General features: G+C 37.5%; 1 protein-coding gene and 1 long non-coding RNA gene across 3 annotated transcripts; both read right to left on the bottom strand.

Moving 5' to 3' along the window:
- Positions 1-23,774: 23,774 nt before the first annotated feature.
- LOC142167231 (uncharacterized) lies at positions 23,775-24,218 on the bottom strand. Its single transcript, XM_075227389.1, has one exon. The coding sequence runs from the start codon at positions 24,216-24,218 to the stop codon at positions 23,775-23,777; it is 444 nt and encodes a 147-aa protein (XP_075083490.1).
- Positions 24,219-44,719: 20,501 nt separating this feature from the next.
- Positions 44,720-50,906, bottom strand: LOC142166896 (uncharacterized). 2 transcript variants are annotated; one of them, XR_012697380.1, is made up of 2 exons: positions 48,965-50,906; positions 44,720-46,759 (listed from the first exon to the last, which is right to left on the bottom strand). It is a non-coding gene; the product is annotated as an uncharacterized LOC142166896 (long non-coding RNA). The 2 variants fall into 2 exon arrangements; XR_012697381.1 differs by having other exon boundaries at positions 44,720-44,906.
- Positions 50,907-72,089: the final 21,183 nt, after the last annotated feature.

Raw genomic sequence — 72,089 nt, 5'->3', positions numbered from 1 at the left:
GATGATTTGAGGTACTATGTGATTTGTGTTATATGAGCTTATGAAGGATTTAGTTGAATCTCACTGCGGTATTATTGCAGTAATAGAATATGGACATTTTGAGTTATCTAGTATTTTGTTCTATGGCTTAGAGCTAAGTGGGGGAGTCTGCTATCGATGATTTGATTGCATGGTTATGTGTTGTACTGGTTTCGGTTTGAGGCATACTTGTGAATCAGTTATGACTTGCAAGGTTGAGATTGAGGATGACTTAAGCAAGGAAATTTCTGGATGCATGGTGTATTACACTTTATGGGTATATGGGAATCATGGAATGATTAAGTTTGTTATTCGTGAAGGATGTAGTGTGCATGGAGTAGGAATTTTCTTGGTTGCGTTAAGGCGGGGTTACTTCTTTGGGTGTTGTCGTGCTAATGGGGCACAGGTCGTTCGGCCCGTATGGGAAGTGCAATTGAGATTTGAGTATAGTGGATGACTCTCTAGAAGGTTCTAAATGAATTCGAGATTTATATGTGGCAATTGAGAATTTTTTCGAATTTGTATATGGCTAGAATCTGAGATTTACATTGGATGGTGTCGAGGCTCGCGGTATTTCTATATCATTATAGATTCTACACTTCAGTATCAGGAAGGTGAAGTAAACGGCTTTAGATTCACAGAAGGTCTCTTCAGAGTGGGTGTCTCGGTTGTGGTACTTTTGGGGTGCTTAAGAGGGAATACAACGGCTTATAGGCCTTAGGGCGGTGTGATTTAATGATAGGATCTCTTATGGTGAGCTTTAGGTAAGGATCGTGGCGTTCTGGCAAGGAGAAGTATCAACTTAGGGTAATTCGAAAGGAACTCGGAGAAAATAGGACAACTTGGTAGTAGGTTGGATTAGTATGCTATTGGTATGCTCGGTTCTTTTGGTTCTTATGATGAGGTGAGGCTTTATGGGTGTTTTGTGGCAATACTCTTAGATTTGGTGACCTGTGTGGCTTGGTTGAGTTAGAGGGATTCAGTTCTGATAGCTTGGTTATGTGCAAATGGATTTCAAAGTGTTCTCGATGATTTTTACCAACGTTTGAGACAAATATTTCCTATCGGCGTGAGGAGCATGTTGAGTATTATGATTTTCTACTGGATAGGATCATGTGAAAGGTTCCTGGCTAATTGGGTATGTAGTTTGCAGTGACTCAGAGTTGATTATGAGATTCTCGTGCCTTTCATATGATGGCATGATAAATGTGGTGTGTTGTGTGGGATTGAGATTTGCATGAGCAAGGTCACAGTTCAATTTTGAGCATTGTGGCTTGAGATATTTCATATCGACCGGTGTTTGGATAGGTTCGCGCATTGCAGCGAAGTTATGTTAGGATATGATCATTGTGTTAGATTCGTGTGTTTTGGTTCTACGGTGTGTAATCGGTTCCTAGCATTGGGTTGTGGTGGTACTTGTTGAGCTTGCGGGACGGTTCTCTCATTTGAGTACACGTAAATTGTTGCGTATTTGTGCACGGATTGCACGGTTTGTGGCTTAAGGTTGTATTGGTGTGGCATGTCAGTAGGCCGGCTGTATTTGATGAGATGAGGTCGTCGGACCTAGAGTGAGGGCTATCGGATTTGATTGTGATATATTTGGACGGATAATGTCGTTGATCGGCTTGGAAATTGGCTATAGGTCTGGTCGAAGGAGAGGGAGCTCTATGACTTGTTGATCTGCTGAGCGGTTATGAGTTTCTACATGTTTCTTTCATCATCGACAGTGTGCGAATGTCACGACCCAAAATCTAACCATGGTCGTGATGGCACCTATCGTGTTACAAGGCAAGCCTACTTCCCAAAATATTACTACTAAATCGATTATAAGAATTTAATAAAACATTTCCAACATTTGAATTTTTCATAAACTAAATCAACTCTAAATATAATTATAGAAATACGGAAGCGAGCCCCAAACATCGGGGTGTCACTAAGTTATGAGCGTCTAAAATTATAAACTAAGATATATAAACTGTCTAACTGTCCAAAAGAAGAAATGACAAAAGGAGTAACAAGGTCCTGCGGATGCTAGCAGCTACCTTGCAATCTCCACAGATAGCCGGCCTGAACTCAACGATCGCCGCGCTCTAACTCACCTGGATCTGCACATAAAGTGCAGGGTGTAGTATGAGTACAACCGACTCAGTAGTAACAGAAATAACTAAGAAACTGAGCAATAGTGACGAGCTAAGTAAAACAGTTCAATTATTTATTTTCACAATTTAAAAATAAACAGAAATAAACAGGTAAATTCCATAACTCAGTAAATGCCACAAAGAAGTTTAACAGATAAATGCAGCAACAGCACAAATAAATACAACCTCACAGCAGTGACACTCCATCACTCATCACTCGCACTCAACACTCAAAACACTCAACACTCTGCGCTCACTGGAGTTGTGTACAGACTCCGGAGGGGCTCCCAAAGCCCAAGCGCTAAGCACGGACAACTCACGTGCCATCATATCAATACCTCGATCCGCACGGTGAACTCACGTGCTATACGGACAACTCACGCGCTATGGTATTAATATCCTCACAGCCAGGCCCTCGGCCTCACTCAATCATATACCTCACTAGCCTCATTATCATCAACAAATAAGGGAACACAACCCACATCAAGTATCACAGCATATTAGCAAATAATAGAGACTGAGGTAAACATGTACAATAATTTCTATGACTGAGTACAAATAATGTGAGCATGAATAAAGCCTAAGCCTGATCTCTAACATGAAGGCAGACAAGTTCAACAACAAATAAACACATAACCATAGATAATAGTCGTTAGGCCTCACGGGACGGACCAAGTCTCAATCCCTCGCGGTGCACACCCACACGCTCGTCACCTAGCGTGGGTATCACTTCCAAACAATCACGTGATGTCAAATCTTCGGGTTTATACCCTCAAAGCCAGAGTTAAAACTGTTACTTACCTTAACAGCGTACAAATCCTACTCCGGGATGCCCTAGTCTCTGGACTCGGTCTCCAAATGCTCCGAATCTATTCACAATTAGTACAATACCATCAATACGCACTAATGGAATGAATTCCACAAGAAAAGCTACAAAATTAGACCAAAACCCGAAATTGGCTCAAACACGGCCCCCGGGCCCAAGTCTCGAAATCCAACAAAATTTACAAAACTAGAAAACCTATTCACTCACGAGTCTAACCATACCAAATTCATCAAAATCTGACATTGTTTAGTCCTTCAAATCCTTAAATTACTTCTCCAAAAATCTCAAGCCCTAACCCCTCATTTTCACTAATTACAATGATTAAACAACGGAAAATCATCATATATACAAGTATTAAGGCTCAAGCAACTTACCTCACTGAAAGCCCTTGAATCACCCTTCAAATATCACTCCAAAAGCTCTACAAACCGACTTGAAAATGGTGGAAATGAACCAAATTCACGAAGGGTTCTATTTATGATTTCTGCCCAGGTTTTTCGCACCTGCGGGCTCTTTTTCCGTGCCTACGGGACCGCATCTGCGGTCATGGCGCCGCATCCACGAACTCCACTTAATTCCCCAACTTCCGCACCTGCGCTCCAGGCCTCGCACATGTGGGCTCGCAGGTGCAGCCATATCCTTCGCGCCTACGCTCCAGCCTTGGCCTCACATTTTTCCACATCTGCGCAGCAAATTCTCGCACCTGCGCTTTTCCTCCGCATCTGCGAAGCCTGCCCAGCATCTCCCTTTCCGCATCTGCGCCCCAGGTTTCGCACCTGCGGGCTCGCAGATGCGACCCCCAACTCGCACCAATGCAACTTGCCTAGCCCGGCATTGCCCGCACCTGCGAACTCCCCACGCGCACCAGCAGCCTCGCACCTACGACTCTTTCTTCCGCAGGTGCGAAAATAGCAGTAGCAACAGCTTCAGCTGCATTTTCCAACTTTGACAAATCCGTTAACCACCCGGAATCACCCCGAGGCCCTCGGGAGCTCAACTAAAAATACCAACAAGTCATATATCAACATACCAACTTAGTCGAACCTTCGAATCACTCAAAGCAACATCAAATCATCAAATTACCCTCGGATTCAAGCCTAAGAACTTCTAAATTTTCAAATTCGGCAACCGATGCCGAAACCAACCAAACCACGTTCGAATGACCTCAAATTTTACACACACATCACAAATGACACTACAAACCTACTCCAAATTCCGGAATTCCATTCCGACTCCGATATCAAATTTTCCACTGCCGACCGAAATCGCCAAATTTCCAATTTCGCTAATTCAAGCCTAATTCTACCACGGACCTCCAAATCATATTCTGGACGCACTCCTAAGTCCAAAATCACCTAACGGAGCTAAATGAACCATCAGAATTCAAATCTGAGATCGTTTACACATAGGTCAACATCTGGTTGACTTTTCCAACTTAAGTTTCTACTTAAGAGACTAAGTGTCTCAATTCACTCTGAAACCACTCTGGTCCCGAACCAACTAACCCGATATAACATAATATGGTTGAATAACACAAAAAGAAGTAGAAATGGGTAAAACGGGGCTATATCTCTCGAAATGACCGGCCGGGTCGTTACATCCTCCCCCTTTTAAACATACGTTCGTTTACGAACGAGTCTAACAGAAGAACATACCTAAAATCACAGCATCTGAAGCAATAGCGTCTGGCCTGGCTGGGAGGGCATAGAAACAAGCCTGACCACCCCTTGATCTGCCTCCCCCTCTTGGGCGACCCATAGCTGACTGGGCCCCGCCCCTAGCTGGCTGAACTCCACCCCTAGCTTGCTGGGTGGGTGCTGGAGGAACTGGTGCTAGTGCCGTTGGCCGAGTACTCCGCTGTGGAGTCCCACCCAATAGCCTATTTATGGTTTCTGCCCAGGTTTTTTGCACCTGCGGGCTCTTTTTCCACGCATGCGGTCAAGGCGCCGCATCCGTGAACTCCACTTAATTCCCCAGCTTTCGCACCTGCGCTCCAGGCCTCACACATGCGGGCTCGCAGGTGCGGCCATATCCTTCACGCCTGCACTCCATCCTTGGCCTCATATTTTTCCGCATCTTCACAGCAAATTCTCGCGCCTGCGAAAGCGCACCTGCACTTTTCCTCCGCTTCTGCGAAGCCTGCCCAGCATCTCCTTTTCCGCATCTGCGCCCCAGGTTTCGCACCTGCGGGCTCGCAGATGTGACCTCCAACTCGCACCTGCGCAACCTGCCTAGCCTAGCATTTCCTGCACCTATGAATTCCCCACGCGCACCAGCGGCCTCGCACCTGTGATTCTTTCTTCCGCAGGTGCGAAAATAGCAGTAGCAGCAGCTTCAGCTGCATTTTCCAACTTTGACAAATCCGTTAACCACCAGGAATTACCCCGAGGCCCTCGGGGCCTCAACCAAAAATACCAACAAGTCATATATCAACATACGAACTTAGTCGAACCTTCGAATCACTCAAAACAACATCAAATCATCAAATTACCCTCGGATTCAAGCCTAAGAACTTCTAAATTTTCAAATTCGGCAACCGATGCCGAAACCAACCAAACCACGTCCGAATGACCTCAAATTTTGCACACACATCACAAATGACACTACAAACCTACTTCAACTTTTGGAATTCCATTCCGACCTCGATATCAAATTTTCCACTACCGATCGAAATCGCCAAATTTCCAATTTCGCCAATTCAAGCCTAATTCTACCACGGACCTCCAAATCACATTCCGGACGCACTCCTAAGTCCAAAATCACCTAATAGAGCTAACGGAATCATAAGAATTCAAATCCGAGATCGTTTACACATAGGTCAATATCCGGTTGACTTTTCCAACTTAAGTTTCTACTTAAGAGACTAAGTGTCTCAATTCACTCTGAAACCACTCCGGTCCTGAACCAACTAACCTGATATAACATAATATAGCTAAATAACATAAAAAGAAGTAGAAATAGGGAAAACAGGGCTATAACTCTCGAAACGGCTGGCCAGGTCATTACAGCAAAAGTTTTGAACGATGTTTTGTTTGATATGAGGTTTATTACCAGAATCGGGTTTGTTTTGAGCAGCTATTGTGATCAGGAAGTTATTGCTATGAGTATTTGAGTTATATGGTATATCATGTGATTACATCTTGGGCTATGATTATGGATCGATATAGCTTGTTCAAACTTATACAGTGTGTAAATGCGAGATTCGGGTCTTGTGGAAAATTTCGGATGTTGGAAATTGGATTCTGAGGCTTACAAACTAAGGTTGGTATAATAATCTTCAGTTATGTTGTATTGTCAAGCCTATATAGAATAGGGTGACATGGGATCACCCCAGGGTATGTGCGTGGCAAGGTTACACAGCGATTTGATGGCTTTGGAATGACTCTGGGCACGTTCGAGGACGAACGTATCTTTAAGTAGGGGAGAATGTAACGACCCGACAGGCTGTTTTGAGCATTTGCACTTCGCTCGATGGTTTGAGGGCATGAGTAGCTCCGTATTATGTATTATGACTTGTGTGCATCATTGGTTTCGATTTTCGGGTGATTCGGGATTAGTTTGGAAGAATGAATTTCATGTTTGAAGCTTTAAGTTGGAAGAGTTGACCAAGCTTGACTTTTGAGTATTCGACCTTGGATAGGAGTTTTGATGGTTCTGTTAGGTCCGGATGGTGATTTTGGACTTTGGCATATGCCCGGATTTGCATTTGGATAATTCTAGAAGGTTTCGGCACTAATTGGCGAGAGTTGAAAAATTGAAGGTTTGGAATGTTCATAATTTTGACCGGGCATTGACTTTGAGGATATCAGGTTCGGATTGTGGTTCTGGGAATTGGAATAGCTTAGTTATGTCATTTGGGACTTGTGTGCAAAATTGAGCTTATTCCGAGTTGAATTGATATGTTTCGGCACGCGTTTTGGAAGTTCAAAGTTCATTTAAGTTTGAATTGAGGTGCGATTCGTTGTTTCGATATTGTTATGTATGATTTTAGGCCTCAAGTAAGTCTGTGTTATGTTATTAGACTTTTTCGTATATTCGGACGGGGTCCCGAGGGGCTCGGATGTGTTCCGGACGAGATTCGGATCATTTTGGAACTATTTGGTTAAGGCTCGTTTGGCAGGGATTCTAGTGTGACCGCACCTGCGGAGCTATGGGTGCAGGTGAGGAGCCGCAAAAGCGGCAGAGTGGTCGCAGGAGAGGAAAGGGCTATGTTTCAAAGCATCGCAGATGCGAAGTTCTGGGTTGCATCTGCGTTATCACAGAAGCGATGGCTGAGGCGCATGAGCGAACATTTGCGCAGATGCGCGATTAATATCGCACCTGCGATGTCGCAGGAGCAGATGTTTTTTTGCATGTGTGAAGAGCCATTTCTCCAGAAGCGGGCTTCAGGTCGCAAAAGCGGGCTTCAGGTCACAGAAGCGGCTATATTATTCGCAGAAGCGAACACGCCTGGGCAGAACTATATTTCGAGGTTTTGGTCATTTATTTCACATTTTGGGATTTTGGAGCTCGATTTGGGTGACTTTGGAGAGAAATTTCACCACGCGAATTGGGGTAAGCATTCTTAACTCGGTTATGATTATATTTCATGAATTAAACTTCATTTCCGGCGTATGATTATTTATTTTGAAAGAGAAATCAGAGGAATTGTATAAAAATGAATTTTTGAGTTTTAAACATCAATTCGGAGTCAGATTTGAGTGAAACTAGTATGGTTGGACTCGTAATTGGATGGGTTGTCGGACTTTGTGAGTTTCACCTGGTTCCGAGGTGCAGGCCCGAGTTTGACTTTTTGGTTGACTTCGTGGTTTTGATTAAAGATTAGACCTTTATCATTTGGAATTATTTCCTTAGGCATTATTTGTGTATTTGAGTTACTTTTGGCTAGTTTTGAGCCTTTCGGAGGTCGGTACGCATGGGATGGCATTTCTAGAGTATTGTGTGGCTTGCTCGGTATTGGATTTGGCTTGTTTGAGGTAAAAATGCTATCTAAACTTAGTTGAGACACTAGTTGCCTGAATTATTTGTGATAGCTACGCGCTATGGGTGCACATATGTGTGGGGCTTGAGCCCATGTGCGAGCACGGGGGTATTTATCCATGCTCGGGGTAGTGCTTAGGCTATGATACGCCTAGAGTTGACTATTAAGCTTTAAGCTACAACGTATTTCATAATTGTATCATTGTTGTGAACTATTTGAGCCACGTTTGAGGTTACGAAGAGGTTAAATCACTGAATAAAACTTGGTAATTGCTATTTATGTGATAAACTGCCGATTTGAGCTATGATAGCACACATTGCACATGCCTACACTTTTGCGTGTATTTATACCAATCCATGAGCATGAAATCTGATATTTTATCCATCATATACATTTGTTCTTGTATATTTGCTTTTGTGTGATTTGATTGGACTGGATGCATGTGACCACGCCGGGCGGATCCAGGCGGGTTGTGATATTAGCACGTGAGTTGTCCGTGCAGATCCAGATATTGATACCATAGCACGTGAGTTATCCATTCAGCACGTGAGTTGTCCGTGCGGATCCAGATATTTATACTATGTCACGTGAGTTGTCCGTGCAGCACGTGAGTTGTCCGTGCATATCCATATATTGATACAATAGCAGGTGAGTTGTCTGTGCAGCACATGAGTTGTCAGTGCGGATCCAGATATTGATACTATAGCACGTGAGTTGTCCGTGCAGCACGAATCTTGCATTTACACAATGATGTGAGCTCTGGGAGAGCTGGATACCGTTATTGGATCGGATTGCGTGCCGCAACGTGCTGATATTTGGTTATTAATAAGTATATATTTTACCATCTTATCTCGTCTTTAATCTTAGATGTTTGCTATGTTTGATTAATAAAATCATGTGTTTAATGTCATTTACTTCTATTTTACAGGTTATATGTGATTTAGAAGTGATCGTGAAAAAACCAAGTGAAAACGAGTCAAAAAGGAGCTAAAATGAACAATGGAAATCTGCCCAGTGAATTACACTTCGCGAACGCGAAGGAGTAATGCGAACGTGAAGCACCAGGTAGCCAACCCTTCGCGAACGCGAAGGTATGATCGTGAACGCGAAGAAGAAATGGGCGGAAAAACTGGGTAGTTCTGGAATTTCACGTTTTTAACCCCGAAACAATTTAATACACGACCTACCTTTTTGGAAACACATTTTTGGCCAATTTCTAGACATCTCTTGACTAGAGAACACAAGTTTTGGAGCTAGGGTTGTTGCACACACACTTGGGTCTTGAAGATTTGAAGCTTTTGGTTGAGAATTTCTTGCCCGTTTATGTTCATTTCTTCATTTCCTTGCCTTGTATTGAATATCTAAGTGTGTAGTATTTTTTCCAACACTTGAATCTTGTTTATGGGAATATTCATATTTAAAGTGTGCATTAAATATCTTGTTGTGCTTATGTATTGAACGATTTTTATCTATATTAAAGTGAGTTATTATTTCTTTAATTATTCTTGTTCTTTAATGTTCCAAAGGGAGTAGCTAACCCTAGGACTTGGCCATTTACTTCGAATTGATTTTGGGAAAGATAATATGGGGTTGGGAAAGATTAATTAACAAGAACTTGAGGCGTTAACCCTCACTTTATAGATTCTACCTAGGGATAGGACTGAACTACTTGTAGCCATATTCGGGTGTGTTTAATCTCTTAATTGTTTAGGGATAATTCAATTAGGAAGTCTTGTTAGTCTTTGGAAGAAGCTAATATAGAATTATTACCCTAGGCTAATTAACATAAACTCGCTCATATTTGTAAAATCGTAAAATGCATTGGACCGTTACTTGAGTGTAATTACCCGTGCATCCATGCTTGTAGCCATTGATCGTTTTACTTGCTTTTTAGGTTAGTTTATATTTTCGCAATTAGTTATAAATATTTTCATAATCACCTTCTAAGTGTTTGGCTTAGCATAATAAGTGATAATTCTCTTACATGCCTAATCGCCTACATATTGTTCTCTGTGGGATTCTACCCCGACTCATAATTGGGTAAAGTATATTGCATGCGACCGTGTCCATTTACTTTTTAGTAGTGGATTTGGACGTCACCAAAATTGGCACCGTTGCTAGGGAATAATTTGGCGTATTTAGGTTTTTTGAGAAATAAGCGTACGTGCTTTGGTCCAAACTTGTGAATATTTGTGTAATTATTTTTCTTATCTTTGTTTATTTTTTCTTGTTTTTTCTTGTTAATTTGCTTACTTTTTGAAAAATGACATCATGTAATGAAAATTGGTCGAATGGTAGTTGTTCATACTTTGATGACCCTTGTCCTTATTATGGAGGACCACACTCATGGAAAATTGTTTAAATTCTCCGGGGGCGGATTGTGCGCACAATCTCAAACCCATGAGTGGAGTATATGTGATATGTGTGGTGGTCAAAATGGCCATTGGGATAATTGTGCTTATCTGCCCTTCCCTTCCTCGAACCCCCGCTATGATGATTTTACTTTTTGTGATGAGAATTATAGGGATATGGAAGTGGAAGAAATTGAGCATGGTCAAAATGGAGAGTTCAAGCTCATGGTGGAATGCCTACTTGAAGGAGGAAACAAAGAGCAAAAGGCCTTGGAGGAACTTTTAGAAACTAGTCTCCAAAATAATTTGGCACTTGAAAGGTTGAACTCACAAATGGGAGAAATGCTTGAAGCTTTATAGTCCAAAAAGCCTCAGAAGTGAATGATAGCCAAGAACCTTCCTTAGAGATTGAAGCCGAAAATCCCTCTTTGGCACCCAAACTCTGTGCTCCACCCCTAGCTGCACCATACCCTGCGGGTGTTAGATTGCCTCGAGCTGGAGGAGGTGCTGCAGATGTAGTAGCTGCAGAACTGGCTGGCTGTGCCATGCCCCTGCCCGCACCCTGGCAGGACAAACGACAATCCCTCTGAATGTGACCCCTCAATCCACATCCGTAGCATATGGGTAAGTCCATGTAGCATATTCCTAGGTTCATCTTTCCACAACGAGGGCATGGGGGCTTCCTCTGCTGCTGGAATCTACCACCATGATGACCCTGCTGATATGAACCCCTGTTGCCCTGATTAGGCCTGAAACGGCTCCAATGCTGCTGCTGACTGGGCCCTGATGGCAGTGCACTAGCTGAAGACTGAGCAAAGGACTGGGATGGCCCTGATGACCCTCCCTTAAATGTTGATTTGCCACCACCAGAAGAACCACCAAAGTTGCCCGTAGACCAGGCCTTGTTACTACCCTCTCGCTCCATTTTGTTCCTTAATTTGCGGGTCTCTGTGTCTTGAGCGAATGCCACCATCTTTCCGTAGTTCATATCAGAATTCAAGGCAGTTGTAGCAGCATCATTAATTACCAAGGGACTAACTCCCTGCACAAAGCGGTGCACTCTAGCCTCCATAGTGGGCAACATGTAAATAACATACTTAGACAGGTACGCGAACCTCATATGGTAATCCCACACACTCAGGCTACCTTGTCTCAGGTCTCAAACTAAGCAGCACGGGCTACCTTTGTCTGGGCAGGTAAGAAATTGTTACACCACATATTTTCGTACGTGAAAGTATGCCATAAGTAAATTGATGGAAGCTCGGAAATGAGATACAACATCCCGCATTTTCGTGTGTTAAAGTTTTATCATAAGTTAATCGACGTAAGTTCGGGGATGATATTTTATTGAGATTATAAGCATTATGCTATTTCAAACACATGATGAGTAAATTCGTGAAGGAGAGAAGGTAGGCAAATAGAAGAAAATGAGTTTCGTTAAAGGTTGTCGATTAGGGATAAAATACGGGTCGAATGATAATATCCGATATTTATGGACTAGTACCATACAAGGTACCATATGGCTATGATAGTAAGGTTTATAAAGTGTATTAAATGTGAGTAGTATTTTTATGTAATTTGAGATAATTCTTAATTATGTGGGTAATTGGTTAATTATTGGACTAGTGAGGGAATTAATGGATTGATTAAGAAAAGGGGTGGATAATTGGATAAGTGAGGGGGCACTCACGTGGCAGCACCCCTTAAATCCCATGAATGACTCTTTAAGTCATTACATTATGTGGAAAAAGTAGAAATGTGGAAGTGGGCAAGTCTTAAGAAAGTAGGAACATATCCATTTACTCAAGAAAGGCTACATAACCTTTAGCAAATTAAAGGATTCATATATCTAACATTGGAGGGAATAGAAAAGTGCTCTCCATGAGACTATCTGAAGCTAACAAAAATGCAACCTGAAGCTAACGTAAAAGCTAATTGAAGCTAACACAGAAGGGTACGGATCTTTAATAGATTGAACAGAGAATTTGCAATTTTAAGGGACTATGGTGTAAACCTTCTAAAAAATATCACACGGATTTTTCCCTACTCTAGGTATGTTAAAGCTAAGCCATTCCTTCATTTTGGCACGATCTATACGACACGAACGAAATGAGCAAATGCACAAATTTCATAAATGACTCTATTCAGAGAAATACTAGATATGCTTATGTTCTTGATTCTCCATGTGTCATATTATTCTATCATATGTTCATGGGTCTCAAAAATACGTAAGTTGGTAAAGTTTATTTCATGATATTAAAATGAGGCATAATGGTCTTATGACGTACCGAATGATTTTATTAACGTATTTCATATACATTTAATGCATATCTACATGCACATTGACCCATGACCAGATAGCGTTATATACGCGTATATATATATATATATATATATATGGGATATGGGAACGGTTATGGCATTTTATACGGACCACCACCTGATCAGTTATGGGAACGGTTATGGATTCCTTATTTCTAGATTCATCATTCCTTTTCCCATTAGGACTCGTATCCACACACCCATTCGTAGAGACAATCCTAGCTGGGCTAGGATTAAAAACTGGAGCTGCTGGATTTAATTTTCCAGCATTATTAGGATTGGATTTTTGACTTCGTTCAATTGACTTCTAGTTCCTAGTTACTGCAGGCCTTGGACTTTGTTGAACCTTTTCTCCCACAAATACCAGCTGATTATCAGTTTCTTCTTCCTCATATATCACTTCTAAGACTGCAAATTTGTTTCCCATTTGAATTTGTTTATTTACTCCTTGCTCTACTGGCACAATTTCCTTCCCAGTTTTCCTTTGAACTTCATTTTGTTTTCCACCATTGTTTACTCTATTTCCCACATGAACCTGTTGCCCTTCACTATGATTTACTAGAACTATTTTTTTTCCAGTATTTCCTTGAGCTTCAGTCTGATTAATAATAGCCTTAACTCGATTGTCTTTAACTTCTTGCCACTGCTCCTTTGAATTACCATCTATATTACCCTCAACCTTACCACTTGACAGAAACATCAAAGGTTGTTGATTACCTTTGTTCTGATCAGCATCATTCATAGCCTATTTAGCATGTCCTTGTCCACAAACAACTCTGGATGTAAGCTCCAGCAATGAAACTCATCATGTCTTTGCAACTTACACGTTTTGAAATATTTAGGCAGCATATCATATTGGATCTTTACCCATTCTGTCTTTGTCTCTCTTGTTGCTTTATTCTCAATATCCATTCTAACCATTTTAGGTAAATCAACAAGAAGATTAACTAGAACTTTTACCCTAGCACAACTAGGTCTAGTTTTATTTATGGTAGCCATATCAAGGTTCAAAGGATTCCCTATAGCTGAAGCTAAGGAAATCACTCCAAGAAAACCCAAGCTATATACATTCCAAAACAACAAAACAATCAACAAGCAGGACCAGCTGCAGGTACAACCACTAACAATCATGCTGTTACTCAGGAGAGGAGTGGTGAACCTGTGATTCATAGTCAGATCACCAATCACAACCTACATGGTAGAAGTAATGATGGAAGGAAGGATGATCAGGAGGTTGTTCAGGTTGAAAATGTGAAGGATCAAATAATCCCTTCAACCAATGTTCAATCAAGAAGTAATTATGATGAAAAGTTTAAGGGAAGGAAGAATGATCGGGAGACTTCTCATGATGAGAGTCTTAATGAATATACATCATTTGCAACCCTTGATCAATTGACATATTCTTAGTGATAAATCCAAGAAGAGGCAGAAATTGTGTGATCTCCACTTCCATTGAAGGGAATCACAATGACATGACAGTCAAAGGAATAGATCCACAGCCTCCTGAAGATGTGATAACAAAATGAAAGAGTAATCCTAGTCAGAAAAAAAAGAAGGCAAATGAGAAAACAGAAGGGTTCTAGTACACAAGCCGCACCTAAGTACACTTTATTGACTCTAATCCTCAAAGTCTTCAAATGAAGGTCCCATCTGATATTAGGATGAAGGAGTCAGTGCTCACTCCTCATGTTGGGGAGTACTACAGAATGCACATTCACACTCCCAAATAGAAGCCAGAATTCTGATAGCAGCTATAATTCCACCTACTCAGTCTATCCAATGGACTGACCAACATGGTTGAATGGAAGAGGATAAGTATAATCACATACAATCTTAAAATGAAAGTAATATTAAAGAAATGGCAGATGATGAACATAGTGATGATATGGAGGCAGAAGACACATCTAATCAACTACTCAATGCTATCAATGGAGTTTCTGATCTTGAAAATATGGTTGAATCTCATGGCCTGTCACCTAGAGGTAACACATCTTACTCTTTCACTAGAAGCAGAGCAAGCAGTTCTAAAGTAACACCAAAAATACCAACTATTAAGCAATTTTTATGATTTGTACGATCATATGGAAAGCAAGAGGTATCAGAACTAAATGGGCCATTGAAAGACTCAAAACCTTGAAGCAACTTCATAAATTATCCTTTATTGTAGTGTTGGAGCCATTTCTTGATGACACTCATCAACCATTATAGACTACAGCTATCCATGCAAAATTCATCTTCCAATGTCAATAATAAAATCTAGGTATTCTCGGATCAAGAATTCACAGGCAATGTTATTGACCAGGATGAGCAATAGCTGACCATGGAGTTACAACACACTGAAGCAGTGGAACCAATTCAAATAACTATAATCTATGCCAAATGGAAAATAGCTCTGAGAAGACCTCTTTGGGAGGTTCTAAGACAGAAATCCATGACATGCACAATCCTATGGCATGTCATTGGGGACTTCAAGGTGATCACATCCATAGAAGAGAAAGTTGGAGGCCTTCCCTACCAGATGAACAAGAGTCTGAAATTTTTAAGCATGATTGAAGATTGTGGTTTTGTGGACCTAGGTTTCTCTGGAAAGAGGTTCACCTGGTCGAATGGAATGGGTCAATGCTCAATAGTTTGGAACAAACTAGACAGAGGTCTAATCAAAGATAACTGGTTGATATCTTACCCTATCATTAGCTATCACCCATCTATCGTCAGCAGGATCAGATCATAATCCTCTACTTATGGAGATGAAAGTGAGACCAGACTCTGGTAGAAGATACTTCATCCGGAAGTCTGGGATAAAGAGGTCAATGGCAATGCTATGTGGATATTTCATCAGAAATTTAAAGAAAATTCTGGTGATTTAAGTACATGTTCCAGGCAATAGTATGGGGACATTTTTCAAAAGGCAAAGGAGTATGAACAAAACCTGAAGCAGACTGAGGTGAATTATGCTCAAACAAATGATGATTCTAACAGAGAAGCATATCATGAGTTTCAGTATCAATATGTGAGATACATGAAGTTAGAAGAATCCATCCTGAAATAGAAAACTCAGCTACAATGGTTTACAGAAGAGGATACTCACTCCAAGTATTTTCACAGTCTGATCAGAGGCAGAAGAAGGAAATTGATCATTCATAAAATCAAAGAGGATGATGAATGGATTCAGGGTGATGAAGCTATTGGTATAGCAGCATGCAGCTACTTTCAAAATCTCTTCACCCAAATAGGAGGTGCCATCAGAGAAGACCTAGTGTCCTATATTCCTTCCATGATAACAAAGAAAGATACTGAGCTAATTGCTAAGGATCCCACTATGGCAGAACTTAAAGAAATGTTTTCCATGAATCCTAATAGTGATGCTGGTCCTGATAGAATGAATGGAAAATTCTTCCAATCGTGTTGGAATATCTTTAAATTTGATCTATCGAATGTGGTATTGGATTTCTTTTGGTTTGTTACCATGCCAAGATACATGACTAGTGATTGCCTAGTCCTACTTCCCAAGGTGGACTTCCCAAATTCCTTAACATAGTTTAGGCCAATTAGTCTCAGCAACTTTATCAACAAAATCATCTCCAAAGTCATAAGCTCTAGAATGGCACCTATCCTTCCTACAATCATTTCTGCTAACCAGACAAGTTTTGTCAAAGGTAGAAGCATCTCGGAAAATATAATGTTGGCTCAGGAGATTATTTATGGGATCAAAAACCCAACATAGGTTCAAATGCGGTCATCAATCTTGACATGGCTAAAGCTTTTGACAGAGTTTCCTGGGGTTTTACCTGCATAATGCTGAGAAGAATGGGCTCCAATGAGATGATCATTGATATGATTTGGAGAACCATGTCCAATAATTGGTACTCGGTCATTATTAATGGCACCGGATGGGTTTTTTCCACTAAACAAGGGGCCTGAAACAAGGAGATACATTGGCACCATCTTTTTTATCATTGGTGCTAAACTTCTATCCTGAATGCTCAACACTTTAACCTATGACCAGTTCTTCAATTGTTTCTACATGGAAAGAGGAGGCCCTCAGATTAATCATCTGAGTTTTGCTGATGACATTATAATTTTTACTTCTGGGGCCAGAACTTCCTTATAGAAAGTCATGGAGACTCTCAGTAGTTATGAAGACAAATTTGGCCAACAAATCAACAGACATAAGAGTCATTTCATGACTACCCCTTCTACATTCAATAACACAGTGAGAAGAGTACATCAGGTAACTTGATTAAGCAAGAAAGAATCCTCTCTCACATACTTAGGATGCCCTATGTATACAGGTAGGAAAAAAATTGTGCACTTCAATTACATGGTGGCTAAAATAGTTAACAGAATCAAAGGCTAGCATAACAGCTTTCTATCCTATGGAGGCAAGGCTACTTTGATTAAAAATGTGTTACAATCAATACCCATACACCTTTTGTCAGCTTTTTCTCCTCATAAAGTTGTTCTAAAACGAATACAAAAACTGTCTGCTACCTTTTTCTAGGGAATGGAGAATGACAAAGCCAAATACTACTGCTCCTCATGGAAAACACTAGCATTCCAAGTGAGTGACGGAAGAATTGGCTTCAAAACAATGGAAGATGTTTGTAAATCCTTGGAGTACAAATAATGGTGGTTATTTAGAACTAAAAAGTCACTTTGGGGAAACTTTATGAGGGCTAAATATTGCCAAATATCAAATCCAATATCTAAGAAGTGGGCTACTGAGCAGTCTCAAACATGGAAATAAATGATGATCAACTAAAAAGAGGTTGAGAAACACATTTACTGGAGATTGCATTCTGGTAACTACAGCTTCTCGTAGGATAATTGGTTGGGAACAAGTGCTCTTGCTACTTATAGAACTAAATGAGGCAGACATGGAAACACTACTGTGGCTCGACTGTGGGAAAACGGCCAACTTACAGGAATTGAACATAGTGGCTTCAATGCATAAGATTCAAGACATAATGTAAATTCCCATCTACTATAAGCCACATATCCAAGATCAACCCATATGGACTCCCACTACATCTAGAAACTTTACATGTGCATCTGCTTGGGAAGTGTCAAGGAATAAGAAACAACCCAATTTTACCAATAAAATGATATGGCACAAAAAGATCTCCTTTAAATGTTCCTTTTGTCTCTGGAGGGCTGTCAGAAATAAATTACCCACTTATGACAGGATTAGCTTCTTTGGAAATATTACTGCTTCAAGATGTGTATGTTGTACCATACTTGAAGATGAAACAACAGAATATATCTTCAGTCAAGGCAATCTTGCTAGGATAGTGTGGAAGAAATATGGAAATCCTGCTGGAATTAAAATTGACAACATGCCTCTCAGATTAATCTTAATGAGTTGGTGGCGTAAGAAGAATCACAATGAAGTACAAATGCTAATTTTAGTCACTCTCCCCATTATCATATGTTGGAACCTATGGAAGAACAGATGGAGTACTAAGTATGGATGAAAGGCCTCTTTTATAGCCAGGGTAATCTTCTTCATCAACTCTCATGTACACTTGCTGCTACATACTGACTTCCTTGCTATTAACTGGCCTTATAGATGGGTGAATCTCTACTCTATCATTGAGAATATCCAATATCACATTACTACCCAACATGTTAAATAGACCAGACCGCTGGTTGGTTTTGTAAAATTTAACAGTGATGGGAGTGCTTTGACCAACTTTGTGAGGATAAGTGGTGGTGTTGTTATCAGGAACCACTTGGGAGAATTCATTCAAGCAATTGAATCCCCATTAGGTGATGGTACCAATAACTTGATAAAAACTGAAGCAGCCTCCATGGGCATCTAATAGTGCATTTCTAATGGGTACAACAGAGTACATCTGGAGGCTGATTTTGAGCTACTGATCTATTATTGAACAAGCAATAGGGAGCCTCCCTGGACCATCAAGATGAATTTGTAGAAGTTGAGAACACTTTGTCATCAATGTGTGGAGATCATATACTCTCATGTGTATAGAGAAGCCAACTCCCCTGCGTATTCTCTGTCCAAACTCAGCCATAGTCTCAATTCACTAACACATTTCCCCAATGCTTCTGATCTACCTCCTCATATCAGAGGCCAAATTTAGAAAGACTTCTTGGGAACTCATGCTTCCAGGCACAGAAAGATTCAAAGAATCATTACAGCACCACAATTGGCCTCCACCACTTCTCCTAGTTATGGTTGACAGAGACAAATTAAGGGGAGCATATCATTTTGTCCAAGTGATCATTATGAAACATCACTGTAGCAGCAGGAGCAGGAATGGTTGTTCAGATGATAAGGCCACCATAAAAGTAGTGCAAATCCAACAGCCATTGATAGTCTGGTTTAAACTAATTTGTTTGCTATTTTGTGCAGGTTCAAAAGACACACTCATAGCATTGATAGGCCTCCAAGGTATGGTATTAGCACCTGGAGTGCTCAGTCTGTCAGAAGTCTATCAATACTATAAAGAGTGGTGGTCTCTGAAGGCCTCATTTACAACTAACATTCAATGTAGACAACAGAAGATATCATACTAGCAACCACCAGCACAACACCCTAATATCATTGCACCATCAGCAACACTTCTCAATAGCCCTACTCCATTTCAACACTACTATAAACCCATTAAGATGTCCATCTCCATAGCCAACACCTCAAACACCACACTAGATCTCAGAATCCATAAGAACCTGGGATTAGTATACCCTCCAACAATTCAAGGACAGAGAAAAAAAAATCACATCTCTCATTCCTCTTTCCTCCTTGCACACACACAGTTAGCCTTACCTTCTGAAATGCAGATGGAATTTGTTGGTCACTATTTGTTAACCATGCTTTCTCGACATTAGAATGTGGTGGTAACAACTTGGTAGTACCCCAACATCCAATTGCCCAATACAGAAGCTACATCAGTGAGTTAAAATTGCAATAGCCCTCATCTTAGATCTATGGATCATCACAAAATTGCAGTTATAGTTCACAATCTCCATTAGCACTAAGAATCCACAAGAACCTGACAACAATGCCATACTAATTCTCCCACGGGATTGAGGACATTATTACCCAAAGCCTACAGCAGTCCTCTTTCAATAAGTGCAGTACAACAGTAACCTATTCCTGGAAGAAGGGCAATGGTGTTCCTTTACTAAAATACATACCATTTTCTAGGAGCACATACCTTCAGAAACAACCAATCCAAAACACAAGCTGCAGCTCAAAGGCCACACCAACTCAAAACCCACAAGAACCTAAGAACAATGACTTACTCTTTTACTCGTGGGGTGAAGGATAGCAATGCTCATAGCCTTTCTATCTGTAGAGTCAGAATCTCCTCCCCTTGAAAGAAGGGTAATGGTGGACCTTTACTACTAACTTGTTTGTTGAATTTTGCAGGTACACTTGACAGGTCTAGATCATTGATGCACTTCCAAGGTGTGGTATTAGCATCCCAGGTGCACAGTCTGTTGGAATTCCATCAATCCTCCTGGGCCTATCTCCATAATCATGCCAATTTGGCACACATACCACATTCATACACTACTGATAGGATCCCTGGGAACATGCTTAAGAGTTCCAACCTATCTGACCACTATGCTATACCATCTAGCAACTCCTAGGGCACCATTACTACACATTCTAGGTGCAGAAAGCATCACACTTGCCCTCTATCATCAACAACATATCATGCCCTCTCCTGTGCATCTAGACGTATTGTTGAAGCATTTTTTGGACGTCCAAGAGGTTACACAACATGCAGCTAATACCACCAATGCAGTGCTCCATCTCTTCCGTCAGGGGCATCACACACAAACAATTCATTGCTCATTCTCCACTGGTCTCCCTTATGCTTCTCTTCAGATTGGCTTTCCTTCTAAGCATTGCTAAAGCTATGATGAAGATAAGTTCCTTGTGATACAAAACTACTCCCCACTCATGGTTGTACATCTGTATTTTGTCAGTTTACTTGGGGGTAGTTAGTTCAATATTTAGGTATAGTTTCTTCTGTAAATGAAAAGAATCCTTCAATCGCATAGTTGACCTAGGTTTCTTTTATTTTTGGGGTCCACTTCCTAACCCAATATGGAAAGGCATATGACACCATTTTATAGGTCTAACTTCACTTAGTGTACAGGATTTAATGGATTCTCACTTTTGGACAATCAATTGGATATCCACCATAGTCTAGGAGTAAGGTTCATGTCCCCCTCCGTGGTTGTACTAGTTGACTTCGTATTTATAAAAACTATCCCCGGGCACAATGCCCAGTGGATTTGACAAAAAAAATGCATGAAATTTACATGAAACCCAAGAACTCCTAAAAACACAACTATGCATCTGATTCCTGACGCCAAACATTGCAAACTGGTTACAAATAGCAAAACAAACCTATTCCAAATTCCAAAATCAAAATCCGAACCCGATAGCCATAAATTCAACCTATAGTCAAACCTAAGGAAACTTCTAAACCTTCAAATTTTTATCCTCCGAGAAAATAAGTCAAATCAACATAGGGACATCCGAATTCGATTCCGGGCATATGTCCAAGTCTAAAATCACGATACAAACCTATCAGAGGCATCAAAAAACCATTCCATGGTCGTTTTATCAAAAGTCAAACCTCGGTCAATATTTCCAACCTAACCTTCTAAAATGAGAATGACTAATCCAAATCAATCCCAAAACATCCGAAAATCAAATCTGATAGCACATGCAAGTAATGATACACAATATGGAGGTACCCATGACTTCAAACCACTAAACTGAATGCTAAAGCTCAAAATAATCGGTCGGGTTATTACAATAAATATTTAATACCGAATTATTAGTTTAACACTATTAATTACTAATTTCCTATTATATTTATATGAAAATATGTATTGTTAATTATAAAATATATTCACCATATTTATTGCAAATTATCAAGTATAAATAATTTAATTTTAAAAGGGAGGGTCAAAATTGATCGTCAACGACTGCCCCTCTAAACCGGAGATGATGAAAGAGTTTTCAGGCAAAGAAATTGAACTAGACCAATTTTATCCCCACGTTAGGCATGTAATGCAGTAATGGCATATGGATTTGGGAAAGATTATGAGTTGTTAGATTAGAGAATGATTAGGGAAAGATTTACGGAAAGACTTAGGGAAAGATTTAGGCTTTGAATCGCCTACATACCTCAGGCTTAACGAGGATCAAGCCTCATGTAGTTATGAAATCATTATTTGGAAAGGATGGTGCTTGTAGGAATTGCCCAAGCATCATGTTATGATGATACTGCTAGACTTGAAGATCTTAGAACCCATAATGACTTCTCGGATTGTAGCTTGATTATGAGACTTGAAAGATTTGACGATTTTGGGTTCTACTGATCGGATTGAATTTGGAGTTTGTCTTCTTGGCTCACTTATGAGTTTGGTGTCCCTCATAGCGGTGTAGCTTGATTTGCTTCTCCGAATAAATTCCACGTCACAATGGTTGATCTTGCAAAAGAAGATACACATATACCCATATATCGTAATGCAAACACATTAAGATATGATGTAAATAATGTACGAACGATGATGCTTGGATGCCGGTTAGCTGTTATTTGGGATCGAGGCGACGGGATATTTGAATCTGAAGTTTTCGAGATCTAGAACATTATTTGGGATGCCGTGGATAGGCCTTTGAATTTGACTTGACTGTTAGCTGGGTTGTGTATCATTCCATAGCTGTCAGAGTATTAAGTCTCCACGCGATAGGAGTAGTAGACTTGAAAAATATAAATACCTCCGCACGATGGGAGTATCTCCACGCGATGGGAGAAGTTGGCTTTGAATGTATAAACCTCCGCACTATGGGAGTAGATGACTTGAAGTGTAAAATGCCTGTTAGCTGCATAAGTAAACGTCAAAACATTTGAGATAAACAATGCAACTATCTAATTGGAATCTCCTATATGGCGGAGTGATGATGTGATCTGTGCGAAATGCTCCAGTTGACGAAGAGAATAGTTTTCTATATACAGGGCTCCGATTGGCGAAGCCAGTAGCTCGATATTTACAAGGTGCTCTGACTAGTTGAGCAAGCGGTTTGCTATATATAGGGCTCTGATTGGTGGGGACGACGAATTGATATGTAAAAGGAGATACATATTTCTTCAACAGAGAGTTTGCTATATACAGTGCACTTCGAATGTATCGGAGACTTGGTTCGGGAATACCTGTAAAGACTTTGGAGTTAGTCCTTAACAATATGAGAAAACGAATTGAATAATGATGGAGGGGTAGGGGCTCCTGAGATTGTAGCGGGTCCGTCATTATTCCTAGTGTGCTCCAGCATCCTTTGATTCTTGTCGGTCGTGCGCTCAAAGAAGAGTTCTTAATGGGGGGTTGTTTGTGTTGATTGCAGGCCTGGCCTTGCCCGGATCTGGAGGATTATGCCACAAAGTTCGGTAAGTGGAAAGATAGATTTTCTAAAAAACATTTCCAAAATTGTTTATAATTGTGGAAAAATATTGTTGTTCCGGATTATGACATGTTTGGAAGTTCCCTTTGTCGTGAATATCGTTTCTGGGTGATTCTATCCAGTTGACGATGATTTCTAGAGATTCCACTGATGACGTAGCTTTTTGTTGTTCTGATCGTGTCATAATATAACAAATGCATTATAAAGGTTTTCCGAGGGTTATGACTGAATCATTTCAAGTGGCCTACGTATTTGAATAGAACCATGTCTGAATGTAGTTTGAGGATGATGAATGAATTATGATGGAATAAAATGGAATGGAATGACCGAGCCTAACTCAGGCAGCATACATATCCAAATAGAATCAGGTCAAAATATAATTCAATTACAATAGATGCAAAATGATAAGGAATTAAAATGAAGCAGACGAGTCTAACGCAGACTGCCTGCGTACAAAATGTAGTTCAATTACAATAGATGACTGAATTCGATATGGATTGCCTACATATTCCCGCCAAAGGAAATCAAATCGTGGCGTAGTTCCGAATACATACAATAATGATGTTTGGATATTCTATTACAGAACGGGGGAGGGAGACCAGACCCTATGTAGGTTGCCTATGTATCCCACCGTGGGAAGTCAGGCCGAGTATAGTTTTGTTATAACCAAACACTAATTTTGCTTTCTTCAAATGTAGTATCTCCTGATTGCTTCTGAGTTGATGGGTTTTGTGCCGACTCTGCTGTCCATTTCTGCTAGGATACCTCCTCCCGACAATACTCCATGGACCACATAAGGACCTTGCCATTTCATTGCAAACTTTCCTTTGGCCTCTTCTTGATGAGGGAATATCTTCATCAAAACCAGCAGCCATAGTGTGAACTCCCAAAGTTTCACCTTCCTATTGAACACACTGGCCATCCTATTTTGATACAGTTGACCATGACATACTACGTCCATTCCCTTTTTATTGATGAGCACGAGTTGTTCTTGCCTGACACGTATCCATTCTGCATCATCTAGTTTGTCTTCCTGAATTACTCTCAAAGATAGTATCTCGACCTCTGAGGGGATCACAACTTCTGTGCCATATACCAACATGTAAGGCGTTGCTCCAGCGGACGTTCTCATAGTGGTTTGGTAACAAGGCAAAGGATAGCTTTCCGTGCCACTGCCTGTGATTGTCCACTATCTTCCATAAGATCCTTTTGTTGTTTTTGTTGGCTGTATCGACCGCTCCATTTATTTGTGTCTAGTAGACTATGGAATAATGGTGGATGATTCTGAACATCTCACAAATCTCCCTTATGAGATCGCTATTGAGATTGGTTGCGTTGTCAGTTATGATTGACTATGGGATCCGGAGTCTGCAGACTATGTTGTTACGGACAAAATCAGACACTACTTTCTTCGTGAAGGTCTTGTATGTAGAAGCTTCGACCCATTTAGTGAAGTAGTTGATGGCTACTAGGAGGAAACGATGTTCATTTGATGCGGCTGGTTCTATAGGTCCAATCACGTCCATGCCCCAAGCGGCGAACGGCCAAGGAGAACCCATTACGGTCAGCTCCTTAGGTTGAATCCGGATGAAATCCACATGGATCTGGCACTGGTGACACTTCTGCATGTAATGGATACTATCACTTTCAATGGTCATCCAAAAGTATCTTGCTCTTAAACTTTTCTTGGCTAGAGTGAAACCGTTCATGTGAGGCACGCATGTTCCTGCATGTACTTCTTCCAGTAATCTTGTTGGTTCTGTGGCACCTACATATCTTAATAGACCCAAGACCGAGTTCCTCTTGTACATGACTTCGCCGTTAAGGAAAAAGTGATTTGCTAGTCTTCTTAGTACTCGCTTCTGACCATTGGTGGCATTCTCTAGGTACTCTCTTGCTTTGAGGAACCTTTTGATATCAAAGTACCAAGGCTTATCATCTGTCTCTTCATCTACGTGGAAACAGTATGCATGCTGATCTCAAACCTCTATCTTAATGGGGTCGATGTAATTCTGGGTGCTGGATCATAGATGACAAGGTTGCAAGGGCATCGGCGAACTCATTCTAGATTCTGGGAACATGTTTGAACTCGATGTTGGTGAACTTCTTACACAACTCTTTTATGCAATGCAAGTATGGAAGGATCTTGACATTCTTGGTGGTCCATTCACCTTGAACAGGGTGTATCAGGAAATCAGAATCTCCTAAGACCAAAAGTTCTTTGATGTTTATGTTGACTGCCATCTTTATCCCGGTGATGCATGCTTTATACTCTGCCATATTATTTGTGCAAGGGAACCTTATCTTAGCTGAAGTAGGATAATGCTACCTTGACTCAAAGATTAGGACTGCCCCAATCCCTACATATTTGAAATTTGTTGCTCCGTCGAAAAATATTCTCCACCCTGGGTATGACTCGGCAATGTCTTCTCCTGCGAACAACACTTCTTCATCTTGGAAATATGTGGGGAATGGCTCGTAGTCTTTGTCCATCGGGTTTTCTGCAAGATGATCGGCCAATGCTAGCCCCTTGATATCTTTTTGCGTCACGTACACAATATCGAATTCACTGAGAAGAATCTGCTATTTAGCCAACTTTTATGTATGCATTGGCTTTTGGAAGATATACCTAAGCGGGTCGAGTCGAGATATTAGATGCGTGGTATATGCTGGAAGGTAGTGCCACAACTTCTAAGTGATCCATGCCAAAGCGCAGCATGTTTGTTCTAACAAGGTGTATCTGGCTTCATATGGTGTAAACTTCTTGCTTAGGTAATAGATAGCTTGTTCTATCTATCCAGTCTCGTCGTGCTGTCCCAACACACATCCGAATGCATTATCCTAAACGGACAAGTATAATAATAGTGGCTTTCCAGGTTCAGGAGGAACTAACACTGGCAGATTCGACAAATACTCCTTGATATTTTCGAAAGCTTTGTGACATTCTTTCGTCCACTTTGTAGCAATATCTTTCTTCAAAAACTTGAAAATAGGCTCACAGATTACTGTTGACTGGGTTATGAACCTGCTAATGTGCTTTAATCTGCCGAGGAAGCTCATCACGTCCTTCTTGCTTTTGGGCAAGGGCAGATCTTGAATGGCCTTGATCAATGAAGGGTACAACTCTATGCCTTTCCCGCTAACGATGAAGCCTAGCAGTTTTCCTGTGGGGACTCCGAATGCACACTTCTTAGGATTCACTTTCAAATTGTACCTCCGCAAGCGTTTGAAGAACTTCTTTAAGTCACTCAAATTATTTGCACTCTTCCGAGGCTGGATGATGATGTCATCCATATGTACCTCAATTTCCTTGTGAATCATATCATGAAAGAGGGTTGTCATGGCCCTCATGTAGGTAGCATCGACGTTCCTGAGACCAAATGGCATGAACCTATAACAATAAACTCCTTATGCCGTGGTGAATGATGTTTTCTTCACGTTTTCTTCGTGCATCAGAATATGGTGGTACCTAGAGAAACAATCCACGAACGATTTCATCTCGTGTTTCGCGCAGTTGTCGATGAAGATATGAATATTTGGTAGAGGAAAATCATCCTTTCGGCTAGCTTTATTGAAATCTCGAGAGTAACATATATCCTAATCTTCCCATCCTTCTTTGGTACTGGTACGATGTTCGCCAACCATGTGGGATAATTGGTTGACATTTATCTAGCTTATTGGTTGACAGGGTTAATATTGCTCATAAGAATCTATCGAGTTCTTACTCGTCTATTCAAGCTAACCTAACGCCTATATGTCTATGGAGTTAGAATCAACAAGAACGCATTTATAATTCCTGTAAATCAACCAAGCAAGGCAATTAGGTATATGTCTGTCCTAACTACGAATCCGTCCCCCGATGCCCGAGTTCAAGAACTTGCCCTACTCAATCCTATATGCAATATAGAATTCCCAATTTCGAGTTCAATTCTAGATTCGTAGATAATATTCAATTGGTGATCAAGCAATTAAATAATTAAGTGCAAGATTGAATAAATAAACTAATATGATAAATCAAGAAGTCAAAATCAATATCCGAATAACAATAGTCATGAAAGAACCACAACCCTAGAACGTGAAGTTTAGCTCCATATAGACATGGTAGCCAAACAACAAATCATATAAAGAAACATAAAAATTACTAAGTTTGGTGGGAGAAAGATGGAACTTGATGAATTCCGGCCTCCACAGCTTTGTCGTGGCTTTTTTCCCCTTCCCAATATGTTCGATAACCTAAAAGAGGCGTTTTTAGCTTATATATTGCGTACAAAAGTCGTGGGCCAAAGCTCTCCTATTCCTAGTCCAAATCGGCTTCAGGGATTGATGCTAAGGTGGATGCGACGCATCCACCTTGTCCTCCATTTCAATTTTTGCCTGCGAAGGTGGATGCGACGCATCCACCTTGTCCTCTATTTCTCAGCTTTGCATGTGAGGGTGGACGCGACGCATCCAGCCTTCTCTTCTACTTCCCAGTTTCGCACGCGATGGCGAACGCTATGGCCCAACTTCACTGCTAAGGTTGCATGCAGGATGATGTTTTCCTAGGTTGGATGCGACGCATCCAACCCTTCTTCCTCTGGCTAAACCACCTTTTCTTCATATTTTGCACTCCAAACACCTTAAATCGTCACACATAACTTAATTAGTCATCAAACCAATAATTACACCATGTTGGGCGTTTTAAAGATTAAATAACATCAAGAAGTGGTTAAAACATGGGTAAAGTAACATCAACACATATCGAAATATGCCAAACATCACTACCCCACACTTAAACCTTTGTTCGTCCTCGAACAAACCATCCTATAGTAGACGAAACAAAATTAAGCTCTTATCATTCAAAGCACATTGCACCTATGACCATGGTTATTTGCAGCAATTAGGCTCTAGACTATGCATCACATACACTTCCCTTTACTTATGCCCTTCTTTAAACATATTCGAACAAAGACAACATGCTCACAACAACCCTAACCTCAAAAACCGACTCAATGTCACTATGCACTCATGGCTTGAACACCCAACATCATAGAGAAGTCTAATAACGTTACCTATCCCTCGTGAAACCATGTGCCCTCACAACAAGAACAAGAGAGCGAGTTCAATCCACACATTCGAATCTCATGATCAAATATATTTTAATGACTCACATATATCAAAGAAAATCGCTCACTCTCACAAAGAAGTCACATGCATGCAATTGGTACCATAGGCTTGCCCTTAATGTAAATCTCTACTAATGAAAGCTCGCTCGATCTAAAATCAATTAGGACTTTTTCATGGTTGTAATGTGGGCTAAGGGACGGGTAGGATATATTTAAGGAATAGTGACTCACCCTCCTAAGCACTTTAATACATCACAAAATTACTTTAAGCATTTTTTTCTTCAACCCCACTTCAATTTCACAAACAATATCACCCCCAAAACAGTCCCTTTTTCTTTAAGCACTACTTTAGTTCATACCCACTAGCAAGAACAAGATAACAATTTATTCATTTATATTTTTCTTTCTTCTTTTTTTCAGATTTTTCTCTTTTTTTTTCTTTCAATTTCCGCTAGTGGTGTATTATTTTACAAAATAAGTGCACCCTTCTTTCTTTCATTGGTTCCACTCAAAAGTCACCCCACACTTAGTCCCTTCTTACTTCTTTTAGCGCTCATCTAACAATTAAAGTGCTTTAAGAGGTAAAAGGATCAAAACAATGTCAATTAAGAATAAAAAGGGTATAGGCTTGTAATGTGGGTACCAAATAAAAGGTCTACAGGCTCAAAAGGGTTAACTAGGGATAGATTTTATTTGTGATAAGCAATAAGCTCAAAAAGATCAAAGAAATCCTAAAATTATTTTTCAAACCGAGCATCACCTAAAATTTCGCTTCAACTCACATACCGGGCAAGTTCTAGACACAAGTACAATACATGGACAACACAAAAAACCTCACCACACATGGCACATGACTCACTAAGGACGATCACATTCCGACTCTCAAGCAATGCAAGTATTCACGGAGCCACGAGATATTAAGTATTAAACACAAGGTGAACATAAGTCATGTAAACGAGACATAGGCGCCACAAAACATGCTATCCAATTTAACAAGGCATCATCAATAAATTCAAATCATACAGAAGATACTACACATGCGAAAGCATAAATATGTTACTATCAAACAAGTCAAGGGCGCCTAGGTTCATCATTCTTGCTCCTTTTATTCCCTAAATTCCTAATCTACTCGGAAAGAAAAAAGCTACCCGGTTCAAACTACATCCCATGGAAAAGAACCGAGGCACAAAGAAAAACCACAGGGGATTATTACTACCTAAAGAAAGCTAAAAGACATATTTTGAATTTTTGTTTAGACTTTAATCCCTCAAGAAAACTGTCTAGGAGATCAATCGTCGGGAAAAGTCCAATTTTTCTACTTTTTTGTTTTTTTTTTTAATTTCTTTTTTTTTTTTTTTTCACAAAAGCTACTACACTTAAGAATGAGTACTACAACTAAGCTAAAATAGCACAGAAACTCATCCAAACGATCTCCTCACCCCACACTTAAAATTTTGCAATGTCCTCAATGCACATTATAAATAATAAGAGGGTAAACGAGACTCCCTGGTAGGCCAAAGGCCGAAGCAATAGCGCTCACGAGGTACTCAGATTTTCCCCAGGCATCGTCCTTTGTGTGGGCACCCCACACTTAGTCCTCACCATCTAGCTCGCTTTTGCACTCTTCTAATGGCTTTGCTTCCTATGCTCATAATCCTACAAAACAAAAATAAATACTACAAAATAATAAAAATAAAATAAAATAAAATGTAAACAAAAATAAAAGAAAGCAGTAAAGCTGGGTTGCCTCCCAACAAGCGCCTGATTTAACGTAGCGGCACGACATGAACCACTTTTTGCCTCCACCTCGAACTTATGAATTGAGCCCCTAACATGGCATACAGTTTGCGGCTATGCTCCAGTGGTGGGGCTACAAAGATAACCAGGCCAAGTAATAAATTTTTCACTCTACACTTCTCGGCCTTTAGATGAGGAATGTAATTTTTGCTTTTTGGCACAACAAATTCAAAAATATAGGCACTCTCATCCTCACCCTTTGACCCCCTCATTGGCTCAGATGGCTCGATTGCTATCTTACTATATAAACACAATGTGGAAAAATGATTGGAATGAGGTCTAATACGCCTTAACTCATGAATTGTACTACTATTTACATCCCCATATATACACACACTCAAGTCTCCCAAAGTAATGTTATCTATTCCCTCATATGACTCTAGAGCATTCTTCTCAACATTGGATTCCTCAAGAAAAACATGGTCTAATGATTGGTATTCTCGTTTTAGCTTCTCAATTTGGTCTAGAAGATTTTTTTCAGCTTCACACAACTCATCATTAAATTGTTGGCCATTACACGCATCAACCTTTTCATTCAAATTTGCATCCAAGTTATGCACAGCCAAGCCAAAATTATCAATTTTATGTGCAAGATCATCTCTCTCCTTAGACCAATCATTCACCAACGTTGTCAGAAGACAACGTCGTTCCGCATATTCCCTTAATCGAGAATATTCGTCCCAATACCAACCCTTACTCCCATATTCAAATTCAGCTTCCCAAGAGTTCAGGTCATGACAAGCCCAAAATGACGGGCCATATAAGTCTTCCGTCAACCAAGAGTCTTCATCAATAACCTTACCTCTATATATTTCATCCCCAGATGTCATGGTGAAAGAACTAGAAACACACTAAGAGAAAAATCAAATAGTTATAAAAATAAAATATTTAAAAAAGAGAAGAAAAAAAAACTTGTAAAGATAAAAGTAAAAGCCTAATGTAGAAAAATAGTTAATTTCTAAGTCCCCGGCAACGGCGCCAAAAACTTGTTGCGACCAAACACACTCACGCAAGTATACGCGGTCGTCAAGTAATAAAGTGACTAAAAGTCGGATGTCGAACCTACGAGGACTTATGATTAACTATTAACTAAATTAGACTATCCTAATTATCTAAACAAGAATTAAATCTAAAAATATTTTATTCTAAACTAATTAAATAAAAAATATAAATAATGAACTTTGAACAGAGAAAGAGCAGATTTTTATGATATCAATGTAATGAAAACGATCTAGGGTTATGGGCTATCTAACAATCCTATTGTATTCTTCAATTGAATTGACAGACTAATTTATCTAGCTTATTGGTTGACAGGGTTAATATTGCTCATAAGAATCTGTCGAGTTCTTACTCGCCTATTCAAGCTAACCTAACGCCTATATGTCTATGGAGTTAGAATCAACAAGAACGCATTTATAATTCCTGTAAATCAACCAAGCAAGGCAATTAGGTATATGTCTGTCCTAACTACGAATCCGTCCCCCGATGCCCGAGTTCAAGAACTTGCTCTACTCAATCCTATATGCAATATAGAATTCCCACTTTCGAGTTCAATTCTAGATTCGTAGATAATATTCAATTGGTGATCAAGCAATTAAATAATTAAGTGCAAGATTGAATAAATAAACTAATATGATAAATCAAGAAGTCAAAATCAATATCCGAATAACAATAGTCATGAAAGAACCACAACCCTAGAACGTGAAGTTTAGCTCCATATAGACATGGTAGCCAAACAACAAATCATATAAAGAAACATAAAAATTACTAAGTTTGGTGGGAGAAAGATGGAACTTGATGAATTCCGGCCTCCACAGCTTTGTCGTGGCTTTTTTCCCCCTTCCCAATATGTTCGATAACCTAAAAGAGGCGTTTTTAGCTTATATATTGCGTACAAAAGTCGTGGGCCAAAGCTCTCCTATTCCTAGTCCAAATCGGCTTCAGGGATTGATGCTAAGGTGGATGCGACGCATCCACCTTGTCCTCCATTTCAATTTTTGCCTGCGAAGGTGGATGCGACGCATCCACCTTGTCCTCTATTTCTCAGCTTTGCATGCGAGGGTGGACGCGACGCATCCAGCCTTCTCTTCTACTTCCCAGTTTCGCACGCGATGGCGAACGCTATGGCCCAACTTCACTGCTAAGGTTGCATGCAGGATGATGTTTTCCTAGGTTGGATGCGACGCATCCAACCCTTCTTCCTCTGGCTAAACCACCTTTTCTTCATATTTTGCACTCCGAACACCTTAAATCGTCACACATAACTTAATTAGTCATCAAACCAATAATTACACCATGTTGGGCGTTTTAAAGATTAAATAACATCAAGAAGTGGTTAAAACATGGGTAAAGTAACATCAACACATATCGAAATATGCCAAACATCAGTGACCTTCACCACATTTGCCTTAATCTACTTTGTCAGTTCTTCTTTTATCCTCAGACTCAAATTTGGCCTGACTTTTCTAGGTTTTTCTTGACTGGTAGTCTGGTAGGATCGGTGGGCAACCGGTGTGAGATGATGTCGATACTTAGTCTGGGCATGTCATCATATGACCAAGCGAATACATCGATGTATTGTCATAGGAGATCTACCAATTCTTCCCTCTGCTTTGTCTTCAGATAGATGCTCATTTGAGTTTCTTTTATGTCTTATTCACTTCCCAAGTTGATTACTTCTGTTTCTTCAAGGTTGGGCTTCTTCTGGCTCTCTAGCTGCTCGATCTCTTGTGGGAGGTTATCGAGCATCATGCTTTCGTCGTATTCTTCGTAGTCTGGATCATTTTTCTCAAGGGTTTTGTTACATGTCATAATCGTAGAATGCAGGTTTTTATCGATTGGATTACTGAAAAAGGAAAACCAAGTATAAATAAGAGTTAAAAATTGAATTTGCAAAGATTTTAGGAAAACAAATTCTTTTTATTTCATCAAAAGGAACATCTCAGCGTTCAGAGAGGTAATTGTCAAAAAATTACAAGCATGGTTCATGCCTCAATTGACCATGCATTTTTTCAAAATTACTACAATTCCACAGTACCAAGACTCTCGGCGAACCAGAGATGGACTAGTGGTCCAATTCTGTAAGGTCTCTCCTGGTTTGGCATCCCGAATAGTTGGTGTCTTGATATCAGCTTTGCCGCAACATTCCTCAAATCATAGTCATGAACAATCTTCCCATTCCATCGACGATTTAATCCTCTAGTGGTGAGCTCTGACCCGGAACACTCTCTGGTACAAAAACCATCTTCACTGGGTTACCAGTATAAGTCTTTTCAGTTGTAGGTTGATACCCCAAGCCAGCGGTACCCTTCTGCCCTTTCGGTTCAATTGGTTATGTTATCCAATCTTATCGGGCTGCCAGCCCAGTCCCTCGTTGGTACCCATACTTAAACATCTATCTCATTTCCATCTCCGACCTGTACGGTGATTGTATACCATGGTTCTGCTCACTTTCCTCCATTTCCGTTGTTTGCATGATCTTGATTGCATGAAAGGCGTATCTAATCCTTCTATGAAAGGGACCACATGCTCCAAGTAAGATGACTGGCTCCACTCCCTCAGTATCACAATCTCTTGTCAAACCCACTCGAACTTCATACACTAACAGAGGGTGGAAGGAACTGCCCTGCCATATGTATCCAGTGCCTCCCCAGCAACAAGATATACAAAGACGAATGTCCATCACTTGAAACAATATTGGGAACTCAACTGGTCCAATCTGTAAGGCTTAGCAGATCTCTCCGATGACATCTTTCTGTGACCGATCAAAAGCCCTCGCTCTTACATGGCTTTCCTTTACTTACCTTAGATGAATACCCAATTCTCGCAGAGTTGAGAACGGTAAAATGCTTACTCCGGATCCTCCGTCAACAATCACTTGAGACACGACTTTATCCCTACACTTGACTGTGATATGCAGAGCTCTATTTGTTATCCATACCCTCCACAGGAAGTTCATTCCTTCGAAAAAAGATCATGTTTGCTTTGACCATTTTCCAATGGTTGTTGCCAATGCCTCGCTGGTAGTTTTCATTGGTAAACTTACTCCGCTTAGCACCTTCACCAAAGCATCCCTATGACCGTCGGAGCTCATCAACAAATCCATGATCAGATATGTGAGCAAGGGTATTCCTCAACTGTTCTTCCATGAAATACTCTTTAACCGGTATCTTCCTCCAAAATTTCACCACCTCGGCATCTGTTATGTTTCTTCATTGATTAAATTCTCTACTCGGGTTCCCTCAATTTACCTATTCTAGAGCGTAACAACTTCCTGATCTGGTCATCCCGTGAGCAGTTGCGGAGTCTGTCATTTTACCCTTTCCTTTTGACTGGTAAGTCCATGGTACTATTTTGTAGCCTTGACTCTCCTAATCTCTGATAGTGGCGGTGAACCTTTGTTGGTATGTTTGGACCATCACAGGAGGTTTCAACTGCACAGTAATCATTAGAGTCTTTCGTGGTGGCACTCTTGCAGCTTCGGCATTCCTAATAGTGATGATGGTCCCCTTCAAATAATAATCCTCATCCAATGCGGTCATGTTGGCTCCCTAATTTCTATGGTTTGGCAGTAGGTTAGGATTTATATTTGGTGGAGTCGGGGTACATTAGATGGCTCCACTTTTGATTAGCAGCTCGATCTCATACTTCTCTATAACGGTCCTCAGTATCATGCCCAGGAACACCCGAATAGTAGGCACAATGCTTGGTTGCATCAAAATATTTGGAGAGTTGGTCGGTTATTATCTCGTCCATTGGGTATATTAATCTTGGTCTTCTCATCCTCTCAAACAACTGAGCTAAGGTTTTAGCGACCAGAGTGTAATTTCTGGGATTTCTTTCTTCAAAGTTTGGGTGTCGCCTTGGTGCATAGGCGGGTCTATTTTGGTGGGTGGTTATTTAGACTAGGGCATATGGTCGTGTTGGGTTTGGATTTATATAGGCTTGGGGTGGATTGTATTGAGGTTGAGCATTATAGTACGATTTGGCGTTATGTACTGGGGTGTAGGTGGGTTGATGTAAATGATGGGTGTTTATGGGTTAGGATGTTGTTCTGCGAGGATGACTGGACCGATAGTAGGGGACAATTGCTATTACTTCCTCCTTCTTCTTCTTCCCACTACCTATTGAACCAGATTGTATTGCCTTACTGGTAGCTTGTCTGCAGTGATCTTGATATTAAACCTAAAATGTTTATAAAATCCTCAGCCATGTCTTTACATTCTCTCTAATTCCTAGGGTCTTGGTGGGTATGACAAGTAAGCGCTTCTCCTGTCAGACTCCTTATAAATAACTTCATTCTCAGTTTTTCATTTCTTCCTACCCTGACCAACTTGTCATAGTAGGCCCTCAAATGCACATGGGGATCACCCGTTCCACCAAAGATGTCAAACTTTGGAGGCTTATACCCTGCGAGAATGTCAATATCAAGATGTATACACAAGTATTCATAATCTAGGATCTCCCTCCCTCGAGAAACCTGGAGATTCTTTATCTGCTTTCTCAATACTCGCAACTGTTCTGAACATATTAATTGATCTCGTATGGAACTTTGACCGTGACGGGCGTGGTGAAGGTAGGTTCCGAGATGGCATATATAGGTGGAACATATCGCTAAAAGGATGGCGGTGTGTGCCGCAAGTATGTATTGGGTCTGATTGTTAGCAAAATTGACATTGTCACGGGGAGGGTTATGAAATAAATTGGTAGTGACTGGTGGATTTTGTGGTGTTTGGACATAGTTTAGGATATATGGTGTATGTATAGGGGGTTTAACGGATTTACGAGAGTTACAGGTGGTATAACCATGGTTGTTGGATTTTGTGGTGACAGAGGTTGGGGTACTGGTTGTATGTCGGGTGGTTGGAGGGAAATGATCAGGGATGGAATCTAAGGAAGGGAAGCGGGGTGGTTGTGGAAGCGTCATCATGGCCAGGCGTGCCAGCTCCCGGATACTTTTTCTCTTAGTGATTCTATTTATTGCGGTATCCTGGCAACGTGCTCGTCATTCTGGGCATCGTCCTTTTTCCCCTATTGCCCTGGGTTATCGGCTATTACTAGAGCATTTCTGGCCAGGTCATTAGTTACAGACATCTTTCTCTTGGATAGCAGATTGTACCGTGGCTCAGCCAGTATTAAGTATCAGCACAAACCAACCTCTATTTTCGGGGGTAAAAATAAAGAAATAAAGCGATAAAATAAGGAAAAGTAGAAGTCGGTCTTAGATATTGAACAAATATTAGCACATATAGAAATTAGTTCACGTATTTAGATAACCGCATTTCCTAAGATAATTAGGACCTCTCTTTGCCGAAGATCGGCCTATGTCGCGAACATTCGACTAACAATCAGATTTAGACACATTTAGATCCGGAGCAAAATTTAGTTTTCATTGATAGACTTATGGATTACAAGAGAAAGGAGCGGTGGTTACAACATTGTTTTTCAAAGTTCATAAGATTACATGGGCTCAATTGTTGGCCCTTAGGGAATTGAAAAAAGGGGTAAAAGATAAAGGGAAATCAACCAGCCACTTAATAATCATCCTCGGAGTCACCTCCCAAGCTTTCTTCTTCAGGCTCCTCCTCGGGGTCCTCTTCGACTTATTCTTCCTCCTCGTCATTGTTGTACTCAGGATCTTACTCAAGATCTTCCTCCAGCTCTGTTTCTGACTCAATTCGTATGTACTTAATCACCTGATCATCGTCCTCAGGTGGCGGCTAGTCGACCAACCCTGGAATCACTTGTCGATGCATGGGGGTAGTGACGAGATAGTGAGGAAAACTCTCGTGATATATCTGCAGAGCTGCTGCTGAATCCTCTAGTCTAGTCAACCCTTCCCTGCTAGGTCTAGCCAACTCATCCTCCTCGTTGACTACACGAAGTATTCAGGCATGCACCAAGAATTGTGACCCATCGGCATCATGATTAAGTCATTCCATTCATCTTGATGTCTCCTCACCCTCGGGATTTGAATTTGTTCGCTGTAATCATTTTCATATAAAGTTGTCCTTGACAAAAGGGAAACATCTTGGATCAGGCCAAATTGCCTTAGAACCAGCAGAGGTGCATATGGCCGAATTCCTTCAAATCCCACTAACTTGATGAAGTATTTTCCGGGGCTCCTCAGAATTTCCCTACTACTTAACCATGAAAGCTTCCAGTTCACAAACTCTCCACTCAAATGGATCAACATGTATCGCCACTCTTCTTGCTCGTGCGGTGTAACCTAGTGCCTCATCCTTTCGTTTTGGCTCCTGATCATGTTACTGATGCCCACAAAATAGTCGACGGTTGCCTCCCTCTGAAAGAATTATTTTGTGGCCCATATCTGGAGTAGTAGGTTGCAACCATTAAAAATTCATATCCTCTGGAGCATGCTGACAATCCTCGGAATATCTCTGCTAATATCATGGGAACAAGGGTGACTTGCAGATTCCCTCGAAAGGTTGCCAAGATCATGGGCAAAGGTTGATATTGATTTGTCCCTTTCTTTGCGGGAAGACCATCAATCCCAATAATACCAGAGAAAGGGTTAGAGGGCATAGACTCTCCCACGTTGTTTGATCACATTGAAACTTTTCAAGATGCACTCGTAACATTCTCAGTGTCTGAATCTGTCTAACAGCTAGTCTAAGATCACCCATCCATCTTCAATGTTTCTCAAATTATTGTTATTTGTTAGACCCAATGCATGAAGGAACCTGTGGTCGGGCATAACAACTTGCACTATTGGTTTTCTCCCGGCAAACAGCAACTCCATAAAGCTAGTAACTTTTTCCAGTATTGGTGTCAATTTACAATCGACGAACTTGAAAATCACTTTAGTTGAGTCCCAAAACTGTATCAGCAATCTTATAAGGACTTTGTCAGCTCAAATGTTTATCAACGCGGTCATGCTCCCAAGTGTGTTATGATCTCATCCTCATGCTCCCAGCGAATGCTTCTCCGCCACTGCTTCAGCTTGTGTGGTGCACCCATGACCATGTTAATCTCGAGGACGTTGCGATTGATTTCCATCTATAGTGGTGAAAAGGTTTGGTAAGCGTTTGCTCTGGATCTTTAGCATCTCATCAGGATTGGTTTGTCACTCCACAAAAGACATGTTGTTGAGTGCATGACCTGTTGACATTAAGGTGGCTTTCCTAATTGTGAGTCAATGCCAAGGACTGACTCACCTAAGGTTTATGCAGTATAACCTATGTTTGCTAGAGTAGAGTATTTCCTAATTTTAGTGTTGGACTGAACACTACGAGACGTTATGTTAGTTGACCTGACAAAGCCGTTCTCTGAAACTAGAGAATTTTGAAAGAAGGTTCGGAGTGGTGTAAACGACATCACTCGCATGTCATTTGTGTATGATTGTGTACGACCCAGACTCGATATGAAACAATATGATGACACTATATAAAGCAGTAACAAATAATTGTGATACCAGTAACAACATTATAATCATGCAAATAAGTACATGTTTGGCATGTTATAGAGATATAAAAAACTAAAACAAGTAATCACATATTTTTAAAGTTAAGCACAGTCAAAGCAACATATAAACAAACATCTCCAAATTTCATATCTAGCCTAAGTATGCTAAGGTCAGAATCTATGTGTAAGTCCCCAGTAGAGTCGTCATATTTTTGTACCCTATTTTGCATAGGTCAAAACAAGATTCAACCAGTGGTTCTTCGGATATTGATAAAAGAGAGTCGCCACCTAATATTTGAGATATATTGGGGTACATATATGTCTGTTAGATTATTATCCTATTGGTCTACTAACTGGTTAGATTTGGGTAAGGGTTCTTGTTATTTTAAGGGGAAGGTGTTATGGACCCCTTAAAATCTACCTAAGGTAGCTCCATAAAACTTAAGCTAGGTTCGGGGAAGTAAAGGTCTATATTCTGCTTAATTAACTGCTTAAGGTCTGTGGTATATTCTAAATCTTATTTAAACTCTACTATTTTAAAAGAATGTTGTGTATATACTTGAGAAAGGAGTTATAGTTTTTATAAGGTTTATAACTTATGAAACAATCTTTTAAATGTTTTTGCCTACAAAAGTTAAGAACGCCTTTATGAGATATTTCCATATTTGAAAGAAGATTCTAATAACTTATCTCATTTGAAAATGTGGCTATCCGTATGACTTAATAAAATGAATACCATTAGAAGTGTATATCCTTGGGATAGGTATACCTTTCTTGAAAACTTATTTCAATTGGAGTTGTGTTTTTCTTTTTGAAAGTCATTTTTGAAAATCGGCCTTGTATACATTCTTTCGATTCTGATTTTTTCCAAAGAGAGGTCGTTTCGTTTCAAATATGTTCAATATCAAAACTTTTTTGAAAAAGTGTTTGCGATAAAAAATGCAGTCTTTTATTTATTAAGAAGTAAGTAATCAACGCATTGAAATATTTCAACGAATATGATATAAACTCAGATTTTTTATATTTACCAATGGGCCTTGGTTTGCCTAGGTTCCTAAAACAATCAAAATATAACAGAAGTATCCAATAATAATGTTAGTATCAAAGATGTATACACATAATAAGCAGCTAATTTTATTGTCTAAAAGTGAGAAGGGAAAAGAAAACTGGACTCTTCGTTATAGGGCCAGTGGACCAGGACCCAGCAGATCTAAAGCAGCGGAAGACTTCATAATGCAGGAAAGACATACTAGATTGGAACTTGGGCCTGATTTCCAAAGAACTCGGCAGCCCCAGTTCAAACATGCACCCAAAGAGGTAAAGAGAAATAATTAGTGAAACAAACATGAGGCCCAATAAGAGTCAGTGATTAGGGGCTTAGAGGAAAAACATTATCCATGGATAAAATACCCATTGAATCACTGGCACACCAGAGTTCCAAAGGTCTTATAAATACCAAGTAGTGCTTGTGTCAAAAAATAGCACCTTAACCACAAATTAGGTTCCACTCCAAATATCATTAACGATTCACACTTACTCTTTTCCAAAGATTTAGATACAAATGAGGTATTCACTTTTGTAATTAAACTGAGAACAATAGTAGATATAAAGGTTCAGACAAGAATTTCCAGAAAAATATTATCAATACACCATTAACGTTAGAATCAGAACTCAAAAATAAGTAGGCAAACTACTACAAGTACTTAGAGTATCAATAACCATTCATAGCATGTATCAGAACACTTAAAGAAAAACTGTCACACTGATGTAAGAACAAAAGGAGTAAGTGGAATTTATTAGCAAATCAACTCTAGTTCAGAAATGCGAAATTAAGTGATCAAAATGATTGGGAAGACATGTACATTAATCTCATTAGTTCTGCTGAAGGTTCAACATTTCAAGGATCCTCAACTAGGTCCACAGTACTTCAACAGTCTTTTAGTTACCTAAAGAACAATCAGAAGTAAACATACATACATGGTTGAGTCCTTATTCTAATAAACACTTATATTAACAGCCTTGTACATGCTTCCTAAAGATAATAACACAAACAGAGACATCAAAGTAGGCAGGAAGGATCAATTTTGATCTAGTTCAAACTTAGTAGCAGGACATCTTGTCTACAGGTTACTTCCAATCTTGTCTATAAGGTTACCAAACTTAATAGTCGTCATACTTCCAACCATTTCAACAAGAATAAGTGTTTACTTCTACTAAATACTCAGATGAGCAGATTGTATGACGACTATACTAATGAACTCATTACATAAGTTCAGGTTATAATAACAGATTTACATGAATTATTAAGTGTGCACAGCAGGCATGGTTTCAATAATAATTTGTTCAGGCAAAGTAAACAAGTCAAAGGCATAATATGAACTATGATGAAGATCACTTTTATTTGATCCATAGCATGGTATAACATTACAAACATAAGGATCCATATGGCATGGTGCAGCAGATGAGCTCTTAAAATGACATTAAGCAAGGACTAAAAGGCATAGTACAATTAAGATGGCCAAACACAACGGTACAATCATTATTCAACTAATAGAGTATGCATAACATTAGCTTAGGCCTAATTCAATTCATTATAAAGAGATTCAATAGGATCAATCATCAAGAAGGCATTTATTATTTATCTAAATCATAAGAAGTGAAGTTCATTAACAACAGCAATTGGCAGCAACATTAACACAATCATAACCATTCAGGAGATAATTTATTCAATCAGCAAGAATGGCATGTGAAGGCAGGATATAATAAACACGGAAATGAGATACCGATATGCATTACAAACGATAGCTAATCAACATAGAAGACATCATATAAATAAAATAACACAATGAATGAAAGAAGAAGAGGGGGGGTCAGTGTACATTGACCTTCTGCAGGGTAGCAATCCAAATAAGAGCTCTTTCTTTAGTCGTTTAGGAGTCCAAACCCCAATTAATCACGTACAATGACCGAACTCGAGCAGAAATGAAAGGAAGAAAAGAAAAGTTAAGAAAAAGCTACTGGAACGTTAATACTTAACCGAAAAGACTTAAACTTTTGTAATCTTTCAATGTTTTTACTGATAGTGGTAGGTATATTCACCTTTGTTAAGTCTTGTTAGGTGAGACCATTGAAAGCTCCTATTTATAGTGGTTGTTAAAGTCTTAGGCTTTCAAATTAGTTCGAACAGGTAGTGCATGATGATGATATGATAGATGACGATAGAGAAAGATTGAAATTAGGAGGATAGAGGGGGAAATCAGTGATGGATTTTACCTGAGAAGAGGAAAGTCGACCATTGAAGTATTCAACCCAGTGGTCAAACTCCAATATCCATAGGTCACTGTGTTTGACCTCTAGAAAAAGAATCATGATGATGAAGCTGAAGTTACAGCCATGCATGCTCTGATTTGAAAGAACGAAGGAGAAAATCAGACGAATTGATGTTTCATCTTTTAGGTCTAGGGTTTTATATTTGAGGCTTTGAAGTTTAGGGATGAAAGGTGAAAGAAACAGGCGAGCTTCGTGGATATAGGAAGCACATTGGGTGTTGTAAAGTTCGAATTCGTGACCTCGCACTGATTTGTTCAAGGATTGAAGATTGATGGGAGATGAGAGGTTGAGAGAATAGAGAGGAAAATGGGAAAGAGAGGCGTCCATTCAATGTGAGAAGTGATTATGGTTAGGGGTCACTTGGTTGGTCTCTGAGGTTTAAAGTGAGAGATGAACTGTAGGCCGTTGGATCATTTGATCAACGACCCTGATAATTTCCGATATAAAACCTGGTAAAATGGTTAATGGGGAAAAAATGCGGACCGTTAGATCCGTGTGATCCAACATTTAGGATAAAATCTGATGAAAGGTTTTAAATAAAGCAATAAGTGGGAATAAATGTGGATCGTTACTGTTTTAGATTGACGACCAAGATCACTTGTATTTTTTTTTGTGAGTGGAGGGGGCGGGTGATATGGCACAATTCTATTGGTTCTCAAGAGTTGGCATGAATTTCCAAGGTGGATGGGAGGGGGTAGTTTTGGGCCGGGTTGGCGATTGGGCCTGTATTTTTTGGGCTGAGATTGATTTAACAAATAGACATGTTATGTTTAATTAGGCATTTGCAAGTGTAGCCTTTTAATATTTTAACCCCTTCAAAATTAACTTAATTAAGTTTAATTAATTCTAATTAAATATGATAAAAATATAATCATCAAATTCACTACAAGTTACTTTAATTAATTGATTATTTATTAAAATACTTTATTTGCCAAATTATAAAATTAAATTTGGATTAATTTAAAAAATGAGAGATGTAATTAAAAATTAAAGATTAATTTGTTAAATTAATTGTAAAACATGTGTATCAAAATATAGAGGTTATTTTAGTAATTTTTAAAATAGTAAGGGTAATATATTTTTGTTGCTCCCAAACGCACACGCAAGTATACGTGGTCGACAAGTAATATAGGATTGTAAGTCTAGATATCGTACCCGCAGGGACTTGTGACTAACTATCAACTAAATTAAACTAAGACAATTAATCTATTCAAGCTATTATCTAAAGATTATTAATAACTAATCTAGAGTAGCTAACTAAGAGATTAAAGGAAACAATTTGACAAATATTAGAGATGAATTCAATGAGAGGCAATATTCTAGAGCTATGGGTTAACTAACAATTCTGTTGAGTTTTTCACTTAAATTGTCTAATTAATTTATCTAGTTTATTGATTGACAGGGTTAATATTACTCATAGCCTTCTCCCAAAGTAGTACTCGCCTATTCAAGCTAACCTAATGCCTATATTTCTATGGAACTAGGATTAACAAGAACGCATTAATAATTCACATATAATAACCAAGAAATGCGATTAGGTATATCCCTATCCTAACCGCAAATTCGTTCCCGATGCTCGAGTTTAAGATCTTGCTCTATTAAATCTTATTTGCAATCTACAATTCCCTCTCCCGAGTTCAATCCTAGATTCGTAGATAGTATTCAATTGGTGATCAAGTAATCAAATAATTAAGCACACGATTGAATAAATAAACTAATATAATAAAATAATAAAAATAACTCAAGCTTCAAACTACAACATTCATGTAGTACCCCACAACTCTAGAACTGATGAACTATGAAACTAAAAGAAGTGAAGAGAAGAAAAACTAGTTAGAAGCCTCCTCCAAGGGTGGTGTGTGTTCCCCCACTTGAATTCTCTTTCAAAGTATGTTAGATATCCTCCAAAGTAGGTTTAGAACCCCTTTTATACGAGTTGAGGCCATGTAGGGCCGAAATAACATTGTCCCGGGCGAAGTAGGAAAATCCCCCATCTCGAGCATCCAGGGCAGCGCCTCGCGCTGGCCTGGCGCAGAAACTAGTACGATTTTGCAATTCAATTCTTCGTTGCGTCAGATGCCTTCTTTCATTGTTGCTTATTTCCTTTTTTCTTGTCCTTCACTTGGGGCAACAAAAATCAAACGGTGTCCCCCCTTTGTGACCTTTTTTATTTTCCTTTCTTTTTCTTCCGCGTTTTATTTAATTTTGCTCCAAATCTCTTCATCTTCACATCGCTTTATTACTACACAGTTAAAATATAATTTTAAGCATAAAGTAATATTATTAAAACTCGAAAGACAATTAAAGATGCTATAATGTAAGGCAATAATGGTTAAATGTATGTATTTTTGGTCGAATATAAATTTTATAAAATATTTAAAATATTAATAGTAATTTAAACTATTAAATTAATAGTTTAACACTAGTAATTACTAATTTTCTATTATATTTAAATAAAAATATGTATTATTGATTAGAAAATATTTTCACCGTATTTATTGCAAAACATCAAGTATAAATAATTTAATATTAAAAAGGAGGGTCAAAATTAGGTTGTCAACACTTATATATCTTGACCAAATTGACTACACAATTGTATATTAAATTCGCTATCCATTTTAATGACTGCGCGGAACGCGAACAAATTAACTAGTTTCTACTAAATGCCGACTAATCAGAGTTATGGGATTCCTTAACAGTATGATTGGGAAAGTCTTCTCTAGCAATATATATATATATATATATATATATATATATATATATATATATATATATATATATATATATATATATATCCCACCGTGTCACGACCCCAATTTTCCTCCGTAGGATGTCGTGATGGCATCTAGTCTCTAAGACTAGGTAAACCTAACAATTTGGGGAATAACTGAATATAAAACTTAAACTCAAACCTCAACATCTGAAATAAACAAAACTACAGTTCAAAATAATTACAACTCCCACAATCCGGTAGAAATAAGTCACAAGCTTTAAAGAGAAATACTAAGTGTCTCTATACATCAGAGTCTAAGGAAAATAAGGAAGAAAATAACATAATAAGGATAGAGGGGGACTCCGTGGTCTGCGGACGCTGGCAGATGTACCTTGAAGTCTTCACGCACGGCTATCTCACTGGTATCTGGCCTGCTAGGACAAATCTGGATCTGCACAAAAAGATGTGCAGAAGAGTAGCATGAGTACACTACGACGGTACCCAGTAAGTGCCAAGCCTAACCTCAGTAGAGTAGTGACGAGGTCAGGCAAGGGCCCTACTGGAATAAACAGGAAACAAAACAGAAGATATAATAATATGTTAAAATGATTGAGAATTGAACAATGAGAAATTACAGAAAGGTAACAACACAGCAAATAGAGGTAAGCAACAGGGGCGCTTCCGAGGTCCTCCCTCGTAGTCCCAAACATAAATATACAACACGGGAGCTCCCGAGGTACCGCCTCGTAGTCCCAAAAGTAGATATGCAACAGGGGCGCTCCCGAGGTACCGCCTCGTAGTCTCAAAAGTAAATATGCAACAGGAGCGCTCCCGAGGTATCGCCTCGTAGTCCCAAAAGTAAATATGCAACAGGGGCGCTCCCGACGTACCGCCTCGTAGTCCCAAAAGTAAATACGCAACAGGGGGCGCTCCCGAAATACCGCCTCGTAGTCCCAAAAGTAAATATGCAACTCATAATCTATGGAACAACAAATTTATAGCAAGGAATCCTACAGTTAAAGACTGAATACAAAATCAAGGAAACAGGTAATTCGACTAAACATATTGCACAATTTGCCAATAAGAGTTAAGACGCGTAGACACGCGACATTAGGCTAAATATGATGACTACACAGGCTAGAGAAACTCAGTTAAGGAATTAAAAGAAAACTACTCAGCAAGAACCGGATTTTTCAACGTTTAATCGGACTATGCACTCGTCACCTCGCGTACACGGCCTTTACGCATTGCAAATATCATAACATTGTCAAAACCTAAAGTGAGGTTCCCCCCACACAAGGTTAGACAAGTCATGTACCTCAAACCAAGCTCAATCAGTCAATAAAAATGCCTTTCCCTCGATTTTTCGACTCCAAACGACCCAAATCTAGCCAAAAGTAATTACATACTATAAATACAACAACAAGAAACTAATGTAAATAATAAATCTACGACTTTTAGCAAAGACTCGAAAAATCGCCCCAAAATATCGACCCGGGCCCACGTCTCGAAATCGGGTAAAAGTCATAAAATACGAACACCCATTTGATATCGAGTTCACCCATATCAAAATTACTCAAATCCGATACGAAATTCTCGATCAAAACCTCAAAATTCAGCCTAAGGATTTTTTCATCTTTTTCACAAATTTCTCAACCCAAATCCTTAATTAAATGAAGAATAAATGATATCTTAGTGAAAATTAATCAAAATCAAGTCAAGAATCTTTACCCAAATATTTCCTCTATAAAACCCTCAAAATTTTGCCTCAATCCGAGCTCTCTAGATCCAAAAATGGAGACTGAAATCAAACCCTCGGAATTAGGCCTTTTCTGCCCAGTGAATTCGCACCTGCGAACCCACTGCCGCTTCTGCGGCTCCGCACCTGCGGAATTACCATCGCAGGTGCGGTTCTTACTTAGTCTAGACACGTTCGCTTCTGCGGACTCAAATGCGCATCGGCACTTCCGCTTCTGCGGCCAAGGAGCGCTTCTGCACATGCGCTCCTGCGGACCAAGTCTGCTTCTGCGATCACCAGGCCCTCCTGGCCTTTCCGCTTCTGTGCTCTTCCTTCCGCAAAATCTATACCGCTTATGCGACCTCCTCGCCGCACCTGCGACCACTAGCCACCTTCTCCAGCTCCGCATCTGCGCCCACCCGCTCGCTTCTGCGGTCAAACTTGCGCAAGTGCGATTGCACCAGAACTGGTGCACTTCAGCCATTCTCTAAGCCTCAACTCGATCCGTTAACCATCCGAAATCACCCCGAGGCCCCTGGGATCCCGTTTGAATATACCAACAAGTCCTGAAACATCACACGGACTTAGTCAAGCCTTTAAATCACATCAAACAACGCTAAAAATACGAATTGCACATCGATTCAAGCCTAGTAAACTTTAAAACTTCGAACATCTACATCTGACGCCGAAACCTATCAAATCAAGATCGATTGACCTCAAATTTTGCACACAAGTCATAATTGACATTACAGACCTATTTCAACTTCCGGAATCCGAATCCGACCCCGATACCAAAAAGTCTACCCCGGTCAAACTTTTCAAAAATCATCCAACTTTCCAACTTTCGCCATTTGATGCCAAAACGACCTACGGACCTCCAATTCAACATCTGAACACGCTGTTAAGACCAAAATCACTCTACAGAGCAATTGGAACCTTCGCATCTCCATTCCGGAGTCGTCTTCACACAATTCAAATTACGGTAAATTTCTAGAACTTAAACTTCCGATTTAAGGACTATGTATCACATATCACTCCGAAACCAAAAACAAATTCTCCCGACAAGTTACGTAACAACAAAATAAAATAGAGGGAGCAATAATTAGGGGTTCGGGGCTAATACTCTCAAAACGACCGGCCGAGTCATTACATAAAGATAAAAGTAGAATGAAAAATCTGAACCGCAAATTCAACGTATTATGCCTATTGGGGGAGGTTTATAAATTATGTAAATAGCAAATCTGATTCCAAATGCAAGTTGATATGCAAATCTGATTCCATATGCAAGTTGGTGTTTGGGGATAAAGTCAGGAGCATTTTTGGATGCCCATGTGTTAGAGACGACTACCACTAAATGTGCGCCATTTCAGAACCTCAATAAGAGGAATAAGATCCTCACTTATCTGATTGGAATCCTAAATTCCTCTTGCCATAGCCCTATAAATCTGACCAAGTCTACAGAGCATTTTTACAAGCAAATTAGCTCAATATTTTAGTACGACTCCTCTTCTTTAGACAATCCAAAATGGTTCTCCAAACTGAAAGCTACCCCGCTCTTGGCTTCAAGCAGCAACAAAGCTACTATAACGGGAACGACTTCTACTCCTCTGAGGACAAATATAACAGCAACTACGGCTCAAGCATGCAAATGACAAAGCCTTATGGTTATCCCAGCGTAACCACTCCTCAGCACACCCAACATCACATGATGATAAGCCAAGGCGGCTATAGCCACGACGATGATAGCTGGTACAACAAAGACAAGTACCAAAGTGGCTATGGTCACCACAATAGCCATGGCCAATATGGGCACATGTCCCATGATTCCTCAAACTTTTACAGCGATAATAGTGGCTATGGAAGTGGAATGCAGCACTCTAGTTCACACATCGACGGTGGATATGGGAGCGGAATGCAGCACTCTAGTTCCCGCATGAATGGTGGCTATGCGAGTGGAATGCAGCATTCTAGTTCCCACATGAATGGTGGCTCTGGGAGTGGAATGCAACATTCTTCCCACATGAACAATGGCTATGGGAGTGGAATGCAACAATCCTCTTACTCTCATATTCCAAGGGGATTGGGACCAACAGAACACGGTTCTCCGAAATACTATGGACAGGATTCCGATAGGGGCCCTGGTTACTATGAGCAGCACAACAAGAATACTGATATGTGGAATTTGAAGAGTTTGGATGATTAAATTCCCAACACTTTTGTATAAGGTGAAACTGTGTGCTTTGGTTGAGGCTTTGGCTATATCACAAAGGCCTGTAACCTAAATAACAAATATAAACAACCCTGCTGCTATCTACTTATCCATGTATTTGCTTATTTATAACTAAACTAACAATAATTTGAATTATATTTAGCTATAATGATCTTGATGAAGTCATTTATAATCGTAGGTGTTGTCATGTTACAGTTCCATAACAGGGGAAATAAACTATGTGAATGTCACGACCCAATTCACCTGAGCCTTGACGGCACCTAACCCGTCCCGTTAAGCGAACCAAACAACACAAGAATACCCACAACGTTAGACAATAAAACCATGACATAGTCGAATAGTTAATAATATAGATAAGAGAGTAATACCAAAACCGTTACGAAATCGGAACGGTCAAAATAATCGTAAAATTACTCAATGAGCATTTATGAAGAAATAGCATTTCTGCTATCTCAAATACACAATATTGTATGAAATAAAGAACAATAGAGAAAGATAGAAGGTGGCTCTAATGTGTTGTGGATTGGACAGGGCAACTTACCACAATAAAGTTTCCAAATAAGCTGCTATGATCCTTCTTGAGCTTCACCAGTACTAGACTTAGTAGGTGCACATAAAGCGCAGAAATATAGTATGAATAAACTAAAACGTACTCAGTTAAGTATCATCGACTGCCCCAACTGAATAGTAAGAAGGAGTAATATCAATATAAAGTACAAAGATAAAATAATTAGAGATGCACAAGTTTAGCATTTATATGAATGCAATAACAAAAACCTATACTCACTAATGCTTGATAATGACTCAAACTATACATCAAACCGGCAACCTGCACGCATACTAGCCGTGGTAATCAGGCGATACAGACTCATGAGGGACGGGTCCATATCCACAGGCAATATCAAATCGTATGGCCAATTCACGTACATCCCATAATCACAATTAAGCGTGAAATCACATATGCAAGTTATAATGCATATGAATAATACATCACTATCAAGTAAATCATGTAATGAAACATACATATATGCTATCATGTTAAACTATGAGAGATGCCTACAACATGATACTGGTACGTAAAAATAGACAAATAGTCATAACACAAATAAAGCAAGTTAAGCATGTATAGAAACACCAATATATCCGTTATAATCATATATAATCTGGAAATCAAATATATACTCTTCAACTCATATATACGGCATCCCCATAAACATGATATATGTCAAGCAAGTCAATTTGAAAAAACTTTCTCATTGAGGTAAAAATACTAGCTTACCTCATTTAAAGTAAGTTTCCCACCTCAAGAATACCCTTGCCTGGCTCCAAATCCTCCCGACGAACTCTATCTATGCAAAAGATTACTCAATAATTTCAAATAAGGCCATTGGAAATGATATATTATCACGTCCCAAACTACTCCCTAGACATGATTTGCACCCAGCTAACACCACCCGCCAGGCAAACCAAATTTTTATACTCTTAACGAATTATTTAGGAATTAAGAGATACTAAGTGCAAGTCCAAATACATTTAAAATAACTAAATACGAAATAATAATTATTCAACTAAAACCATAATTTATTTATAAAATCTAATGAACACTCAAGCAATAAATCTGTAACCCAAATTCTATACTAAGACCATGAAGAATCTAATAGAGTTATATGTGTTTGATTATCGAGCATGTAAACCCTAAAAAAAGACATGAAATAGGTAAGACTGAAACAACGACCTCCACGTACAATGCATCGGCTCACCGTAGCAACAAAATTTATACAATGAACTTTTCAGCCACTAGTTTCGTCCTCAACAACAATATCTGCGTGAACATGCAAGTAAGGAGTGAGTTATACGTAAGTATAACCCTGTAAAATCCTCGATCATCCACTTTAAATACTCCTGAAATATGTATTAGAAAATACAAATACATAACGAGCATAGAAATAATATACATATAAATTGTTTCACCATATAATTACTCCATAAGGTCCAACTAGATTAAAACTATACTCTCAGATCTCTGGATCAACTCAAACTACCCAAAAAATGGGTTCAGAATGGTCGAAAATCCTTGGGTCAATTTTTTTTATAATTTTTAACACGCGGTCAAAGATTTACCCAAAAAGTTAACTCTAGTTAACGGGTCAGAATTCCTAGACCATGACCACCAACGGATTCTCCCCGACGAGTGAATTCCATAACACTAATCAAAATCAATTTTTGATAACGTTTTCTCTTTCAAATTGATGAATTAGGTTGAAGATTAGGTTGAAGAACCCTAGGGCTATACTTTCTAAATTTCTGAAAATTTCTTCATTTGTCTACTATAAAAATATTCTCATAATCACTTAATAAACTAAAATAAAAGTTAAGGATCATAACCTTGATGATTTATTTTGAAAATCCCTATTTTCTCTCTTTTTCGTCTCTTTTTCTCCCTTTCTTTTCTTTTCTCTTACTGCATTTTTGGTTTATGCTTATGCACCGTTCTGCTCGTCCCTTTTTTTCTAATCATTCTATCCTTATTACTATTATAATATTATTGATTTCTTTGTTTATTTATTCCTTTTTATTAAATTACTAAACAACCCCTAATTAAATTTGGGGTTACTGCATATATTCCACAATTTTAGACTATGTCTAAGATAAAACTCCAAAATGTCAACCTTAGGCCCATATGGTAAAATTCCTAAATAAATCAAAACCCATTGACTCATGACCTCACGAGTCCAAATATATACTTAAATTTCAAATTCTAGCCTATTATGATAGTCAAATCAACATTTAGGTGATCTAGGTTTTCTCCAAAGTTTCACAAAAAATTACCTTTAATCAATGTTGCTAAGATAAATCTTATACTCCATATATTTCAATTTATGTGAACCTATTTCTTTTTCGGTTCGTGCCAAAAAGAATAACCCATTTCCTTATATGAAAATAATTTACCTTTATGCAATGATTTATAGCCACACAACATATATGTGTCTCATTTTACACCACAAGTTCAAAAGTATTCTCTCTTTTCTTTAACTCTATGCCCAGTAAAATGGGTTCACATAAATTAAAACGGAGGGAGTAATAGATTTATGATATAAATGTAAATCCGAATTAGAATCACTTACTCCAATATCGTAAATGAAAATCTAGCTTAAAACCCCTCAAACTCGGACATTCAAGATTAGAAAATGGTAACGAATGGACCAAAATTACGAAATGAGCTATTATACTAAGTCTTAAATTTGGCATGAGGAGGAGATAGGTGCAGTGCATCAAATACCACACCTAGGCAGGCTCGACCAAAGGTGCGGCGCACCTGTTAACAACTTGGAATAGGTGCAGCCCCCAAAGCAGTGCACATTAGCACAACAGCTCTGCAACTTTTCCCATTTTCCCTAGATGCACCGAAACTCACCAAAGCTCTCCGGGACACCTCAAACCATCCGGACAAGTTCCAAAATACTACACAGACCTATTCAATATCTCGAAACATGAAACATAAAATGAATGCTAAAAACAAGGGGTTGGGCTTTTGCATTCTCTCCTTCTTAAACAAATGGTCACTCTCGAACATGTTTAGAAATGTACTTGGGCTATCAAAAAGTGCGGGTATCACTACGCATGTCCGCCTTACTTTCTCCAATAGCCTCCTGGCTTGGTTGAATCTTGCAAAGTACTTTCACTCAAGCAATCTCTTTTAGTTTCTTCTAATTGTTGTATTTCCCTGTTTGCTTGATTTTTAATAATTTCTATTTCTTTTTTCTTATCAATTTCTTCATTTTCTTTACTTATTCTCGTCATAACTGTTAAGCTATCTTCTAATCTTGCTGTTTCTTTTTCTATCATTAGGTATAATTGATCTCCTATTTTTTTTATATCTTCTGCCTAAATTTAAAAATATTATTTTTATTTTCAATCCATCTTGATTTTCATATGTTTTTTCGTCTATGGCAAATTCTTCTTTATTCATTTTTAATCTATAGCTCTGATACCATTTTTAGTGTCCTTTCTTTATTTTTAGTGTCCTTTCTATTTTTATTTAATTTTATTTATAATTCAGTCAGATGTAAAAGCTTTTTCATAATATTCTTTTTGTAGTAGAATTAGTCTAATTATTTCTTTTAAACTTTCTAATATATATTCTATATATTCTATATCTTGGGTTCTTTGATATTCTTCTATATTAGTTTTTATTAGATTTGTTAGTAATTTTATACTGTCGGTAGTTTGTTGCCAATATTGTAGGTATATATTGTTCATTATGTGTTATCGAAATATAAATCTAGTTCATATAAATCTATTTCTGGTATAATTAATTCTGTCCAATTCTGGTCCATTATTTCTGTTATTTCAAAGGTGAGTAATTTTTCATAGATTATTCTTCTTACATCATTATTAATATCTTTCAGTATATATAGTATAAGTATTTTATAACTAAGATCGTCATCTATTAAGTAGGTGTTCATTTTATCATATGATTTGCTAAACATATTCCTTTTAATCTCTATGTCTATTATCCTTATTCATCATATTATAATAAGTTATTTTAATCATCTTTTTTGGTCACTACCATGATTTTCTGCTTCAATCAGTTACCCTAACAGCGCTTCAACTTTGTTTACTCCCCTAAACGGCCTCTCTGCCTACCGGTTTCAACCTTAGGATGCATAGTCTGGGCTTACTTATTCTTAGCATATTTTCATGGCAAACTTACTCAAGATGATTTCTATAACAGTACTATTATATGATGGATAATTATAATTTACATGTAAGAGATTATCAGGAATATATTAATTTAGCTACTCATGATTATAGTGTGACATACCTGTTTTTGTAAGTTCTTGATATCTCCTTGTTGATCCATAGCTTTCATATCTTCTTGTTTATCCATAGCTTTCCTGTATTTTATCTTTAATTATATTTAGTAAGAGAAGAAAGAGAGAAGAGAGAATCCCTTGGCCTGAAGATGTAGCATGTTTTTTATTCATAATCGAAAGGCTATTTAAAGATTACAAAATGACTCTTACTGTTCATGAACGACCTTTACTGTTCATAAAACTGACTCTTACTATTCATGAACGACCTTTACTGTTCATGAGACTGACTCTTACTTTTGTAAAGTAAAGAACTATTTACTTTACGACTTTTACAAAAAATAAAATAATATTATTTAAAAAAGAAAAGAATCTAAATCTTTTACTTTATCTTGTCTGCCATAGTTTTTTGTCGTCTAGTTTGTTGTCTTCTTCTCGATTATTTCAGTTGTACGTCTGGAACAATATTATCTTCTCCTTTGCATTTTGAGCATATGTGGTCTGGATATTTATGACTGATTAGCTTTCAATATCTTGTTAACAGTTCTGGAGAAATGTAATTCGTCCTTATAGCTCTTGTAGTTGTAGGTTGTTCTGGTTTTAAAAGACTTAAGACCCATTGTCTTAATTCCTCCATATCTGCTTCTCGTATTTCTCTGCAATTTGAATATATCATTGTTTGTTCTCTTGAATAATAACTCCAAATAGCATTCTGATTTAGGTAGTTGTTTGCTAGTTCATTTAGTATAGTGGATATTCCAATAATCCTTTTATTTGCATAAAAGTCTGGAATATTTATTTTTTCTATCTCTTCTTGTTCTTCTATTCTTTCTGGTATGAGCATTTCTCTTGTAAGTCCGATCTTGATAACTTGTATGATAGGCTTTATCTCTTCATATAATATCTCTGCGAGTTTTCTATAATATGTATAATTTTTCTAATAATTTTATATGTTCATCTTGTGTTCTTGAATATAGTAATATATCATCTATATATACTATACAATTCTCTAGTTGGTTAAAATAATTATCCATAAAATATTGGTATCTTCCTGGTGCATTTTTATATCCAAATGGTAAAACATTTCATTCATAAAATCCTTGTGGCACTGTAAATGCTGTTAGTTTTTTAGATTCATCTTCTAGTTTTAGATGGTAAAATCCTGATTTACAGTCAAATTTACTAAAGTAATTATATCCTTGGATTTGTCTTATTTTTAATATCTTGTTAGGTATTGGGTAATTATATGTTTTAGTTTTTATATTTAAATTTCGGTAATCTATAACCATTCTGCTTTTTCCTCTTTTTTGTTCACTATGTTTATTTACTATAAATGCTGGACTTGTATGTTTACTATTACTTTCTTGTATATACTTGTTATCTAGTAATTCTTTTATATGCATTTTAAATTCTGCTAAATCATCAAAGTTATATTTTAAGGGTTTTTGTGTTATTATACTATTTTCTTCTATTAATTCTATTTTTATTTTTATCTTATGTTTATTCCATCCTTTTAGAGGGTTATCATTATATAATTTTTCTAATTCATTTTGGATTATTTTTACTTTGTCTATTGTAAATATGATAATTTCTAATTGAGTAGTTGTATTTTTACTTATATTTTCTAATTTTTGTGTGATTTTTTCATTTCCTCGTATCCATTCTGTAGTTTTTCGTTGTTTATTATTTACTCTTTTTGCTCCTACTTTATTTTTACATGGTGTGGTAAACCACCAGTGTGTTCTTGTTATTATGTGTGGGTATAATTTGTCTAAAAATGGCATTCCTAGTAACATATCTTTTGTAGTGAATTCAAAGTTATATATTTCTTCTATAGTTAATATTTTATCCCATATTTGTATTTTTACATTCTTGGCTTTGTAGTTAATCATACTACCTTCATTATTAAATCCTGTTACTACCATAGGTGTTTTTAATTTTTTCCATTTATCCGTTGGTAAACAATTATATTTACATATATTAGCTTCTGCCCCTGTATCTATCATTGGTGTATAGTATCTATTATAATATCCTTCTACTATGATTTTTGCGAGTATATATATTTTCATTCTTCTGTTCTTTTTATTATTATTTTCTTATCTTTGTATGTTATGGTTAATTGCGTATCTCCTAGACTGTATGGTTTTACCTTTTCTAACCATTTTATTCCTAGTGTAATATTTTCATTTTCGTTTTCTTGATATATTTTAAATTGTATTATTAGAGGTATTCCTCCAATAATTATTTTTTTCCTGTTATTTCTTCATTTATTATTAATTCTTTAGGTAATTCAGGGCATAATTGTTCAGTAGTTATTATTTCAGTTTCTGTTACTAATTCTCTTATAATATAGTTTTCTTCTTGTCCTGTATTTATCAATATTTGATATTTTCTTTGTTCCATGATTCCAGTTATATAGTAGTGGTATGTATTTATTTTTTCTTTTGTGTTTCTTATTAAATTTTTTGGGATTATATATTCTCTTCTTGATGTACTTATTCTTGATGATGTTGGTGTTTCATAAGTTAATTGGTTTGGTATACTTGATGTACTTAATCTTTCTTTTACTATTTCTAAATCTTCTTCCATGTCAATCTCTTTATAGCTATATTCATTATTGTCAATAACTGTAACTATTCTTTCAAACGGGTTTTCTATTTTGATTTTATTAATTTTATTTTTTGCTGCTATTTTATGTTTTGTTGTTAGGACGTATAAGTTTTTACATCTAGCTGTAAATATTTTACTTTCAGGTGTTAATTCTGTTCCTGACATTTTTCAGTATAATACTAATGATTTATCTATATTCCTATCGTTTATTGCTATTAAATAATTGGCACTTATTATGAATTTAAATTTTTGATATATAAGATTTCCTTTTATTGCACTTATTATGCTTTTTTCTATAGGTTGGATTATTCTATCATCTGCTAAATATATTTCTATAGGGGTATCTATTCCTTCCCTAAAACATGCTTTTATTAATATTTCAGTTCCTCCTAGGTGTACATATTTAATTGGGTTTTTTGCCTTTATATCTTGTATTTCTTTATTTATTATTCTTTTATTTATTATTGGTATTTTGGCTTTTCCTTTTGTATATTTACAGTCAATTATATGTTCTTTTTGGCTAACCACGTAGTATTCTTCTTTTTGTCTTTTGAACCAATTTTTTATTGTAGGTACTTCAAATATTTTTTCGACACTGAGGTCTAATTCTTTTCCTTTTATCTGTTCAAATATATTATTATCAAATATAATTTTTTGTTCTGAGGATTCTTCATCTTTATATTCTTCTCGTGTTATTACTTCTATTTCTTTTTCAGTCATTGGATTTCATCATCTTCTTTAGTTATTTCATTTTCTATTTCCTCTTTTGTATCTGATATTTCATATATACTATCTTCACTATCTAGTTCATAATCTATATATTCCACCTGTATATATTCTTCATCATCAATTATGATTTCTGTTATTTGCTTTTTCTTTAGGTTTCTAGGTGCTTTACAGTCTTTAGCTATATGTCCTAATTTTTCACAGTTATAACAAGTACATTCTGTTAGTTTCTTTTTTGGTCTAAATGATCTTTTAGTCTGATAATTTTTTACATAATATCTTTTTCTTGATTTTTTATTTTTATATTTTGATTTATATTTATTATATTTCTTTGTTTTCTATTTTTTATTATATTTATTATATTTATCTGTACATCCAAATTGTGGTGCTGTTTTATTTTTACAACATCTTAAGTTTTTTATTAATATTTTTTCTATTTTTGTTTCTTCTTTATATTTTTCACATAACTGTACAAACCATTGTTGTAGAAATTTTATCCTAGCTCCTAAAGTATCTGTTACTCCTGCTTCATTCCAATCTTTTATTATTTTAGAATTAAAAGGTTCTGGTAATTTTGTGAAATATAATTTTCTTATTTCTTTGCCTTCTTCTGTATTATATGTTCCTTTATAATAATATTCTTTAAATGCATAAGTATATTCGTCTATATAGCACATATTACATATTGCTAATTTTGTTATTAGGTTTCTATTTATTTGTTTTTCCTTATTTTGTTCTTCAATTTCTGTAGTCATACTACTAAATTCGTTTCTTATGGCTATTTCATATTTGTATAATATTTCTATATTTGTTGTTGCTATTTCACCATTAAATTTTTTATTACTTCTTAAGGTATCTATATTTTCTTTTGTTAAATTGTGCAACCATAATTTTACTGTTCCTATGAGTGTTCTTTCTATATATTCTGGTGTTTCTGCCATTCCTATTTTATTATCTACCAATTGTTTAGATAAATATCCTATCCATAGTTGGATTGTTTTATTTATATCTGCTACGCAATCTAAATCTAAAAAATTATATTGTTCAGATATTGGTTTTGGTGTCCATTTCCTGTTTAGTCTACTATCCCATAGTGTATTATTTCTATCAAATTGTTCATAGTTAGCTGTATAATAATTTGGGTATAATCCTTTTAGATTTTTTACACCTGATGTATTAGGTTTTTCATCCATATCTACATCTCTTGTATTTATTTCTACATTTTTTATTTTTTCTATATTTTCTAAAAGTTCTGTATATGTTTCACTTATTTCACTTGATTCTGACTTTTGGTCATTTATATTGTTATCTATTTCTTCAATTCTATCTATTTCATCAATTCTGGGAATTTCTTCTGGTTGTAATATTTGTTTAAATTTATTTATCTCATCTGTTAATTCTATTTCTTTATTTTTCTCTCTTTGCTTGTTTTCATATAGTGCTTTTAACATGTTTAATTCTTTTTCTAATGCTATAATTTTTGTGTTTTTAGTTTCTTCTAATTGTTGTATTTCCCTGTTTGCTTGATTTTTAATAATTTCTATTTCTTTTTTCTTATCAATTTCTTCATTTTCTTTACTTATTCTCGTCATAGCTGTTAAGCTATCTTCTAATCTTGCTGTTTCTTTTTCTATCATTAGGTATAATTGGTCTCCTATTTTTTTATATCTTCTGCCTAAATTTAAAAATATTATTTTTATTTTCAATCCATCTTGATTTTCATATGTTTTTTCGTCTATGGCAAATTCTTCTTTATTCATTTTTAATCTATAGCTCTGATACCATTTTTAGTGTCCTTTCTTTATTTTTAGTGTCCTTTCTATTTTTATTTAATTTCATTTATAATTCAGTCAGATGTAAAAGCTTTTTCATAATATTCTTTTTGTAGTGGAATTAGTCTAATTATTTCTTTTAAACTTTCTAATATATATTCTATATATTTTATATCTTGGGTTCTTTGATATTCTTCTATATTAGTTTTTACTAGATTTGTTAGTAATTTTATACTGTCGGTAGTTTGTTGCCAATATTGTAGGTATATATTGTTCATTATGTGTTATCGAAATATAAATCTAGTTCATATAAATCTATTTCTGGTATAATTAATTCTGTCCAATTCTGGTCCATTATTTCTGTTATTTCAAAGGTGAGTAATTTTTCATAGATTATTCTTCTTACATCATTATTAATATCTTTCAGTATATATAGTATAAGTATTTTATAACTAAGATCGTCATCTATTAAGTAGGTGTTCATTTTATCATATGATTTGCTAAACATATTCCTTTTAATCTCTATGTCTATTATCCTTATTCATCATATTATAATAAGTTATTTTAATCATCTTTTTTGGTCACTACCATGATTTTCTGCTTCAATCAGTTACCCTAACAGCGCTTCAACTTTGTTTACTCCCCTAAACGGCCTCTCTGCCTACCGGTTTCAACCTTAGGATGCATAGTCTGGGCTTACTTATTCTTAGCATATTTTCATGGCAAACTTACTCAAGATGATTTCTATAACAGTACTATTATATGATGGATAATTATAATTTACATGTAAGAGATTATCAGGAATATATTAATTTAGCTACTCATGATTATAGTGTGACATACCTATTTTTGTAAGTTCTTGATATCTCCTTGTTGATCCATAGCTTTCATATCTTCTTGTTTATCCATAGCTTTCCTGTATTTTATCTTTAAGTATATTTAGTAAGAGAAGAAAGAGAGAAGAGAGAATCCCTTGGCCTGAAGATGTAGCCTGTTTTTTATTCATAATCGAAAGGCTATTTAAAGATTACAAAATGACTCTTACTGTTCATGAACGACCTTTACTGTTCATGAAACTGACTCTTACTATTCATGAACGACCTTTACTGTTCATGAGACTGACTCTTACTTTTGTAAAGTAAAGAACTATTTACTTTACGACTTTTACAAAAAATAAAATAACATTATTTAAAAAAGAAAAGAATCTAAATCTTTTACTTTATCTTTAACAAGATATTAAAAATAAGACAAATCCAAGGATATAATTACTTTAGTAAATTTGACTGTAAATCAGATTTTACCATCTAAAACTAGAAGATGAATCTAAAAATCTAACAGCATTTACAGTGCCACAAGGATTTTATGAATGGAATGTTTTACCATTTGGATATAAAAATGCACCAGGAAGATACCAACATTTTATGGATAATTATTTTAACCAACTAGAGAATTGTATAGTATATATAGATGATATATTACTATATTCAAGAACACAAGATGAACATATAAAATTATTAGAAAAATTCATACATATTATAGAAAACTCTGGTATAAGCTTAAGCAAAACCAAAGCAGAAATTATGAAGAATCAGATAGAATTTTTAGGAATACAAATAGATAAAAATGGAATAAAAATGCAAATACACATAGTACAAAAAATAATCAATCTTGATGAAAACATAGATACAAAAAAGAAATTGCAATTATTTTTAGGATTAGTAAACCAAGTAAGAGAATATATACCTAAATTAGCAGAAAACCTAAAACCTTTGCAGAAAAAACTAAAAAAGGATGTAGAATATGGGTTTGATGAAAAAGATAAGGAACAAATAAGAAAGATTAAAATATTGTGTAAAAAACTAACAAAACTATACTTCCCAGATGAAAACAAGAAATTTACTTATATTGTAGAAACAGATTCGAGTAATCATAGTTATGGAGGAGTTCTTAAATATAAATATGATAAAGAAAAAATAGAACATCATTGCAGGTATTATTCAGGATCTTATACTGAACCACAAGAAAAATGGGAAATAAATAGAAAAGAATTATTTGCATTATATAAATGTTTATTAGCATTTGAACCATATATAGTTTACAACAGATTTATTGTAAGAACAGATAATACCCAAGTAAAATGGTGGATAACCAGAAAAGTACAAGATTCAGTTACAACAAAAGAAATACGAAGACTGGTATTAAATATATTAAACTTTACATTTACAATTGAAATAATCACTACTAACAAGAATGTTGTTGCAGATTACTTATCAAGACAAAGCTACCCAAACCGATCCAGATAATACAATGGAAAATCTACTCTTAGCCATGACTACACTTTGTAAGAAAGTGGAAAGTATGGATGAAGAGATACAGATAATAAGAAAAACAGCTAGTAGTCAGCAGCATGACTCAAAAAATGCGGAGATAAGACGATCGGAAGTCTCTAAAATTCCAGAGCTAGAAGGTGACGTTGAGAAACATCTAAAAACTCATAACAGTTTGTTAAATACAGTTGCAGGAAGCAGCACAACTAGCAGTTCATCTGCAAAGAAGAAGGAAGAAATTAAACCCAGATACACAAACATAAATATGAACAATTTATTTTCAAAACCATTCGTACAGAAAAATATCCAAAATACCCAGAACGAAATATTCCTACCACCACAGATAAATACCTACAAAGAAAGTCTGAACCAAGCCAAAAAGACATACAACCATATAACCCGTACATATATAGACAACATACACAAAATACAAAACATTTTATACAAAAACCCAAGATCCCAAACTACCCAGAATCCAAATGAAGATTATATTACCCATTATCTAACAGGATACAATAAATTAATAGACCTACCAAATACAAATGCAAAACTAGTAGCCACCTGCTACAATTATGGATTACTAGATACTGTATATACACAAACAGGACAGGAGATAGCTACCATACCGGAGCTACACAGAGCATTTATGCAATACAAAAGAATAACTAAAGGAACATTATTCTATATACGATTTTATTCAGCCACAGCAGAGATATTCTATGAAAAGATAAAGCCTATCATACAAGTTATCATGATCGGACTTACAAGAGAAATGCTCATACCATAAAGAATAGAAGAACAAGAAGAGATAGAAAAAATAAATATTCCAGACTTTTATGCAAATAAAAGGATTATTGGAATATCCACTATACTAAATGAACTAGCAAACAACTAAAATAGGTAAGAATTACTAACTTAGAAGTTGGGTTGAAAATCCTCATAAAAATCTCCCAAATCCGTGTTCTAGGTCTAAAGAATGGTGAAAAGTGGATAAATATTAATTTTCAGCATTATTTATACTTGCGCGAACTTTCTTCTTCGCGTTTGCAAAGAGACCATGCGTTCGTGAAGGCCGGTATTCAGTGACCACCGCATTCGCGAAGCCCAGCTCGCGTTCGCTTAACGTAACTCCCTACCAAGCATTCATGTTCGCAACACACCCCATGAGTTCGAGAAGGGAAAACTCCACTGCCCCTAGAAGGCCTGGAAGCCTTCACATTCGCGATATGATAATCGTATTAGCGAAGAGAAAATATCCCCTGGCCCCAACTCCTTTTATGCGATTGCTAGACCAGTATTGCAGTTGTGGAGAGAATTTCACTCAGCTCCAAAAGACACTAGGGGATCACAGTACTAGCTACACAATCGCGAAGAACAACCTGCCCCTAGCCCCAATCCTCTTACGCGATTGCGAGACAAGATTCGCTATCGCGAATCACTATGAAACACCAGCATATCAGCTAACTCAACAAGGCCAAAAATGATCTGAAACCAATCTGAAACTCATATGAGCTCCCCGACCCACTCCAAACATTTACACAAGTATGTAAAATTCATCAAACTCGCTTGTAATCTCAAAACACCAAAATAACATCAAGAATCAACCATCAAAACTCAAAGATTTCAAAGTTCTAAATTTCAAATTTGCAACTTTTCACTATAAGCGTTGTTGCACCCTATTTTGCACTTGTCAAGACAGGATTCAACTTGTGGTTTCTCTGTTGATGAAAGAGAGTCGCCACCTAATATTTAAAGGTATACTAGGGTACCTATTTGATTACTAAGTCATGTTCTTTATTGGCCCGCTATCCGATGAGATTATGGGTAAGAGTTCTTGTTTTACTAAGGGGAAGGTGTTAGGCACATCTTAAAATTTATTTGAGGTAGCTTCATAGAATTTTGACTAAGTTTGGGATAATTTACTTATAAAAGGCTTTGACTAATGATAAAGAATGCTGCTTACTATATACCTAAGTATTATATTGATAGAAAGAATGTAGGGTCTTAAAGGGATATGAGTTTATGAAGAGGTTTATAAGATATATTGAAAGAGTTTTGAAAGATTTTATAAGTTTATAAAATAGGATTGAATTATGAAAATACTTTGATTTGGGGGTAGTTATTTACACAATGCTAAAAGGATATTTTGTAAAAAAGTGCATCTAGAATTACCTTAGATTCGGAGGATTTTCAAAGAAGGGGGTTATTTACCGAAAGTTCCTTAAAGGTGACAATTCTTTGAAGTTCTGATTTTCCTTTAGAAAATGAAGCTGAAATCTGATTTTTCCTTTTGAAATAGAGCTATTGTTTTGATAAGTTCTGGATTTCAAAATCTTTAAAGGAGAGAAGGGTGAGTATAATGCATAATAATTTGCGAGCAGATTATAATTAGTGAGTTAAAGATCTACTTCTAACTAATTTCCCTTTTAAATCCTACGATGTATAAAGCTTGCCTAAGTTCATATGATACTGAATCATGAAAGAAAGGCATATGTTACTATATATGAGTGGTATATACATAAGAGATAAAATAATAATAAAGACATAACAAATACAACTAATATTAAACTAGTAGAAGCAGTAAACTAAATTAACGAGATAGTAATAATGATAAAGGAGTTGAGGGAAAGAGGACTGGACTCTGTGATTGGACCACAAGAAGGCAGGCCCAGCAGTAAAAATATGCGAACACAGCTTACTTTGGACTCCTGGACGAGGTTCAATAATGCTGGAATTGGGCCCAAGTTCATCAGGAACTCAGAGGCCCAAATAGATGTACATGTCAAGATTAAGAATGTCATTAGATATATATCCAATATATTTAATATATTCTAACTACAGAACGTACTTTGATATGTATAACAAATACACAAATAGATAATTGAAGCCAGAATAAGATTAATATGGTAGAGGAAATTATGTATTAATGTGATGGATTTACTTAGCAAATAATTCACATTGGAAATCTTTTGTTATCATTAAACACTAAACCCTTAAAGAACTCAATGTATCAATGAATTCTAAGCTAAAAAGGGAACCCCACTCGAGGTCGATACTACCTTTGGATCCCCCGACACTTCAAAGTTCCCAAGGGACTCAAGGCCCAGGGCAATATTTGTGCCCGGGAGGGCAGCCTAACCTAGAGTCGAACTCCGCTCCCAAATACCCTTAATCACTAAAGACATATTTTTCTTATGGGTTTAAGTGCTAATGAAGCCCTTCCAATGCAAACTAAGTACTAAAATATTACTTACCACAAAATATATACTTTTCTCTTAATAAAAATAACACAAGAGAATACATATTACTGTGATACTAAATAGGGGACTCATATCAAGGAAACCTGGGGGGTGAGGCTCAGTTCAGAATATACATAAATAAAAAGAGGTTTTATAATCACATCATTGCAGGAATGAATCATTAAGGCATAACATATTTAAACATGTATTACAAATTCATGAATCATTAAAGACATCAAGGCAGATTCAAACCAAGAGTCATAGTCAGCCATTGTTACAGAGAGGTCATCAAAGTCATGGGATTAAACTCTCATCACGATTACAAATTCACAGGTTCAAACATGGCACCCCTAAGGTCTAAAAAGGGTCATGCCTCTAACAATATTAGCAAGTCAACGTGTTAAGATAATGTCAACAAATGAACTTTATAAGGTTTGAGAATCAAGTTCAATGTCAGGTTAACAATAAGGAGGAGGACTAAGCATCACTCAAAATAGAACATGGCGTTACAGAGTTAAGTAGGGAGGCTAGAAACATTCAGTCAACTGTGCATAGGCAAAGTAAATGAGATAGTGATCCCATACAGGTAAAGGAACTTTACACATTACAGAACCAAATTGATCATGGAAATGAAGAAAGGAAATGGAAATATTGTATCAAACAAGATTAATTTGAACATAAGTCTAGTTTAGCATAAAAGTATGAAGTGACCATGCTTCAGTCCCTAAAACTATTGACTTACTATAACAACATGTCCAAATCCTATTTTTTATGGAGGCTAAGATAATGATAGATGCATGCAAACTTAGCAGAAACTCAACAGCGGCTCAAAGAGATTAAGGACAAGGATGTATTGTACCAGTTTTGAATTATGCATATATATAAAGATCTCAACTGATTATGGAACAAACAAACCTAGTTGTACAACAATTACTAGTTGACTTTATCCAAATAAAATCACGACTTACACTAAGAAAGGGAGAATAGTTTGATTATGCAGAATATATATATATATATATATATATATATATATATATATATATATATATATATATATATATATATATAATAAAGATTCATGAGAAGAAGAGAGCTTGGTGCAAATAAGATAGTTTCCAATGCATACAACAATTGAGTTAACATGATCATGCGAAAGTTATATTGATACCTCAAATATCACTCTTAGAGTTAACATGTATAATTACAGAGAAGAAAAGCATCTAGACACTCAGATTCTTTCAACTTAGTTAAGTGACATGGACATATTGTATATCAGTTAAGATTACTAAATAATGAACCTGATCAAAAACAAATAGGATGCAAGGAATAATATGTAGAAGTGAATATCATAACAGTATCATTGGTGAAGGAAAAATATGAACACGATTGGTTTAACAAAGATAATAATCAAACATTGTGAGAACTATAATGGAAACTCAGAGGCAGTTTAACAAACAAAGGAAGACAAGAAAGTATTTAGACATTGTAAGTTCAAACTTAAGGTTAATAAGGAGGGAAGATAAGTCATCTTAGTCATATTCTCAAGTACTAAACTCAACTTCAAAGTTCACAAAATACAGAGGTGTAACGAGACAGAGATAAGCTTACTGCAAGTTAATGAAATTATGAAGTTCATATTGAACATAAACACAAAAGTGCTTAGACATGGGGACTGTTATAGAATTCAGGATAGAGATCAATAGGTATGATTTATGACTTAATCGATTATCCCTTAAGGAATCATAATAGAACATGCTAATCACAAGAGATCGTTAATTTAACAAATCATGAATATCACCATGTTGACCACACATAGAATATTAATAATCTAAATAACCTAACCTGACATATCTAAATTATTCAAAGAGATGAATAAAATAAAAGGAAGAGAGAGATGCTGACCTTCTTAATGGAAGCAGACCAAACAGATTTTTTGTTGCTAAAAGAGCCTAGAAACCTTCAAGCTTGAACCGGCAAAGAACTCAGCAAAAGATAGGAAGATAGCTAGAGACCTAAGACAAGAAAACCTAATTCTATTAATGCATTTGTACTTAGTATGCTCGTGACAGTATGTGTGTTTAGTGTTAGGTTGTCCTTAGGTGAGAGTATTGAAGACCCCTTTTTATAGTGGCATTCAATGCCTCTAGGGTTCAACAAGATTCAAAATGATAGTGGAAGAAGACGAGGAGCTGATGATAGCAAATCGAGTGAAAACCAGCAAGAAATAGAGGGAAATCAAGGTTGATTTTACTTGAGAAGAGGTATTGATTGTTGAAGGCAAAATTTGTTGGATAATAACTCATTATTCAGAGGTCGCTTCGCTTTACCTCTAGACCAAGAATAAGTATGATGACACTGTGGAATGGCCATGCGTGCCACTGATTTAACAGAACATAAGGGAATTCTGAGGATTTAACCTTGCATTGTCTGGTCCAGGGTTTCGAATTTGGGGATTTTGAAGTTCTATCGGTGAAATTGAAAGAAAACCACGTGCTTCATATCCCAGAGACGAAACAAATGGTTCTTCAAGATGATTTGAAACAACAAGGAAGAAATCAGGTCAGTGATGTTTCGAGCTTAGGGTTCCAAAATTGGTTTTTGAATTTTAAGTGATGAAATAGGAAATAGCAGGCTGGATTCGTAGATTCAGAAGTCAAAGGAGATTAATCTCGGATCGATTTGTGACCTTGCTCTAATTTGTGCAAGATTTTTGATTGATTTGGTTATTGAGGTTGGGAGAAAAGAGAGAGGAAGGGGAAAATGGGACAACAGTTCAAAGGGGAAATGATTAGGGTTTTGGGAGATGGGGGTTGGCCGTCTCTGAGTTATGGTTGAGAGATTTGATCAGGGCTATATCAACGGTCTTGATATTTAGGGATTTTACCATTTTTATGGGGAGTTTTGGTGTCCGTTAGATCTTATTGATCCAACGGTGAGGATTTAGTCTTCTGAGGGTTTTAAAATTAAAAAGGAAATGGAGGTAAAATAGTGGACCGTTGATCTAAGAAATGGACGGCCTAGGTAATTTGTGTTTGTTTTGTGAGTGTGGGAGACGGGTGACGTGATAGGTCGTGATTAGTTGAGAGGTAATGGCAAGGATTGCCAACAGAGATTGGGAGGATTATTTAGGTTGGGTATTTTCGGACATGGGCTTGCATTTGGGCCAAAATGTATTTAACTAATAGCCATTTTGTATGTAGTGAAAGAATTGCAATTATAGCCTTTTAGTCTTTAACCCTTTTAAAATTAATTTAAATAAACTTAACAATTATAATAAGAATGTGGTGAAATTATAATTACTATATGTCACTAATTATTTTAATTAATTATCTATAAATGACACATATTTCGAATTATAGCACTAATTTCAAAATATTAATATAGTAACCTAATTCATTGAAAATTAAGGAGTAATTTTGTCATATTATAAAACCTATGTAATGTATATACAAAACTATTTTTATAGTAGTAAATACATTTGTAAATACACAATATTAGTACTATGTGAATACTTTTGAAACTAATATTTAATTAATTTAGAAAATAGATATCCATTAATAGAATAATAATTAAAGTATTTATTGTAAACTGTTAAGCGTGAATAAATTAATTTTAAAAGGAGTGTCAAAATTGGCCGTCAACAGCTACACCTCTTTGACCGGAGAGAATGAAAGAGTTTTCGGGCAAAGAAATTGAACCAAAGCCGATTTTGTCCTGACTTTTAGGCAAGTATTGAAGGAAATGAGGATGGTGAATTGTAGGACGGGATAGAGGAAGAATCTGAAAAGATTTAGGAATATTGGGCAGAATACTGGCTTTGAATTGCTTACATACCTCGGGCTTAACGAGAATCAGGCCTTATGTAGTTCTGGAGTAGGGACTTTAGGGAAGCGACAGTTGAAGGAATTGTCCCATTATCGTATTGTGATGATACGGCGAGACGGAAGATTGGTCACTCATGATGGCTTGAATTTTGCGGGCTGATTTAAATGATTCGAAATTTTGAGCTCACTGGTCATCTTGAGCCCGCTACTGGATTGGCTGTCCCACAGCATTGTAGTTCGGTCTGCTGCTAAGAAATAGTTCCACGCTGCGGTGTTTGTTCCTACAAAACAAAATGAATACATGCATACCAACATATTGTAATGCAGAATATATTAAGATGTGATGTAAATGATGCAGGAATGATGATGCTCGGCTGTCGGCGAGCCATTATTTGGGATTGGGATGATGGGACACTTGATCCTGACTCGATTTATTAGCTGGGCTGTGTACTATTCCGCAGCTGTCAAAGCATTTGAAAATTGTCTCCGCTTGTTGGGAGAGCTTGATTGGTAAAGTGCGTCTCTGCTTGCTGGGAGAGCTTTGCATTGAGAAATGTCTCTTCTTGTTGGGAGAGCTTGATTTGCAGACTGCGTCTCTGCTTATTGGGAGAGCTTTGCAATAAAATGTAAAGTATTCTCTGCTCGGGAGCGATTGAAATCATGCCTAAAGCTACACGAACAAAACGTTAAAACATTCAAGGTAATAACGAAATGAAATATAAGCATGCACAAGAGATACTCTTGACTGCGAAGCTATGTTGCGACCATCGATTGGCAGAACGTTGGTGACGAGGTTTGCGATTATCTATTCCGGCATTCATGTTTGATGGAGCAGTACTTCGAATTGCTCTTCGTTGGCAAAGTTTGTAGTTTGCTATATACAAGGCTCCAGTTGTCAAAGCTGACGTTCAATTTGTACAAGGCGCCGCGATTTATTGAGCTGACGATTTGATATATACAAGGCTTTGATTGGTGAAGCTAACGTGCGATTTGTACATGGTGCCCCAATTGATTGTGCAGATGGTTTTCTATTTACAGGACTTCGATGAGCGAAGCCGTCATGCGATTTGTACAAGGTGCTCCGATTGATTGAGCAGACGGTTTTTCTATTTATAGATTTCTGTGTCAGCTGCTGATTCCGAAGCACCTGCAAAGGATTTAAGAGTTAGCCTTAGTTTTTCTTGGAAATTTAAAGAAAAAGTCGGAGAGATTATCTTAGGCAAGTGGCGGGTTCGTCATTTGTCCCAGTGTGGTCCCAGCAATTCCTTTACTCCCTGTTGACCCTGCGCTCAAAGAAAACATCTTAGTAGGGGAGGGGAAAAGTTGGTTTGCGTCGACCATGGTATTGATTTCCCCCAGCCTTCGACATGATTGTGCCACAAAGTTTGGTAGATGGAATATATTACTTTGTATATATTTTAGAAAATATATTTGAAAATACTTGTTTATTTTAAGGCAAATGTCGTCGTTCCGGATTATGACATGTTACAAAAGGTTTTCTACACGTGAATCGTATCCCTTTGAGAACTTCTTCCCGTTGATGTCCATCTTCCATGGTGTCTCTGACAACGCGACTACTTGCTATTGCGACTATGTCCTAATTAAGGCTAATGCACTACAGAGGTTTCCTAAGCTTATGACTGAACCCTTTCAGGTTGCCTACATATTCAAAATGACATCAGGTCTGAACGTAGTTCGTGGGATACTGATAAAATATGATGAAACGACTGAGCCTAACTCAGGCAGCCTAGGTATCCAAAACAGAATCAGGTCGGAGCATAGTTCAATTACAACAGATGCAAAATGATGAGATTATGAAATGAGAATGGCCGAGTCTGACTCAGACAGCCTACGTATCCAAGTGGAATCAGGCCAAAATGTTGTTCAATTACTAAAGATGACTGAATCCGATGAGGATTGCCTACGTATTCCTTTCCAAGGAAATCAAGTTGGCGTAGTTCTCGAACAACATACAAAAAATGACATTTGATTTTTTATATTACAAGGGAAGGGGGAGAGAAACTGAACCCTATGTCGGTTGCCTACGTATCCCTTTGTGGGAAGTCAAGTTCAATGTGGTTCTGTTACATTAAAAATCCTAACTCTATTTGTCTTCAGGCGTAATGTGTCTTGATTGTGTCTGAGTTGATCGGCTTCGTGCTGACTCTTCCATCCATTTCTACTAAGATTAGTGCTCCACCAGACAGTGCTCTATGGACCACGTAAGGACATTGACAGTTTGGTGCGAACTTCCCTTTAGCTTCTTCTTGATGAGGAAAGATTTTCTTCAGAACCAACTGCCCCAACATGAATTGGCGAGGCTTCACTCTTTTGTTAAATGCACTAGCCATCCTGTTCTGGTATTACTGTCCATGTGATACTGCATCCATTTTTTTCTCGTCAATGAGCATGAGCTGTCCTTGCCTGACCCGTATCCATTCTGCATCATCTAATTTTGCTTCTTGAATGACTCTTAAGGACAGTGTTTTGATTTCTACGGGTATCACTACTTCGGTGCCGTATACCAACATGTATGGCATTGCCCCAGTAGATGTTCTCATGGTAGTCCAGTAACCTAGTAGAGCGAAAGGTAACTTTTCTTACCACTGTCTGTGATTGTCCACTATCTTTCGCAGAATCCTCTTGATATTCTTGTTAGCTGCCTTGACTGGCCCATTTATTTGTGGTCTGTGGGATGTGGAATTGTGGTGGACGATTCTGAACTTCTCACAGATTTACCTCTTGAGGTCGCTATTGAGGTTGGCGTCATTCTCAGTGATGATAGACTCTGGTATCCCAAATCTACAAATGATGTTGTTCCGGACAAAATCTGCCACTACCTTCTTTGTGACGGCCTTGTAAGTAGATGCCTCGACCCATTTGGTGAAATAGTCGATGTCTACCAAAATGAAATGATGTCTGTTTGACGCTGCAGGCTCTATGGGTCCTATCATGTCCATGCCCCAAGCGACAAAAGGCCAGGGTGAACCCATCACATTTAACTTATTTTGTGGAACCCTGATGAAATCTCCGTGAATCTGGTACTGGTGACACTCCTACACATAGCGGATGCTATCGCTTTCCTTAGTTATCAAAAAGTATCCAGCTCTCAAAATATTCTTGGCTAACGTGAACCCGTTTATGTGGGGTCCACACATCCCTGCATGTATTTCTTCCAACAGTCTGGTTGCTTCGGCGACGTCTACACATCTTAACAAACGTAAATCTAGGGTTCTTCTGTACAAAACTTTCCCCGTTGAGGAAAACGGGGTTTGCCAACCTCCTGAGGGCTCGCTTTTGACCATTAGTAGCATTTTCTGGGTACTCCTGGGTCGCAAGGAACTTGTTGATGTCGTGATACTAAGGTTTACCATCTGGTTCGTCCTTCACATAGAAGCAATAGGCATGTTGATCCTTGATTTCTACCTCAATGGGGTCGATGTAGTGCTTGTCTGGATGCTGAATCATAGATGATAAGGTCGCAAGGGCGTCTGCGAACTTGTTCTGAATTATGGGGACGCGCTTGAACTCAATCTTTGTAAACTTCTTGCACAACACCTTCACGCAGTGCAAGTATAGAAGTATCTTGACAATATTGGTTGACCATTCTTCTTGGACTTGGTGGATCAACAAATGGGAATCTCCTATGACCAAAAGTTCCTTGATGTTCATGTCGATTGCCATTCTGATTCCAAGGATACATGCCTCGCATTCAGCCATATTATTGGTACAAGGGAATCTTATCTTTGTCGATGCTAGATAGTGTTGTCTAGATTCTGAAATCAAGACTGCCCCAATCCCAACTCCTTTGAAGTTTGCTGCTTCATCGAAAAACATTCTCCACCCAGGGTATAATTCTAAAACATCTTCCCTGGCAAATAGTACTTCTTCATCGGGGAAATACGTGGTAAGTGGTTCGTAATCCCCATCCACTAGATTCTCGACGAGGTGGTCGGCTAACGCTTGTCCTTTGATAGTCTTCTGAGTTATGTACACAATGTCAAATTTGCTGAGGAGAATTTGCCATTTAGCTAGCTTTCCGGTAAGCATTGACTTCTGAAAAATGTCCTTGAGTGGGTCGAGCCGAGATATCAAATACGCGGTGTATGCCTACATGTAATACCTTAGCTTCTGTGCAATCCAGGTCAGACCAAAACAAGTGCATTCTATCAAAGTGTACTTGGCCTCGCATGGTGTGAACTTCTTGCTTAAGTAGTAGATGGCCTACTCATTTCTCCTAGTTTCATCGTGTTGCCCCAACAGACAGCTGAAGGCATTGTCCAAGACTGACGAATAGAGAAACAATGGTTTTCTGGTTCAGGGGGAACCAACACTGGTGGGTTTAAAAGATACT

The sequence above is a fragment of the Nicotiana tabacum genome, chromosome 12 (assembly GCF_000715075.1).
Source record: "Nicotiana tabacum cultivar K326 chromosome 12, ASM71507v2, whole genome shotgun sequence".
In the NCBI taxonomy this organism is placed as follows: domain Eukaryota; kingdom Viridiplantae; phylum Streptophyta; class Magnoliopsida; order Solanales; family Solanaceae; genus Nicotiana; species Nicotiana tabacum.
The sequence above is the reverse complement of the archived record's forward strand: the minus strand, read 5'-3'. Positions and strand labels throughout refer to the sequence as shown.

What these genes read in the sequence shown, in the direction of transcription:
- LOC142167231 (XM_075227389.1), bottom strand. Translation starts at nt 24,218, where the DNA reads ATGAGAACGTCCGCTGGAGCAACGCCTTACATGTTGGTATATGGCACA.